The sequence below is a fragment of the Nicotiana attenuata genome, chromosome 2 (genome assembly GCF_001879085.1).
Source record: "Nicotiana attenuata strain UT chromosome 2, NIATTr2, whole genome shotgun sequence".
In the NCBI taxonomy this organism is placed as follows: domain Eukaryota; kingdom Viridiplantae; phylum Streptophyta; class Magnoliopsida; order Solanales; family Solanaceae; genus Nicotiana; species Nicotiana attenuata.
Window position 1 is genome coordinate 88,871,157 of NC_031990.1, and position 64,281 is coordinate 88,935,437.

Here is a 64,281-nt window from a genome sequence, read left to right on the forward strand (position 1 = left end):
CCTTGCCTCTCGACTCGGCCTCCGAACGTCCCGGATCTAGCCACAAGAAATACAATATGATCAATATAGGCTAAAGGAACCAATTCTACCAGAAAAATACAAAATTATAGGCCAAATCCCGAAATGCACTCAAACTCGGCCCCTTGCCCACGTCCCGAAATCCGACAAAAGTTACAAAACCCGAAAGCCCATTCACTCACGAGTCTAACCACACAAATTCGACCTTATTTGGTCACTCAAATCCTTAAGATCCACTCTCAAATTCTCAAGCCCTAAATTCCAAAATTTCTAGCTTAAATTCCCAATTAGATGATGAATAAAGCCATAGATTCATGAAATTTATACCGTTATAGGTTAGAATAACTTACCCCAACGTTGCTCCTTGAAATCCTTCGAAAAATCGCCTCTCTCCCGAGTTCCTCAAATCCAAAATCGAAAATGGAGAACAAAACCTCGAGCTGGGGTTTTTCTGCCCAGCAAAACCGCACCTGCGGTCCTATCTCCGCTTCTACGATGCCGCACCTGCGGAATTCTCATCGCAGGTGCGGAACTCACTTAAAATTCTAGGCTCCGCATTTGCGGTCAAATCTCGCACCTGCGATTGCGCATCGACGCATCTCCTTCCGCTTCTGCGAAACCGGCCAACTTCCTCATTTCCGCATCTGCGCCCCAGTCTCGCAGGTGCGGGCTCGCAGATGCAACCGCCTTCTCAAACCTGCAGTTCCAGCTTAAGTCCCCTATGGCCGCATCTGCAGGCTCGCACATGCGGCTCCCGCTCTGCAGGTGCGGTTATGACAACTAAGTTCCAACTTCAGCAACTCCTCCAATTTCTAAACTTGTTCCGTTAATCACCCAAAATCAACCCGAGGCCCTCGGGACCTCAACCAAACATACCAACATATTCAACAATATCATACGAACTTAGTCAAACCTTTGAATCACCCAAAACAACATCAGAACACCAAATTACCCTCGGATTCAAGCCTAAGAACTTCTAAACTTCCGAATTCCACAAACGATGCCGAAACCTATCAAATCACGTCCGAATGACCTCAAATTTTTTCACACACGTGAGAAATGACACCACAAACCTACTCCAACTTTCGGAATTCCATTCTGACCCAGATATATAAAAATTTCCACTACCGACCAAAATCGCCAAAATTCTAACTTTCGCCAATTCAAGCCTAATTCTACTGCGGACCTCCAAATCACATTCCGAACGCGCTCCTAAGTCCAAAATCACCTAACGGAGCTAACGAAACCATAAAAATTAAAATCCGAGGTTGTTTACACATAAGTCAACATCCGGTCAACTCTTCCAACTTAAACCTTCTCATAAGAGACTAAGTGTCTTAATTCGCTCCAAAACCACTCCGTACCCGAACCAACTAACCTGGTAAGTGAAAATACAGCAGAAGAACACAAAAGAAGCAGGAAATAGGGGAACATGGCCATAACTCTCGAAACCACCGGCCAAGTCGTTACATCCTCCCCCTCTTAAACAAACATTCGTCCTCGAACGGGTCTAGAAACTTACCTGAAGTCTCAAATAGGTGTGGATATCTGCTCCGCATCTCCCACTCGGTCTCCCAAGTAGCCTCCTCTACGGGCTGACCTCTCCATTGCACTTTCACTGAAGCTATATCCTTTGATCTCAACTTTCGGACCTACCCCTCCAAAATAGCCACTGACTCCACATCATAAGTCAAATCACCATCCAGCTGAACCGTGCTAAAATCCAGAAAATGAGATGGATCGCCGATATACTTCCGAAGCATAGAAACATAAAATACTGGATGAACACCCGACAAGCTAGGTGGCAAAGCAAGCTCATAGGCCACCTCCCCAATCCTCTGAGGCACCTCAAACGGTCCAATAAACCGAGGGCTTAACTTGCCCTTCTTCCCAAATCTCATAACACCCTTCATGCGTAAAACCTTCAGTAGAACCTTCTCCCCAACCATATAAGACACATCATGAACCTTTCTGTCTACATAACTCTTTTGTCTTGACTGCGCCGTGCGAAGCCGCTCCTAAATTAATTTCACCTTATTCAATGCATCCTGAACTAAGTTTGTGCCCAAAAGTCTTGCCTCACCCGGGTCAAACCAACCCACTGGAGATCTACACCGCCTCCCATGTAAAGCCTCATACGGAGCCATCTGAATACTCGACTGATAATTGTTGTTGTAAGCAAACTCCGCGAGTGGCAGAAACTGCTCCTATGAACCACCAAAATTAATGAGACAAGTACGCAACATGTCCTCCAAAATCTGAATAGTGCGCTCGGACTACCCGTCCGTCTGAGGGTGAAATGCTGCGGTCAACTCAACCCGAGTGCCCAACTCTTACTCCACGGCCCTCCAAAACTACGATGTAAACTTCGTGCCTCTGTCTGAAATAATAGAAATTGGCACTACATGAAGGCGAACAATCTCTCTGATGTAAATGTCAGTCAGCCGCTCTGAAGAATAGGTAGTACACACAGGAATGAAGTGCACAGACTTGGCCAGCCGATCCACAATCACCAAATGGCATCGAACTTCCTAGAAGTCCGCGGGAGCCCAACTAGGAAATCCATGGTGATCCGCTCCCACTTCCACTCTGGAATCTCTATCTGCTGAAGCAATTCGCCGGGTCTCTGATGCTCATATTTCACCCCTGACAGTTGAGAAATCGAGCTACAAATCCAACTATGTCTTTCTTCATCCTCCTCCACCAATAGTGCTGTCTCAAATCCTGATACATCTTTGCGGCACCCGGATGGATGGAATACTGCGAGCTGTGGGCCTCCTCTAGAATCCATTCACGAAGCCCATCTACATTGGGCACTGATAATAGGTGAATTGAACTATGATTAAGCCCCAAAAGAACCACTTTCTTGTAGAGTTCTTATTGTAAAAGTGATAGCAAAATGCTCTTATTAGTGTTTTTCATGTTTTTCAGGTTACATACATTAGAAGAAGGCTAGGGAGTGGTTTTGTATCATTTATGGAAGAAAAAGAAGCCAATCGCATCAAAGTCGCCGAGTGAACCATTTGAAATACACAAACGAGGCCTGGAGGTGAACTGCCACGGTCCCAGCGTGGGCGCGGTAGGACCGCGATGAGCTGTCAGAGGAGATTCAGAGAGGCCGTTTGGCCGCGGTCCCAGCGAGGGCGCGGTAGGACCGCGGCAGGCGACGGGAACTTAAGGGACTGAAGTGCAAATTCCGGAATTCTTAGCCGGAAACCCTATTTAAATAATAGAACTCGCCCAAAGGAGGCATGTAACATTATTAGAGAGTACTTTGGCAAGAAAAACAATTGTGAGAGATCACCTAAAACATCTTTATTTCTTTTCTTCTTTATTCTCTTGCAATTCATGATTATGAATTTTTTAGTATTTGATTTACCCATTGTCATGAGTAGCTAAAAACCTTAATCTAGGGTTTTGGTAAAACCCGTTGGGGATGATTTGGTTGTTATATTAATATAGTATTGAATTGGTTGTTTATCTCTATTTGTTCAAGTACGTTTTGATTGTGGTTAATTGGAAGGATCCTCAATTAGCCGTTCCTATTTATTATGTATCTGCTTGAGAGAGAGTGCATATTTAGGTAGTTGTTTGAACAACATCACTCCCGGAGTATAGGCGAGAGTCATAACCGAGGGTTTAGAGGTTGGATTAGAGATAACGATACCTCGGGTGCGATCTAAGTGAACTGTAATGCGAATCTAGCTAGCGTAGCTTGAGAGAGTGCGTCTAGTAAATTATCATAATTGCTTGAGAGAGATTTATGATAGCTGGAGAGTTCATGATTGATAGAGGCAACTAAGTCAACGCTATAAGAAACATACAACCAAGGAAATCAACAACGGGGGAAACCATTACCTTAGACATTTATTCTAATTGTTTACAATTCAAGCATAGTTAGTTTTCAGCTGTTTATTTATTTTCAATCTTGTCTTCTTAGTGATATTAAACAGATACAGCTAAGCCTTAGTTCTCTGTGGGATTCGACTCCGGACTTTTAGACCGGATTATATTTGCAGCGACCGCTTATCCTTTTTAGGACTAGAGTTGGGCGTGACCAGGCACACATATCCGGCCCTGCATCCTCAATACCCCTTCATCACCAATGGTCACATCTCTGGCATCACCATGCTGAACCCTGTCCTTGAGGACAAGCAAATGAGGATCATTATACTGGCGCTCTCTAATGCGATCAAACAAGGAAGACCGAGAAACCACACAAGCTAGGATCCGATTGGGCTCTGAAATATCCAATCGCACTAACCGATTAGCCAAAGCCTGAACATCAACTGCAAGAGGTATCTCCCCAACAGGCAGGAATACAAGACTACCCATACTCACTGCTTTCCTACTCAAGGCATCGGCCACCATATTAGCCTTTCCCGGATGGTACAAAATGGTGATATCATAGTCCTTTAGCAGCTCCAACCATCTCCACTGCCTCAAATTAAGATCCTTTTATTTGAACAAGTGCTGGAGGCTACGATGATCAGTAAATAACTCACAAGACACACCATAGAGGTAGTGCCTCTAAATCTTCAACGCGTGAACAATGACAGCCAACTCCAAATCATGAACAGGGTAGTTCTTCTCATGGGGCTTCAACTGACGCGAAGCATAAGAAAACACTCTACCCTCCTGCATCAAAACACACCCGACACCGATCCGAGAAGCATCACAATATACTGAATATGAACCAGAAGCTGATGGCAGAACTAGAACTAGGGCTGTGGTCAAGGCAGTCTGGAGCTTTTGGAAGCCCGCCTCACACTCATCAGACCACCTGAAAGGAGCACCTTTTTGGTTTAATTTGGTCAAAGATGATGCAATAGATAAGAAACCCTGAACGAACCGGCGGTAGTAACCTGCCAACCCAAGAAATCTACGAAACTATTTGGCTGAGGACGATCAGGGCCAACTCTGGACTGCCTCTATCTTCTTCGGATCAACCTAAATACCCTCACTGGACACCACGTGCCCCAAGAACGCCATTGAACTGAGCCAAAACTCACACTTGGAGAATATAGCATAAAGCTTCTCCTCCCTTAACCGCTGCAACACAGTCTGTAAATGCTGGGCATGATTCTCCTGGTTACGAGAGTACACCAAGATATCATCAATGAATAGAATAACAAACGAGTTGAGATAAGGCTGGAACACACTGTTCATCAGATGCATGAACGCTGCTGGGGCATTGGTCAGCCGAAAGAAATCACCAGGAACTCATAATGACAATATTGGATCCTGAAAGCTGTCTTAAGAATGTCCTAGTCTCTAATCTTCAACTGGTGATACCCTAACCTCAAATCTATCTCTGAGAACACCCTCGCTCCCTGAAGCTGTGATGTGCCGGAGAATTTCGACACATTTGATACAAATTGCTTAGATTTTAGCTTGTTTTAGATGCAATTATCCTTTGTACTTATGTAGTTTTGGTGTTTTTGCAGTATATGAGGTTTAAGGACTTGAGAGCAGGGAAATGAATTCAAAAAGCCACAAAAAGACAAGAAAAGAGCAAAAAGGCATCGCAATTTTGAAATGCGATTGCACATCCGACATGCGAGCCGCAGATTGTGCAATTGAATCGCAAACCAAAACAGTGTTCTGGGCAAAATCCAACGCAAGAAATGCGGTCCAATCTGCAATCGCATAACCTGTATGTGAGTCGCAGAACGAACCGCAAACTTAACTTGAAGGTTGCTGAAGTTACAAAACGTGACGCAAAATGCGATCGCATTTCTACAATGCGGACCGCAAACCATGAATGCGACGGAGGTCTGGAAACTAGGGTTGAACTATGCGATGGCTGTGTTAAGAATGTGGACCGCATGTCTGTTATGCGACGGAAATGCGGTATTTTTTGTCCAGATTTTGCCCCGAATTTTGACCCACTATAAATATATTTTTTGGGGTTTTGTGGGGGCACCTTGTCTGATTTTGGGAGCTACAATACAAGAATTTAATATTCTCCTCTTTTGGAAGCTTTTGGTTCAAGAATCTTTCACTTTGTAAGCTTTATGGCATTAAATATTCTCTTCCTTTTGTACTTTAGTATGTGTAGCTAACTTTAAATACTAAGGTTATGGACCCTAAATGGGTGTAATGTTAATGGTTGTTTACCATTGATTATATATATAATGGTTGGTTGATGTTTGTTTACTTCTCATTCTTCATTTATTGTTGGTGGTTGCAAACATTAACAAGTGCCATTAAATTCTTACTTTGCTTGGGAAAGTGGGTTAGAATCTGGTAGAAGTAAATATCAAAGACTCAAGGCGTTAACCCTTGTTTAATAGAATCGCTTAGGAATAAGTACGTTTTATTTGGCATATATTGATTGATTCTTAATTGCAACTCTTTTATATTTGGAAAAATCATAAAGAGGAAATACTACCCAACTACTGGAAAATATTGGGTAGTCATTTAGAAATCATTTGCATATCAAAAGGACCTTCCATTAGAAATATATCATATTAACACCGATAGCATTACACTTCATTGAAGGGGACACAACCTTGGTTTCTTTAATCAAATTAATTACATTCTCAACATTACAATTAGTTATTTCTTCAAATCACAATCATACCATACTCTTGTTACAATTAACCGGATAGAATTACGACTTAAGTCGAGTGACACACTAATCGAGTAGCTTTTCACACCTATTCCCTTTGGGATTCGACCCCAACCTTGTTGGGTTATTATATTTGACACCGACCGCCTTACACTATTTATTAAAGTGTAATTTGAGCGTATCAAATTTTGGCGTCGTTGCCGGGGAATACGGTTTTGAAATTACTAATTAGTGTGCGCTTTACTTTACGTCTTATTCTATTCCATCACACTTCGCTTGTTTTGCTTGGAGTTGATAGCAAGACATGTCAGACTACGAGGAAGAAGTGGATGAAAATCCTTTTGCGAACATAGATGCGTACATAGAGGATACAAATGCTATTGTACCTCCGGTTGTTGGTGCTTCAACTTTCAAAGTGGAACATGGTCTGATCCTAATGCTTAAAGCGGAGGGGTTTTTCAGGAATTCCACTGATGATGATCCAACACAACACCTTAGGAACTTCTTGGGAGTATGTGCTATGCATAAGCAGAACAATGTCTCAGATGATGCCCTAAGGTTGAGGGTATTCAAGTACTCACTAGCTGGAGATACAAGGAGGTGGCTCCAAAACTTGCCACCAAATTCCATACGTTCTTGGCCTGAACTTGTCCGAGCATTTTTAGCTAAATGGTTCCCACAGAGCAAGAAATCTGAACTTTGGGATAAAATTTTCTTCTTCAAGCAACAGCCGGGGGAACATCTACATGAGGCATGGGATCGATTCAAATTATATTTGGTGAGGTCTCCCAATCATAGTTTTTCGGACTCTATTTTGTTGGAGAACTTTTACATGGGTTTGCATCCTATGAACCAATCTATAGCGAAGAATGCAGCTGATGGATCTTTTATGGACAAATCATTCGCAAGGGTCACACAAATACTTGACAAAATGGCAAAACATAATCAAGCTTGGCACTCTGAGGATACCATAGGTGGAATTGCATATGGTTCGCCTTCCTTGACCAACCTGATTAAGGAGAATCAAGAGAGAGATCAAGTAATCGCAGGGCTTGCCACAAATGTCAATGTGTTGACAAAAATGTTCACGGAAAGCCAAATTAAGAAGGTGAATGTGGTGGAGGATGTGAAACCCACATCAAATGAATATTTTGAGGAAGCAAACTACATCAATAACTCTAAAGGAGGGTATCAAAGGCAACAATACCAAGGTCAAGGACAACAAAATCAATGGAGGCCTAACCTGCAAGGGCAAGGCAACCAACAATGGCGAAATGACCAAGGTGGCTCAAATCAAGGAAATTGGAATAACAACAACAACTTCGCAAATCGGAGTTCAAATCCTTATGTTCCCCCAAAGGGTCAATATTCAAATCAAGGTTCATCAAGTGATTCCAAGTTGGAAAGCATGCTTTAACGGGTATTACAAAATCAAGAGAAGTCCGACACTTCTATGAGGAATATGACCGAGCTCGTTGGCTCTCACACTGCATCCATTCAAAAATTGGAAATGCAAATGAGAGATCTCTCAAGGGAACAAAATCCGAAGCAAAAAGGGACACTTCCAAGTGACACAATTGCAAACCCAAAGGGTAGTGGGAGTGGTCCAACTTCTCACATCATGGCAATTACTACTCGGAGTGGGAAGGTACTACAAGGAGAGGGTGAACAAGTGATTGAAGTAGACAAGTCCGAACCAGGGGTTGAGGTTGAAGAGCCAAGTGTTGTCAAAGTTGAAAAGATTCCGGAAGATTTGCAAGTGCAAAAAGAAAACCGGGAAGAGGTAAAGGAAAAGGTGAAAGAGATACCAAAAACTCTTCCACCTATTCCTAGACCTCCTCCCCCATTCCCTCAAAGACTTGTGAGGAAGGTTGATGATAGCAAACTCGAAAAGTTCTACGACATTCTCAAGCAATTATCGGTGAATATTCCATTTGTGGAAGCATTTCAAGAGATGCCGGGGTTTGCTAAATATTTGAAAGATTTGATCACAAAGAAGAGAACCACCAAGAATGAAGTGGTAAACATGACTCACCGGGTTAGTTCCATCATTGCAACATCCACCGTCCAAAAGAAAGAAGATCCGGGAGCCTTCACCATTCCATGTACTATTGGGGCATGTGATTTTGCAAGAGCCCTTTGTGATAATGGGGCTAGCATCAACTTAATGCCTCTTGCCATCTATAAGCAAGCGGGGTTAGGTATGCCGAAGCCCACAAGTATGAGGTTGTAAATGGCCGATCGTTCCATAAAAAGACCGGTGGGAATTATTGATGATGTGCTTGTTAAAGTGGGAAAGTTTCATTTACCCGCCGATTTCGTAATCCTTGATTGTGCGGTTGACAAAGAGATCCCTATCATTTTGGGGAGACCATTCCTTGCCACGGGAAGAGCACTAATGGATTCGGAACGGAATGAGATCAAATTCCGTGTGAATGATGAAGAGGTTACATTCCAAGCAAGCAAGGGTATGAAACTACCACATGAGTATGAAAGCATCTCGGTGATCGATGTTGTTGATGAAGTAGAGGATGCGGTTGAAATGAAAATGGAAGAACAATGCCTCGGCGAGGCATTGGCGGCTATTTTGGTGAACTTTGATGGTGAAGATATGGAAGGGTATATGGAATCAGTAAATGCATTGGAGGGGCTTGGGTCATACACTTATGCTCCGGCAAAGCTCTCTCTCGACTTGGAGAATAGAGCCGCTCCTCCCGCAAAGCCTTCGATTATCGAACCACCGCAACTAGAGCTCAAAACACTTCACCACACTTGAGATATAAATTTCTTGGCTCAAATGATACTTTACCCGTAATCGTTTCTTCTTTGTTGAATGATGTGCAGGTAGAAAAATTGTTGGAAGTCTTGAAGGAGCATAAGCAAGCCATTGGATGGACAATCGCGGACATCCGAGGAATTCCCACGGGAATTTGCAAAAACAAAATCCAATTGGAGAGTGAAAAGAAACCAAGTGTGGAACATCAACGATGGTTGAACCCGTCAATGCAAGAGGTGGTAAAGAAAGAAATCATCAAATGGTTGGATGCCGGGGTATTCTACCCTATTGCCGATAGTTCTTGGGTGAGCCCGGAGCAATGTGTGCCGAAAAAGGGAGGCACGACCGTAATTGAATATGAGAAAAATGAGCTCATCCCTACAAGAACGATGACCGGTTGGAGGGTGTGTATGGATTATAGGAAGCTCAATAGTGCCACATGCAAAGACCATTTCCCTATGCCTTTTATTGATCAGATGCTTGATCGGCTAGCGAGAAGGTCATTATATTGTTTCCTTGATGGATATTCCGGCTACAACCAAATAAACATAGCATTGGAGGATCAAGAGAAGACGACATTCACTTGCCCCTATGGAACTTTTGCCTTTAGCCGGATGCCATTTGGTTTATGCAACGCTCCGGCTACTTTTCAAAGATGCATGATGTCCATTTTCTCCGACATGGTACAGGATTTTCTAGAAGTCTTCATGGACGACTTCTCGGTGGTAGGTGACTCTTTTGAGCAGTCTTAACAATCTTAGACAAGTGCTTAAGAGATGTGAAGAAACCAACCTTGTGCTCAATTGGGAGAAATGCCACTTCATGGTGGATGAAGGCATTGTATTGGGGCATAAAATTTCAAAACATGGCATAGAGGTTGACCGGGCAAAGATCGAGATTATTTCTAAGCTTCCTCCACATACTTCCGTTAAAGGTGTTCGAAATTTCTTAGGGCATGCCGGATTCTATAGGCGCTTCATCAAGGATTTTTCCAAGATTCCAAATCCTATGTGCAAACTCCTTGAGAAATATGCCAAATTTGTGTTTGACAAGAAATGCCTCAAAGCCTTTGAGGAATTGAAGCAAAGGCTCACCACGGCACCTATTATCGTCACACCCGATTGGTCTCTTTCTTTCGAGCTCATGTGTGACGCCAGTGGTGTAGCCATTGGAACAATGCTTGGCCAACGTCAAAACAAGGTTCTCACCCGGTCTATTATGCAAGCAAGACACTCAATGGAGCGCAAATGAATTACACAGTAACCGAGCAAGAACTTCTTGCCATTGTCTATGCCTTTGAGAAGTTCCAGCTTATTTGTTGGGGTCCAAGGTGATAGTGTACACAGATCATGCCGCTCTTCGCTATCTCATGGCAAAGAAGGATGCAAAGCCTCGGTTGATTCGATGGGTCTTGTTGTTGCAAGAATTTGACTTCGAGGTCAAGGATCGCAAGGGAACTCAAAATCAAGTGGCGGATCATTTATCAAGGCTTAAAGAGGCAGGAAGACCAAAGGGAGATCTTGAAATCAACGATGCATTCCCGGATGAACACATATTGGCACTATCTAGCACTTTTGCTCCTTGGTACGCCGATATTGCTAACTACTTGGTTAGTGACCTTATTCCGAAAGGATTGGAATCCTATCAAAAGAAGAAGTTCTTGAGAGACTGCCGGCAATACTATTGGGAAGAACCATACTTGTTCCATGTTTGTGCTGACAACACCATCAGAAGATGCGTTCCAGAAGAAGAAAATATGCCAATTCTAAAAGCATGCCATGACTCACCAGTTGGGGGTCATCATGGAAGAAATCGAACGGCGGCTAAAGTGCTTGAATGTGGTTACTATTGGCCGTCAATCTATCATGATGCCAATCAAATGGTCAAAGCTTGTGACCAATGCCAAAGGCAAGGATCAATCTCCAAGAGGCATGAAATGCCAATACACTTTATGATGGAGATAGAAATTTTCGACGTATGGGGAATTGATTTTATGGGTCCCTTTGTGAGCTATTGTGGGATGAAATATATCTTGGTAGATCTGGACTATGTGTTCAAATGGGTTGAAGCAATTGCCTTACCAAACAACGAGGCAAGAAGTGTGACCGCATTCTTGAAGAAAAACATATTCACTCGGTTTGGCACTCCTAGGGCCATTGTTAGTGACGGTGGGTCTCATTTCTGTAACAAGGCTTTCACGGGGCTTCTAGATAAGTATGCGTCAAGCACAAGGTGGCCACACCTTATCATCCCCAATCTAGTGGTCAAGTTGAGGTTTCCAACCGGGAGATCAAGAGCATTCTAAACAAAGACTGTTAATGCAAACAGGACCGACTGGTCAAGGAAGCTAGATGATGCACTGTGGGCATACCGCACGACGTACAAGACTCCTATTGGTACTTCTCCTTATCGGTTATTCTTCGGCAAAGCTTGTCATCTAACCGTAGAATTGAAACACAAAGCCATGTGGGCCCTGAAGAGGTTGAACTTGGATTGGACTGAAGCTGTAAATTTGAGGTTAACACAACTCAATGAAATGGAGGAATTCCGTTTCCATACATATGAAAGTGCAGCTGTGTATAAAGAAAGGATGAAGTTCATCCATGACAAAAAGATCTTGAAAAGGGAGGTCAAGTCGGGTGACTTGGTTTTGCTCTTTAACTCAAGGCTCAAATTGTTTCCGGGCAAGCTAAAATCAAAATGGTTCGGTTCGTTCAAAGTGGTAAATGTTTCTCCTTTTGGAGCTGTGGAACTAGAATCGGAGGATGGGCTCCGAACCTTCAAAGTGAATGGCCAGCGAGTCAAGCATTACTTGGGCATAGATGGAGAGAAACATTTGGTGGAGCAGCTGGCTCTAAAAGATGGTCCATGCCAGAACAATGAGTGAATCCAAGGGAACGTCAACTTCGTCGTGCCGCGATGTTAAATCAAGCGCTTCATGGGAGGCAACCCATGTGTGGTATGGAGTTTTTAATTTTTGTTAGATAGATTTAATTGAGCAATTTAAAGTGTGTGTTAGAGTGCAGGGGATTCAAAAGATCATAACACGGGGTAAGATTGCATGAAAAAGGGAAGAAAAATCACTTTGCACAGTTTGCTGCACATATGCGGACGCATTTTAACTATGCGGACNCTTACCGTTTTTTAAATATAGTCTAAGTAGTTTTTTTTTTTTTTTTTTTTTTTTTTTTTTTTTTTGCAGATTTTCGTTACCGTATTTACGAATACAGCTCGCGAATACATATAAATACTATCTATGTTTAGCTGGACTTCCATGTTTTGCGCCGAATTTTGCTACTGTATCGAATACACTCTATAACAAGTGAAAACATAGCTATAGGAAGTAAGTAAGTAAATGGTATAACAAGTCAATAACCACTAAACAATAGTCATTTCTGAAAATTTCTCTTCAATATATCCTCCTAACTATAATTATTTAAGGCCGAGTAGTAGAAGGGTGAGGCCCATAATTTTAATAGTTTTTCACTTGAGTTTTTTGTCGCAAAGCAAGTTTAGTGTAGTTATATAGGTCTAATTTCCTTCTCTTATTGAGATCTTAGAATGTTATAAACAGGACCTACTGTTTCAAGAAAAAGAAATGTATATGCTACTTTACTTTGTCCTTAATTTAATACTTTTCAAACAGTTCAAGAGAAAAAATTAATTCCTTTAATTAGATAAAATTTCAGTGTAAAGGAAGCTAGATTTTTGACAGAAAAATACCTACCAAATTGAACCCACATTGAAAATGAAAGAAGACTTTATTAGTAGTTGCCAATTTTTATTTTACAAGGTCTCCCATGCCACAATATTATACTTTAGTGACCCACTAAAATTATAACAATTCTTGCAAACTCAAGCATCTTTTTCACAATATAATTGTTTACTTCTTGTAGGTAGTGTTACCAGATAAACTAATAAATTTACGAAAACTTAAATATCAATGAAGTTGCATTGGCACAAGACTATGTCAGCTCGCAAAGCAAAATATAAAATAAACCATATTTTTATATAGAATAATGACATTTCCATATGACATCATACAATTGAGTTGCAGCCAGCAAAAAATCTCAAAAAGACCATGAGAAGGAAAAATAAAAATAAAAACATCTATGAGAAATAATTTGACAATTTAAATTGCTATTATTAACTAGAATCTATTAGTGTCCTCAAGGGGACATTTATGAAAATGTGTTTTCCTTTTCTTTTGTTTACTATATGAACAGAAACCTAGAATATCCACCACGTTTTTGGTTTTAATATAATATTGTTTGTTTCCCATTATCTAGTTGGTATTACCATTTGTTGTGTCTGCCTCTTTTAAATTTTTTTTAAGTTGGGGATTTATCGAAAATAACTTCTCTATCGTCACAAAGACCAGGGTAAGGTCTGCGCATATGCTATCCTCCTCATATCCTACTTTGTGGAATTACCCTGGATATGTTATTGTTGTAGTTGTAGTTTAATATTGTTCATTTTAATTGTAGGTGATATTAAAACTAAACAAGAATGCTAAAAAGCTTTTAAAGGTAAAACATCTTTATTTCCGATTAATAAAGATGATACACACGTCTTAATAATATGGCTCTAAATGCAAAAAAGGGTTTCCTTAGAGAATAAGAGTTATCCATTTCCCTTTAAACACACTTTACACTTTGGACCAGTGGAGCCATTTTTTTTTTCCTTATAAATCAAAAGCACAATAATAATTTAATAAACAATTCGAAAACACTGTCTTTAGTTTTATTTTCTTGTTCTCCTTTTTCCCTTTTAACCACATGTCTTAAAGCTGAGAGCTGCAAATGAGCAGAATAAATCTGCACCAAAATAAAAGAAAATTGAAAATTAACAACCAGACACATATTAATGTACTTATTAATTCTTAAAAAGTAATCACGCCAATATAAAAAAGGTGAGTATAACAGTCCAAATTTGATCTTATCCACTCATAACAAACTTGTAATTTAGTACATCAAACTATTGAAGAATGGCTTTAATTTAATTGTCCTTTATTTGTTCCCTATGGCTGCCAGATTAGAGTCTACTAAATTAATTATTGTCTTGATGCTAGGATATGGAAATTTAATCAGCGGAAGGCCAAATGTCCTCAAATGTATAGTTATTAACAAATATTTTAAAGTCAAAAGATGCCTTAAATAATAGAGCTGATGACGTGCCTATTAAAAAAATGTGTGTCACTGTACATTAATACCAAATTAACGTTAATCTTCTATTGTTAATGACATCTGATGAGTTCTGAACACAGTGTGTACGGACATATTCATTCAAAGGACTCACTCAGAATGTAAAAACACTTTTCAGTATTTATACCAAATTATATTAATTTACTATGGTTAAATTTTAAAAAATTATGGAGCAAGAGTATTAATAACTACTTATGTGATAATAGGCGTATGTAAAACCAAGTATCATACATTTATTACGTTGATAACACCTAGTGTGCGTAAATTTTTTCCCCCCAAAAGTCCCTGGTCGAAAGCTGGTAAAAGTCTAAATGCCACTTTCTTCTTTTTATCCCATTCTTTTAGTAGAATTTTTCTAAAGTAATTCTGGTATGATTCTTTCTATATAAAAAAATATTGATTCCATGTAAGTAACTTTTTGGGAAGTTAAGATTATAGAAAACCACTTACACAATCTAATGATGATTAGAAAAGATAGGTACACAAAATCAAGAAAAAGTTACTGAGAATATAGTAAGATTTTGGGGGATATGTACACATAATCCGGAAAATGTATAACAAGTGTAGAAACAACAAGAATTGCCGGTGAGAGTATAGGAAAATAACAAAAAAGGCAGCTTGGTGCCCTTAATATTGTGCGCGGCGTCTACGAAAATAACAACAACAACAACAACAACAAGAAAATTATTGGACTATGAGTAAAATTTGTTCGAAAAGGGTACCTACTCCAGCTTCCGAAAATTCAATACGACCGCAATATCAAAAATTCCACTCCCGGTCAAACTTTCCTAAATTCCAACTTTTGTCAATTCAAACCTAATTCTACTACGGACCTTCAAAACACAACATGTAAAAGAGCGATAATTTGCATATTGAGCTGTTGCATTCATTGAATGATCAAAACTCAAAATATATATCAGTCTTGGCAACAAAAGCAAGGCCTAAAAAGAAAGTTGAGGAACATGGTGAGGCTAGCTACTGGCTTTCCTTCATTAATCCAAGAGAAAGTGATATTGCTAAGTCATGAACAAGGCAAATGTCAAGTCATAATTCAGATTGTAGTTTACTCTGGCGACAGTTTCCACATGACCATTGAACACCCAATATATCTCATCAAATATACGCAGCCTTGGTCTGACTAGTAAAGTTGCTACCATGTGATCAGGAGGTCACGGGTTCGAGCTGTGGAAACAGTCTCTTGTAGAAATGCAGAATAAGGCTGCATACAATAGACTCTTGTGGTCCGAACCTTCTCCGGACCCCACGCATAGCGGAAGCTTAATGCACCGGACTGGCCTTTTAAATATATGCCCTTTGATGGCTATGAGCATCAATTTCAGGACAACTATTTCTTATTCTTGTGTTTGTTGGAGGTCTACATAGAAATAAAGTTGAAGCCCAATAAGACCTTATTTCATTAATTTGTTTGGGGGAGAAATTCAAAAATAGCCAGATTTACAAGTGGTCGTTCAAAAATAGCCCAGTATCAAAAGTAATCGAAATTTAGCCACTTTTCATGTAAAAATAAATCTGAGCGAAAATACTGTTCAAAACCCGGATAATACGTCAGTATATTATGCTGAAGTTCCAGCATAAGTATACTTGAACTCCAGCATAATATGATGGAGCTCCAGCATAAGTACACTAGAACTCCAGCATAATATACTGGAGTTCCAGCAAAGTATACCGGTCCAGTATAATATGCTGGAAGTTCATACACAAGTGCTCGAATCTCCGGTATATTATGCTGGAACTTTCCGTGTATTGGAGTTCCAGCATAATACGCTGGAAGTTCATACACAGGTGCACCGAACTCCAGTATATTATGCTGGACCGGTCTCTGTTGCAGCAAAATATTGGCTATTTTTCATTGAATTGGTAAACGCTAGCTATTTTTGAATGACCAGTCCGAAAACTGGCTATACCGTGCTATTTTTACTTTGTTTGGTCCATATAGAGAACAAACATAAGCCCAACTGGTAACTATGTGGTTCAGAGAATAGATTCAAAAATGTGCACTAATAGGATCACTTGAATTCGATCACAAAAGCATTTGAACCAAACAAAGATTCTATGTCCAAATTCACTTATTAGTGCACATTTTATGCATAAGGATTGTCCCATGTTAGCGTTAACTGCCAGGTTTTGCATGAGTAACTTTGTTCTTACAATCCCTAAATACCAAAGTTATGCATAAGGATTACAATTATCTTAGTTTAATTTATGTGGATAATCATACTATTCAAGTACCCAATCAACTCCAAAGCCTTGCTACAACAACTGTATTTAGATTACATAACAAACCAGTCCTTTTTATTTAGATTACAACATTGTCAAAAACCACAAATAGAAATTACGTACTACCTAAAGGAACATCATCATGATTCTCTTTTTTTCCTTGTTTCCGTGGCAATACAAACCAGGGAGAACAGGTGGCGGAGGAACAAAACGGTAAACCGGAGGCAAGTTAATGTTTTGGTGGCGGTGGTGGCGACTTGTAATAGATGTACGGATATGGTGACCATTTTGGCTTATGGTGGTGATGATGATGATGATGGCGATGGTGATATTTGTGTGGTGGTGAAGGCAAAACATAATTATAGTAAGGTGGAGGTGGTGGTGGTGACTTGTACTTGTAAATAGGCGGCAGTGGTGGAGGTGACTTATACATGTAAGCTGGGGATGGTTGTGGTGGTGGTGACTTGTATGTGTAAATAGGAGGAGGTGGTGACTTATACGTGTAAATGGGCGACGGTGGTGGTGGTGACCTATACTTGTAAACATGAGGTGGTGGTGGTGGTGGGGACTTATATAATGTCATATGTTTCTGTTGCTTGGGGCGCCAAAAGAAAAAAAAAAAGGAAGTTTTTTGTTGAGTGTATCTCAAACTGTTCAAAAATTTAACAGATCTATTTCTGTCGGTTAAACATTTTTCCTCAAATGAGTTGAATCAATTTTCCAAGTTTTTTTAATGGATCCGCAATTACATTAAAGTTTCCCCTACTAGCTACAGGAAGTTAATGCAAATTGATTGGTCCTTCAACCATCGAGTACACTATGGACTTCCCACACTTATCCCGGTTGGTCTCGTCTATGGATTTTCTTTCCCTGTCCCATTGTCAAGACGGATGTGGCCATACCTAGAGGACTATCGCATCAGCAAGACGAATTTCTAGTCAGATCCTTCCTGCGCTTCGGATATGAAGAATTTACAAGATTGAAGATAAGACAGAACAATTAATTAAGTGAAGTTATTGGCTGGACGGCACTCTGTTTGTTCGACCGCCAGACCATCATCTTAAATACCACTTAGTATATGACTAGCTAGATAAAAGAATGAAAGTTAGCTAGCAGTGTATAGCTAAATGGGAAACTGAGCATGCATGGATGTTAGTTCTGAAAAGAAAAGACTGCAAAAAGGAAATATTCTTCAGCTATTCATGCTTTTGCAAGCACTCTTGTGTACTAGTGCTCTTAAAAGGACTCAGACACTAACACTCATATATACTGTTTTCAATATCATAATAGACAAACTTTCAATTCAAGACTGACCTGCTATACATACTATTCCAATGTGGATTCTCATCTGTTTGTTTTGCAGCAAATTCTAAGCAATTTTTTATGGGGGTCTAATTTTTGCGGACAAGAATGTTTCCCTATTGCTTCTGCAATTCAATTTGTACAAGTACATCGTTAAAACTGGAAACAACTTTGAGAATATATCCTTACATCTTTGAGTTGTCTGATTAGGCCAATACATGCATGATAATGCTTTCACTTCTTTCCGTTAGTTGACAAAATTTCTATAGATAGGCATTATTTCTATACATGGCGTTGAACTGCTAACTGAGATAAGTTTAAATGGAGTGACATGTACAGTAAAGCTTCATATAGCGGATCTCAACTTGCTTGGAATTGAGTCTTAGTTGGTGTTGTTGTGTGATGTTGAACTACTGATGGTATCAATTTGGAGGCATAAGAACTGCAGCACCAAATGACCGTGTGGTATTTTGAGTTGTTTGATTAGGCCAAGACATGATATGCAGTCTAATACTATCACTTCTTTCCATTGCCAAATTGAGAGTTTCCTTAATATCACCATGATCACAGCAGTATATTAGACCTTCTGGGCTGACAGTTGAAGGCAAAAGACTTTTTCCTTCTAGCCTTGAAATCACAAGAAGTTGCTCGCTTTTGTTTGCTTGCTCAAATAAATGCACTAAACCGGCTCGTTCTGCAGCTGTCCCTTTTGTTACTGAGTATATACTGACAAATCCCTGAAAAGAAATTTCAAAAATTAACACGTTAAGAAATTTAACTTAAACATTTCATAGTAACATTATTTACTTTGCTATTTTCAGAAATGAAAAGGCGATGACTGTTACTTCATCTGTTCGTTTAATGTCAATTCCAAATCTGGTTTCTCCTGGTTCAGGTGTTAGTTCAAGTGGAACCTCTTCAATTCCTGGTAGATACCAGAGCCTTACTCCTTGCGCGGATTGGTTACCAGCATAGCCATCTAGTTGCCTACCCCAAGTTAGATCTTTCCCGGTGTTGTTTCTCCTCTCCTTTACATAAAAAGCATGAAGAGGAAAAATAATTAGTTCATAATGAAACTTTGAGTTAGAGTATAATCAATCGACTTTATGCTGACAGGTACTGGTTTGTAACCCGAATAAGGCACGTTACCTGCTACAACAGGTTAACAATGTAAAAATTCTTTATACTGTCAGTGTATATGTAAGTCATACCTTATTATCAGAAAAGGTAGAGAGTAATACCAAATTGCTTATTTGCTCGGTTTGAATGTTAACAAATACAAGGGGGATTCCTGAAGATACTGCTGCTGAAAACCAGGCCATGGTTCGAACCATTGTGGCTTCTACTCTATACTCTCTTGTTAAAGGCATGAAAAGTATGGAGCTAACAATTGTGGAACGAGAATCGGGTAGATAGGTTCCCACCTTCATCTTCCAGTCATATTGTAATCCCATTTGGTTATACCCCCGTGAGCCCGAATTTACCATTCTTCTGCTCATTTCTGCACCATCCAAAAAAAATCTGTTCTTAAACACTTTATGTACAATGTTCCTATTAGAGACTTATATACATTGACGATGTAAAATTAGGCGAAAACAAAAAAGATTTGTACCTTGGAGTTCAGTGCAACGTCCCAAAGTTAATTCTGCTATAACAGCAAGATGTCTTTCATCAGATGCTGCTCTAACCACAAACCTTTTCTGCAGATTGGATCGTCGTTCAACTAAGACATATCCCCTGAGTTTAAGTCTACTCTCTCCCCTTCTAACTTTCAACAAAATGAAATGTCCAACAATTTTACCAAGAAATAAAGCTAACTCTGACCATGTCTTGGCCTGAACAAATGAATCATCATCAGCAGCTAATTCACCAATGCCTTCTATTATGTCCCCTGGGAGTGGCATTGTTACATCCCATCCATCTGGATCTTTTTGCCTCACTTTCTTTACACCAACTACTTTCTCAAAATTCGCCATCTTCTTTTTCTTTTTCTTCTTCTTGAAGATGGAACAGTAGTATTTCTTGATTAGCCGTAATAGCATCATATATATCCACCACTGATCAAACCTCTTGTCAAAAAAAGTTAATGAACTCGAACACGGACATCTCTAGGTGAAGTGGAATTTCTAGTTGTGAACGTTGAAAACGTACTATGGTTTTCAATTGACTGCTTAGAGAAATATCCTCCATTTTGATGTTTACGAAGGGTCACTTAGCGAACAGGCCGGCTCTACTTATTCTTGTGAGCAAAGACTCAACAAAATGATAGTACAAAACAACACTCAAGACAAGAATTAAATTATTCCAGAACATGGCATTATTCTCTCTATTGAATGAGAATACAACAGCAAAACTTTTGTCCTTTAACTAGCTAAGGAGTTGAGCATGAGTACAAACAACAATCATGCATAGAACAACCAATGAAATGTAGTCTAAGACTCTTGGAAACGCGGAGAAAATAAACTGCAAACTTTAACATAGAAAATAATCTGGAAAGGAAGAAAGATGAAACTCCTTTCTATGTACTCATGTATATAATAAAGCTCATTTTGTACATTTGAATCCGCCTCAAGTATAAATACAGTATAGATTTAATGAATAGCTAATCTTCTAAGCAAAACCGGTAGAACATCACTAATACAGTAACTCATAAGAGATAACCTATGCGATTTAACTTAAACATAATTAGTGAAATCAGCTAACAAATGCTTCAAAAATTTTGGCAAGTTCTTCTTCCAACTTTGCTATGTCTGCCTTTGCGCTCGCCCTTTCTTCAACATCATTAGAGCTTAAACTCTTTTCTCTCTTCGATATCTTCCTCCTAATGCTTTTAATCTGCAATCATTTCCAAGAAAATACGAATAACCTCAGATTATCGTAGTACTAAAAAATAAGGCGTGGTGGTGAAAGGGTAAAAGAAAGAGACCTTTCGATAGGGCCATCTTAACAAGCCATCCCTTCGACAAACCTTTTTCATGACAGTAGGACATATGTTCAGTTTCTTAGCTGCTATCTCAATGGGAAGATGGAGATATCCTGCAAAGTCTTTCAATCTCAACTTTCCAGTTCTTTCCCTCTGCTCTATTAAAGAAAAAAAGCGATCAGAATGCAAAATACTACAATGCTAAAGAGGACATAATCTCTACATAAATACTAATAGTAACAATCAAGTCCTGTTTAAGATGCATATTAATAAGCTCTCCATGTGACAGGTAACATAGTACAAACCTGTGCAGAAAGGGGAATCTTTTCATGTCTCATGTCATTGCAGTTCACCTCGCCTTCGTTTTTCATCTCTTGCTGGTTCATTTGGCAATCACCTGGTGGTAAATATTTATCATTTAGACCACATTCAAATAGAATATCATCCACACAAGGTAACTTAAGCTAGTAAAAAAGTATAGTAATTTCTTTTATACTTTTTCAGATTAAAGAACTGATCGAAGAAGATACTAACGGGAAGTTGTTGGAGATAACTGAAGAAGACTATCGATGTCAAGACTATCGCCATCATCAGATCCAACACCTAATGCTTCATAGAAATCACAGAGTGGATCTTGTAGCAAAATGTAACCTTCAAGCTTACAAGCCTCAAAATATTGAACTAAAAATTGCTTCACACTACTTGTACTATCCTTGCTAAAGCTGTTAAAGCAGAAGATAAAAACTAAAGTTAATTTCGTCAAACAAGTAGTAAAAGTTCATTATAAACTAGAGCAACGACAACAAAACCAGTGAAATCCCACATGTGGGGTCTGGGGAGGGTAGTGTGTATGCAGTCGTTACCCCGACCTTGAGAAAGTAGAGAGGCTGTTTCAAGTGGACCTCGGCTCAAAAAAGATATAAAGGTAAAGAGAATAAAAAGGCTTAGGACATTATAAACTAGAGCAAAAGAGGGGGAAATAGAAGAGTAATACAAGAACTAACTCCATACTCAATTATTTGGGAAGACTCATGGCTTTGAGAAGAAAAATCTGTAGTGTATTTCTCAAGAACTGCATGACTAATCCTTCCTAGTGTTCCATAAATATCAAGCTTAGATATCTGCAAGCCTGTGAAAATACCAAACCAGTAAAAAAAAACCAAAAATTGCTAAATTACTTTGCTTATTTAAAACAATAAATTGTGTATACACTCACCATTAGAATGTGTTATTTCTCTTAGGATTTGGCAATTATTAGTACACATAGATGAAGATGATAACACCGGCCAAACTGAGACATGACTTTTATTTTCAAACACCCCATCTTGTGAAATGCTGCAGTAATTAGTCCCGAAAACTCCTGACTCAGTATTAGTACTATTTTCAACCAAATAATTGTTACATTCATATGGAATGTCTAGCAAAATTGGATCATCGAACGGATCATATACACCAAAATCACCATCAAAATCATTATTAGACTTCAAAATTGTTGGATCAAATGTAAAGCGTTCTTGATTCCATGATGATTTTGGAAGGCCAATGGTTGGATTTTCATCAAAAAGTGAAATTTGGTCAATAGAATGAGAATCATCAAAAGGGTCATGGTAAGGCACAATGGATGTTGGATAGTCCATATTTTGCGACGACGCTTGGCCTAGACCAAGCGGCGCCACAACGGAAAACCTTTGGGAAAAGTATCAATCGTCGGGGTTATGGGTTGAGAGAGAGGAAAATATAGTTGAAGAAAACAGATTTCGAACGGAGTTTTGAGGATGAATAGTAGAAGGGGCGGGAGTGAAGGGGAAGTTAATAACCGTTGCTTACTTCATTTTGAATTTGTACTGTCGGGAAATTAAGAGATAATCAGATGTGACGCGGTGCACCATGAAGATCAGCAAAACTTGTTTGAGGAACGACACCGTAATTAGCCTTTTGATTTCTATTTTTCTTTTTTTCAAAATTTCTCTCTGTCTTTGTTTTGCATAAAACAAATATGAAGTTTTTCAAACTCAGTTTTCGGAAATTTAAAAGTTAGTTTTTGGATTTCTTAGTTTTGTCTCTAAAACAAATGCGAACCAAAGTGCTTCAAATATACACAAGTCAAAGACACTAATCGCATTTTTGTAATCACAAAAAATAAATTTGAAGCTAAAGACACTCAACAAACTTTAAGAAATGAAATTACCAGAACTAAACTTTGAGAACCAAAAGACACTCAACAAATCACAACCCAATTCTCCCTCCGTAAGATGTCGTGACGGCACCTAATATCTACGACAAGGTAAGCCTAACATTTGCGGAATAACGAAAATGAAAGCAAAATTTAACAACTAAACTGCAACAAATAATTAAATAACTGATAAAAATGCCGCTCGGCATCTACAATAACCAACACTCGAGTATTAATAATATTCCCAAAACCCGATAGTCATAAGTCACAAGCTATAGAAGAAAAACTAAGTATCTCTATACACCAGAATCTAAGAAAGTACGGAAAGGTAAATGACATAGGAGCGAATAGAGGGGCAGTCCGAGGTCTGCGGACGCGGGCAGATATACCTTGAAGTCTCCACAATCTCACTGCTCACTGATATCGAGGGTGATAAGAAGTACCTGGATCTGCACATAAAACATGTGCAAAAGAGTAGCATGAGTACACCACAACGGTACCCAGTAAGTGCCAAGCCTAACGTCGAGTAGTGACAAGGTCAGGTCAGGGCCCTACTGGTATATAATAAATAAGGCAGAAGAATATAGCAATGTAATAAGAGACTGGAAATTTAACAAGAGAAAACCACAGAAAAATAGCAGCGCAACACATAGGGATAAACAGCAGGGGATCTCCCGAGATAATGTCTCGTAGTCCCAAAAGTAAATATGCAAGGAGATTCTCCGAGTTACCGCCTCGTAGTCTCAAAAGTAAATGTGCAGGGGGATCTCCCGAGGTACCACCTCGTAGTCCCAAAAGTAAACACACAGCTCGAAACCGATGACTACAACAATTAACAGCAAGAATTTTACAATTAAGACTGCTACATATCAAGGAAAATAGGAAACCAACTAAGCATGCTGCACATATTTCAAATAAGCATTTAAGACACGTAAATATGCGATATTAGGCTAAACAGGATAACTACACATGCTGGTATAACACAATTAAGATGTAACAGGTTACTACTCAGTAAAAAACGAATTTTACAATAATTAGCCCATGTACACACTCGTCACCTCGCGTACACGGCGCTCACATATCACAGAAGTATCACAACAGTACCAAATCCTAAGGGGATTTTCCCCACACAAGGTTAGACAAGCCACTTACCTCTAACCAGGCTGAATCAATCAGTAAGAATGCCTTTTCCACGATTTACCGACTTCGAATGGTCCAAATCTAGCCAAAAGCAATTACATACCATAAATATAACTATAAGAAACTAATCTAATTAATGAAATCAAGACTTTAGCAAGAAATTAGCCACTTACCTCGAACCAGGCTGAATCAATCAGTAAGAATGCATTTTCCGACTCCGAATGGCCCAAATCTAGCCAAAAGCAATTACATACCATAAATATAACTATAAGAAACTAATCTAATCAATGAAATCAAGACTTTAGCAAGAAATTAGAAAATTGCTCCAAAAAGTCGACCGAGCCCACGTCTCGGAATCGGGTAAAATTCACAAAAATACGAACACCACCTCAACCACGAGTTCACTCGTACCACAATTATCCAAATCGATATCAAATCCCGATCAAAACTCAAAATTTTGGTTGAAGAACTTTCCAACGTTTTTCCCAAACTTCTCAACCCAAATCCTTAATTAAATGATGAAATCAACTATAGATTAGTGGAATATAACCATAAATGAGTTAAGAATCGTTACTCAATAGCTTCCACTGAAAATCCTTCAAATTATCGCCCAAATTCGAGCTCTCAAAGTCCCAAAGTGAAAATGAGATCAAACCCTCGAAATTTCCCTTTTTCTACCCAGTTAATCCGCTTCTGCGAGGGATTCACCGCTTCTGCGGTTCCGCACCTGCGGAAAAACCATCGCAGGTGCGGACTTCACTTAAGTCCTCAAAGTCCGCTTCTACGAACAAGGGTCGTACCTGCGCGCCCACTTCTGCGCTCCATACTCCCCTTTTTAAAACAATCGTTCGTCCTCGAACGAGTATAGAGACATACCTGAAGTGATGAAAAGATGAGGATAACGGCTGCGCATATCATGCTCTGTTTCCCAAGTCACCTCCTCGAACGTCTGACCCCTCCACTGAAGCAATGTTCTTTGACCTCGACTTTCGAACCTGCTTGTCCAAAATAGCCACCGGCTCCTCAACATAAGATAAATCCTTGTCCAACTGGACTGAGCTGAAATCAAACACACGAGACGGATTGCCGTGATATTTCCGGAGCATAGAAATATGAAATACCGGATGGACTCCTGCCAGGCTGGAAGGCAAGGCAAACTCATAAGCAACCTCCCCAACTCGCCGCAACACCTAGAATGGGCCAATAAACCTATGGTTTAGCTTGCCTTTCTTCCCGAACCTCATAATGCCTTTCATGGGCACAACCTGGAGCAAGACCCGCTCTCCAACCATGAATGCAACATCGCAGACCTTTCGATCCGCATAACTCTTCTGTCTATATTGGGCTGTGCGAAGTTGATCTTGAATCACCTTAACCTTCTCCAAGGCATCCTGAACCAAGTCTACACCCAAAAGCCCAGCCTCGCCCGGTTCGAACCAACCCACTGGGGACCGACACCGTCTACCATACAAAGCCTCATGCTGTGCCATCTGAATGCTCGACTGATAACTGTTGTTTTAGGCAAACTCCGTAAGTGGCAAGAACTGATCCCAAGAACCCCCAAACTCCATCACACACGCACGGAACATATCCTCTAGTATCTGAATAGTGCGCTCGGACTGTTTGTCCGTCTGAGGGTGAAATGCTGTGCTCAACTCAACCCGAGTACCTAACTCATGTTGTATGGCCCTCCAGAACCGCGATGTAAATTGCGTGCCCCGGTCAGAGATGATAGATATCGGCACGCCATGAAGCCTGGCAATCTCGCGGATATAACTCGAGCCAGCTGCTTGAAGGAATAAGTAGTCATCACAGGAATGATATGGGCTGACTTGATTAGGCTATCCACAATAACCCAAACATCATCAAACTTCCGCTGAGTCCGTGGAAGCCCAACAACAAAATCCATAGTGATCCGCTCCCATTTCCACTCCGGAATCTTTAACTTCTGAAGCAACCCACCTGGGCGCGGATGCTCATACTTCACCTGTTGGCAATTTAGACACCGAGTTACATATTTCACTTTGTCCTTCTTCATTCTCCTCCACCAATAATGTTGCCTCAAGTCCTGATACATCTTCGCGGCACCCGGATGAATGGAGTACCGCGAACCGTAAGCTTCCTGGAGAATCAACTCACGCAAACCATCTACATTGGGCACACATAGCATGCCCTGCATCCTCAGTGCACCATCCTCTCCAATAGTGACTTCCAAAAACAAAATAGGTAGCCACTTATCCTAAATATATCTCATGTTGAAAATTTAATATATATATATATATATATATGACTTACCAATCAGCAGACTAATATCACTTATAGTTATCAATATTATGTTTTAATATATATTTCAAGTCGATTACCAAGTTATGCTCCCTTCAACTTGGCAAAAATGTTTGAGTATGATCCATTCATCTCACTTTAGGGGAGAAAGAACATTCATTTCTTATTTTTTTCTTAAACTAAAACATACATATTCAGACAACTACATTAAAAGCTACTACTTCTATGAATCATATCTTTAATATTTTAAAGTAATAATTAAAGAAGTATCTTTTAGCTCTTCAAATAATAATAATAATGCTAACCTTTTTGTGATCAAATGAGTATATATCAAAATAAAAATTCGTGTCACATGTGGGTGTTATATCCCCTTAATTTTAGTTAAAAAAAAACAAGTGCATGCAAGAGTCCATACTCAACACAAGTGTTTGAGTCACCACATAGCAGACACAATTGCTAAGAATCACAAACATGGGGGACAATTTGGTAATTTTAGTCGGTGTAATTAACTTTGGCTTTGAGCAGAAAATGAAAATGAAAGAGAAATTGAAGTTGAAATGAGAATTGGATTCGTCTTCTTGTCTTCAACCCTTTCTTCTTCTTCAGTGATTGGATCCTCCATTTCTCGGTCCATTGTACGGCCTGCACCCTCACTCCTACTCCATTTTCCTTTTCACATCATTCCAAATCGTACAACCACTCGAAGCAGCAATCTGCAGTTTTCAGCACGTACAACCCGCACTGCATCAGTTTCTTCCATGGCTTCCTCTTTCAAGCCTGAACAAGCTAGGGTTCCTCCCGCTCTTCAATTGCCCTCTCCTTCCATCACAAAGGTCTCCCCCTTTTTTTTGTGTGTGTGTATTAACTGTGTGCATGTATAAGTGATTTTTTATTTGAATAGTTTAGTTAATTTAACTTCACTTATTTGAATTAAAAATTACCAGTCTCACTCACCTAAGTTGAGTTGTGGTTATAGTTGATTTGATTGGTGAATTTTGTTTAATCCATTTTTGATTTGTGAATTTTATGTTGAATGAGCAGTTTAAGATTGGGCTATGTCAATTAGCAGTGACATCAGATAAGGAAAGGAATATTATTCATGCTCGAACAGCAATTGAGGAGGCTGCTGAGAAGGGGGCTAAGCTTGTTGTTTTGCCTGTGAGTTCACATATAATTTGTTCTTTCAATGCAGCTGTTTCTTGTCGTATACATATATATCAGTAGTAATACTCTGCCTGATTGCCGCAACTGTAAATTTTTGTATGCATACTTAGAGTTCATTATGGAGAGCAACTCGGTTACAAAGTCTAATATTTCCATCGGTAATAGCCTGATATATCGATGTGACCATCAAATTATCTGAGCATCCAATCCAAAATTTTAAGATAATGGGCAGAGTAGGACAAGGCCATTATAAAATTCTTTTGAAACACTTTATACAACCAACGTAGGACACTGTATGACAGTAGCTAATCGAGTTCCAGATATTATTGCTGTTTCAATCTTAAATTAGCCTCCCTATTAACATGCAAATGCCTATGAAAGCTGCACTTCTTTCATATTTCTAAATATGTTTGTAATCTTTATTCCAATTCATTAGTGGAGAGGAAATGTGCGTACCATTGTCTCGTCTTGTACGAGGGCTGTTACATATGACATATAGATTCACTTTGAGTATCTCGTCATGTCCTTTCCTAGTTTATGGTAAAATTTGGACTTAATCTTATGTTGAGGCAACAAAGAGATGTTTTCTTATGTAGATTTTGCTACCTGAAGCAGACCTTTCTGCAATGGCTTGGCTATTAACTGCCATTGAAAGTTTACAGCAGTTGATTTTAGCTTACTATTGGGCTTTGTGCTTTGCTAGGAAATATGGAATAGTCCATATTCAAATGATAGCTTCCCAATTTATGCTGAAGACATTGATGCTGGTTCTGATGCATCTCCATCAACTGCCATGCTCTCTGAAGTAGCTCAACTTCTGAAGATCACAATAGTGGGAGGCTCAATACCTGAACGCAGTGGGGACAAGTTGTATAATACTTGCTGCATTTTCGATGCTGATGGAAAGTTGAAAGCTAAGCACAGAAAGGTAAGCAAACACCTCTCTTGTTGTAGTGAGGGCATGTACCTTTGGCTTTGCCACTGAGATCTAGAAGAAACTAAGGAAGTGATTGTCATATGCTCAATCAATTATGTAAACTATAAACTTCAATAGTACAAGGTTCCGAGAGTGTATAATCTTGGTTTTCGGATTTAGAAATTGAATGATGTTGCAGAGTGTAGTCAGATGTTTATTTCTTGGTGACAGATTTGTGAGTGTTACTTGTTCCAGCCCCTCATAATTTTCTGTTTAATATTGTTACTAACTTATATTTGACAAATATGGGGGGGGGGGGGGTGTTCGTTCTCTTTGTTTGTACTTTTCTGGATTGGAAAGCATCTTGATAATGCTATTTTACACTCAAAAGAGTACTCCTAGTGATCTGGATGGAATAGATGATTTTCGAGTTACAATTAAAGAATTTTTGGACAAAAAGATAAGAGAAAAAAGTAAGATTGGTCAAGTTTTGCCTATTCTCTGCATTTGAGGAATTCCATTATATTTTGTTTTATTCTTATTTATCCTTTTGAAATTACGGACTCCATTAGATTTTACTGAAATCTTAATGGTAGTACCGTTTTGCAATAAAAGGGCCGGGAACTAATTTTATAGACGCGGGGAGCCAACCGATAAACTGTCCACGGTCGTCTAGTTGTAAGCCTTTTTAATATGAATAGAAGTATTTCTGTAACTGTTCACACAGAGTTATAGGGTCGGAGTAACACTCTGTTTGGATCATTGTTTCCCGTCGTTTTATAATGTATCGTATCGTATCGTATCGATTTATAAATACAATGTTTGGATAGATTGTATTGTTTGCTATTGTTGAATAATACTTTGTTGTTTGGTTTGACTGTATCGTACTGTACTGTTACTGATAAGTTGACTAAAATACCCTCAATTGTTTAAATATTAAATTTATTAGAATTATGCATAAAAATAATTTAAAAAAACAAAACGGTAAAAGGCAAAACACCTTAAGAAAGCAGAACGAAGGAGCAAGACAGAAGAAGGCAAAACGAAGGAGCACAGCTAATTAGGATCGAGTTAAAAGCAAATTGGGAGAAAAAAATAAAACAGAAGGCGACAAAACATCTTTAACGTTGGTGGCAGAAATTCTTGAAAAAAAACAAAGTAGGTTATAGGTTGGAGATTTGGAGTTAAAATAGAAAAAAAGGTAAAGGGTAAAATAGAATTGTGGAGTAATAAGTTAGGGCATAATTGAAAAGAAAAATAGGAAACAATCCCACCACACCAAACGGTTGTTTAAAAACAAGGGCTTTTCATTGTTCCGGAACAATGGATTTAACAGTACAATACAACCAATTTTAATGAAACAATCAAAACAAACATTGTTTTGGGATAACAATACAATACGATACAACGGGGAACAACCATCCAAACAAGCTGTAAAATAGTAGAATTATAAATGCCAATTTTTGCCTTGCATAATGGCATTTGCCCATTAGCTAAGCAAGTCTAGTGACCAAGCGAAAAAACATATCTAGTAGTATTTTGGGAAAATCAAGAAGATGGGAACTCTGCAAAATTTCTGACGCTTTGATGTCTTTGCAGATACATCTTTTTGACATTGATATTCCTGGTAAAATAACCTTTAAGGAGTCAAAGACGCTTACAGCAGGAGAGACTCCAACTGTTGTGGATACAGGTATTTTCTCCATCTTACTTTCTGACATTAACCAAATTACTCATAAGATAGTGTTAGAGACTGCTCCACTGTTCTGAAAGTTCTTCCAGTTAATATATTACTTTAACTGCTTGTTTGTGTTCCGTATTTTGATAGATTTGGTTACATTGTCTTCTGCTTCATTGAAGAGCATGAGTATTTCCCTTTGCTGTATCTCTTAGTTAATTGATGCATCCATCCAGTGCTTTTGAGAAATAATTATAACTATATTTCTGCAGAGGTTGGCCGAATTGGTATAGGGATTTGCTACGACATTCGCTTTCAGGAATTGGCCATGATATATGCAGCAAGAGGTGTGCATTTTCCTTTTTTAGATTTCTGCAAGGAGTTGTGAATTGCTAACTGTTTATATATGTAAACTTTTCTTTAAACCTAATACTAGTTCATGTCAGCATAATGTGTTGTGTTTTAATGATTTACACCGTAATGCTAATGAGTAATGTCTTTGGCTTTATTAGCGGGAAATATTCTGTATGTTCACAACCAATTCTACCATTGCATTCTTCTAAAATGTATGCTTGGGTTTCTTGTAAGTCGATGATTATTCATAGCTATTACTAGGGATGGCAAACGGGCGGGTCGGATATGAGCGGGTCAAAACGGACAATATACTAAAAATGTGAGGAAATCATGGATTTATATAGCCGTTCTAATTCACGAAGCCAGAAAACAGATAAACACCTTCAACAAATAATCAAGGATTTTCAAGGTTTACTCTTTATTATCTTATCAATTTATATCAAGCCACGAAGGGCAAGTTTCACATTTACAGTTCTCAAGCAACAATATAACATGCGCAAATCACACCGAGGCGACGGCCCGATCCAACAGAAATAAACTGTGCACTTGCCGAGGGTCGACGACGCGCCTATAGATGCATCTATTTAATCTACCGAGGCGTTCGGCCCGTTCCATAAATAACACATACCCTGCTCGCGAATCATGCATGCGACGCAGGTACACATAGAGATACATGCTCAATCAGTCAATTAAGAACTTATCGGGAATATTTATCCAAATAATACGGATAAATTATCCGACCCGACCCGTATTTGAGACAGATAAAAACGGATTTATCCGGCGGATAATATGGATATCCATGTTATCCATGGCTTCTTAAATATGATCACTTATAAGAGAATTCCTTGTCTTCCAAACTTGAGGAACTCCAATTTGAAGCTTTACAAATGTAAAAGTTAAACACATTAGTTATCCATTGGTTATCCATTTGGTTAACCATTTTCTAAGTGGATAATATGGTGCTTTATCCATATTCGACCCGTTTTTAAATGGTTCATTATCCAACCCATTTTTTGATGGATAATATGGGTGGATAACTGTTTTCTTCTAACCATTTTGCCACCTCTAGCTATTACCTTGATACCAAAGAAGAGTTCGACTGCTTTACTTCTGGTCTAGTAGGAGTGTGTAGACAATTTAATAATGATACAACGCATGTTTCATTACGACATTGAAATATGGTACAGTGTTTGTAACCTTGGTTCAGCGTTGTGCATGCTTTGAAATAGGTACACAGCAGAAGCTTCCAATTCATTTGCAAAGAGTGACCTAGAGACTTAAACTTAAGTAATTTGTACATCACAAGGAATTCCAGACCAACTTACAATTTCACTGCTGAAATTGATAATTTATTCACAATATAACTCTTGAATGTATATGCTGAAAAAGAAAAAGAAAAAGAAAAAGAAAAATGTCACTCTTGAATGCATTGTGGAGAGGTCCCAAAGGCAAATGTTTTGACAATTTTCAGAACTCATACACCAACTGGTTGAAAAGATACATGTCCATATCCGTGTTCAGTGCAGTATGGTGAAAATAGGAGTAAAAAGGGTAAATTCAGCTCATCTAACTGCTGAAGCTCTTGGTTCTGCTTAGTTATTCAGCCTGTATATGCTATCTCCTATATATGATGGGGGACAAGGGCCTAGGAATATATGATGGGAGACAAGGGCCTAGTTCATAAGTAGCAGTATCAAGGCAAAGATGATCTAGAATGGAGAAGCATTATGGAGAGAATCTCAATTTAATGAACCACAGCATTAGAAAAATTTTAGTTTAGCGTCAACCAATAGAAAAGAAAAGAAGAATTGAACCAATCAGTTTTCTCCTTATCAGTCATATGACCTGCAGAATATTTGTGGGAAATCCATTGAAGACGGGGAGAACCTAAAAGGAGACAGGTCTTAAACCATTGCAAAAGGTTCATGCTTACATTTCAATTCTAGTTCTATGAATAACACTAGAAAATAGTTCCGAGAAGATTATTCACGAATGATTGTGTATAAAAAGATGAAGTGAACTGACAAGGAAAAGAATATAAGAGTTGCAAAATAAACAGAATAGATAATAGGGCTCGAGTATCGCGAACTGGGAAGCACCATGATACCATGAGTAAATGCGTCATCATAATTGGATGCAATTATTAAATAGATTAATTTAGTTTTAGATATATCTTGCAATTAATATTATCGGGGAAACTTAACCTAATTGCCACACTTTTGTGGAATTCTCGACATACCTTATTAATTGTTTCCGTTTTTTGTTCATTGAGAAACAAACTTGTGCATAAACTTAATTATTTTCATTTGTTCTTTCAACTGATCCTGATAATTTTCCTCCCGTTCATTTGCTCTCTTTCCTTTTCAAGACATTTGGGGTATATTCAGAGACAGTGGGCACTAGATGTACCCGCAACAATAGGATTTTTTTTATTTCCTCACCCTTTTTTCCAATAAAAGCAACTCCTCTACCATCATCATTACTAAAACCTTCTCCCTACTATTATCATCATCAAAATGCATTGCTTTACCATCATCATAACCAAAATGTTCTTTTCCTGCACCATCACCATCGTCACGAACAACTTCTCCTCCTATTCTACCATCTCACCAACATATTTTTCTCCTGTACTACCATATCCTCTCGCCACATGGTTATCTTCAATTTGTGGGGTTTGCAAACTACCCTTCTCTATCTTAAAGGCACCACCCAAATATCTTATGAATGTCACTCCATCCAACTCTTTACTTAGGCTATCCATCATCTTGTCGTCTTTGTCGGGTAAATAACAAGATTTTGGATATAAGCGTCCCTCTTTTCAGCCTTTGTAGGATAAAGAAAAGGGTGTACCACCGGGGGAAGGAACAGAAAAATTTATAAGCAAAGATATTAGAGACATGCTTGAAACATCCTATAGATGTTTAAAACACTTTCTGCAGAATGTTTAAAACATCTTTGAAACATCCACCAGAATGAACCTTATTGGATCATCTTTGATTTGAAATGGATTAGGCCCGTCTTTTTCTATTTTTTCAAACCACCACCTCTTCATCTGCGGCAATGTCCTCTCTTTCGGATATTTTTTTGGCTGCAATTGAGGTATGGCTTCAAACGCCTAAGCCTACATTGTGTGATAAAAAAATAAATAGAATATCATATAAATAACACAAAAATAGGAATAATGAACAAGATTTATATAATTACCATGAATGCTCAAGGAAATCCTTATATATGAGTCACTCTTAGATTGTTGATGCTCTTTTATATCTTTCATAAGATAATCAATAGTCAAGCAGAAACTATTTCGTTCCTATGGATAATTGTAGAAAGCCTCTTTTGTGGAGGCCAATCTTACTGTATTTTCATGAACACATTTTGATCCTTTGTCAACAAAAATGCAGTGAACAAACCAGATCAAGCATAATGCATACTTGTATTTTTTAATTTTTTTGGATTTGGATTTGATCATCTCAAACACTGTTTTACAAGTCACAGACCTCTTTTCTTTGGTAATAAGTTGCCACAAATCTTCACCATCAAGAAGGTACTTTTCAATCTTCGAATTAGTGTAAGAATGTCCACAGTTGAGTCCAGTCGTTATGGCAAACTCACGAAGGCCAAATCGGACTAGTAATCCTTTGTAATTCAACCGTAACTCCTGGATCTTCTCGCAAAACACTCTAAGGGGTAGAGGGCCATGCACTATAGAGCCTGAAACAGTGGCCTCCCAGGCAAATCCAAAAAGTGCCCTATAGGACTACTCCTAAACGTGTTCTCGAGGCCCTCATCCTTTGACAAATTTTTGAATTCACCCATACATGCTAATCCTAATTAGGATCTCACTGTGATCTTCCTGTTGAAGGTCTCATTATCATCCAAAAATCTCTTGAATTTGAACTATGGAAGTTCCGAGCGAAGCTTTAAGATTTCAACCTCGCAACTGTCATCCTCATCTTTAGGCATCTCAACTTGTACATGATTAAAAAATTTTGATTTTTAAAAGGCACAAGGATAATCAATTTTATAATTAAAAAAAATCTCTTTAGAGTCATTTTACATAGATATATTTGAAAATGTGCACTATCATTCTTTCTCTTTTTCCTTCTTTCCGTCTCTTCTTCTCTTGAAGCTTTTTTTTCTCTTGGTTTCAACATAAAATCTTCATCTCCAGAGGTCTTCTCTTCTATTTCTTCTCTTTCAACCGCTACAAAGATTTCATGTTGAAACCAAAAGAAAAAAAAGCTTCAAGAGAAGAAGAAAAAGAGGCAGAAAGAAGAAAAAATAGAGAGAATGTATGCATCTTCTAGGTAAGCTGAATATATTTCAAACATCTCTTTGTAACAATGACTATAAGGTGTTTTTTTTAATTATTAATTTGATTATCCTTGTGCCTTTTATTAAGCAACATTTTTAAATGATATACATGTTGAGATGAGTATGACAGTTGCGAGGTTGAAATCTTAAAGCTTCAGTCGGAACTTCGACAGTTCAAGTTCAAGACATTTTTGGATGATAATGAGACCTTCAACAAGAAGATCACAGTGAGATCCTTATTAGGATTAGATTGAGTGAGTTTAGAAATTTGTTGAAGGATGAGGGCCTCGAAACAAGTTTAGGATTTGTCCTTTCGGGCGCTTTTTAGATTTGCTTGAGAGGCCACTATTTCAGGCATCTATGGTGCATGGCCTTCTACTCCGTAGAGTGTTCTGCGAGGAGACCAAGGAGTTATGGTTTAATTGCAAAAGATTACCTGCCTTCGTGAGTTTGCCATATTGACTGGACTTAACTTTGGACATTCTTGCACTAATTCGAAGATTGAAAAGTACCTTCTTATGGTGAAGATATGTGGCCACTTATTACCAAAGGAAATAGGCCTGTGACTTGTAAAACAATATTTGAGTCAATCAAATCCAAAAAATACAAGTATGCACTATGCTTGATTTGGGTTGTTCACTGCATTTTGTTGGCAAAGGATCAAAACTTGTGGCGTTCATGAAAATACAGTCAAATTGGCCTCCACAGGAAGAGACTTTCGGCAATTATTCATGGGACCGAAATAGTTTCCGCTTGACTATTGATTAATTTAGGAAAGAGCATCAACAATCTAAGAGTGACTCGTATAGCCTCTACGGATTTCCTTGGGCATTCATGGTAACTAAATAAATCTTGTTCAATATTTCGAATTTTGTATTATTTATATAAATTTTTATTTATTTTTTGTCACACAATTTAGGCTTGGGTATTTGAAGCCATACCTCAATTGCGGCGAAAAGATTATCCAATCGAGAGGATATTGTCGAGGATGAAGAGGTGGTTGTTTGAAAGAGTAGAAAAAGACAGGCATGATCCATTTCAAAGATGATCCGGTAAGGCTCATTCTTTTCAAATATCTTGTAGATGTTTGAAACATTTTGCCGAAAGTGTTCTAAACATCTATGAGATGTTTCAAGCATGCCTCTAATATCTTTGCTTATAAATCTTTATATTCCCTACCGAGGTGGTGTACCACTGTCTTTATCCTACAAAGACTGAAAATAGGGAGGCTTACATCCAAAATCTTGTTATTTTACCCGACAAAGTGGACATAATGATGGATAACCTAAATAAAGAGTTGGATAGAGTGAGAATCTTAAGACATTTGGGTGGTGCCCTCCCCACAAATTGGATATAGCCATGTGTTGGAGGAGATAATAGTACAAGAGAAAAATATGTTGGGGAGATGGTAGAATAGGAGGAGAAGTTGTTCGTGACCATGATGGTACATGACAAGAATATTTTGGTTAGGATGATGGTAGAGAAATGCATTTTGATGATGATAATGACAGAGGAGCTGCTTCTATTGGAAAAAAGGGCGAGGAAATAAAAGATCGTGCTGTTGCGGGTACGTTTAGTGTCCATTGTCCTTGCATATACCCCAATTGTTTGGAAAAAGAACAAATGAACCAAAGGAATGCTATGCAGGATCAATTGAAAGAGAAAATGAAATGATTGTAGTTTATGCAGAATACCGTGGATCCTGCCTAACAGTGGCGGCTTATCAGTAATTTCTCATGGCTGCTTATCAATAGTTTCTCCACTATCATTATCTTTGTCAATGGATCCTATGTTTGATAGTTGTTATTTCCAGGTGCTCACCTGATCTGCTATCCTGGGGCATTCAACATGACTACAGGACCACTGCACTGGGAGTTACTGCAAAGGGCAAGGTAATATGACTCTTTAGGTGAAGTTGTTATGTTGTTAAACATCTAGGTCATTTGTTTATTTGAAAAAAATATCTATGTTAAATCCTGAATAAGCCCAACTCCAATAGCGCCACATCTGACATTACTAATCTGTGCCTTTTTCTCATGCAGGGCAGTTGATAATCAGGTATAACAGAGTTCCTATATGATCACAACCTTTGGACCAGAAACGGTTTAAAAGTGAAAGGCTTGAGATGCCTCTCACCTTTTTGGTGCAGCACCATTTTATTCTGCATGTTAATATACCTAACACCTTGAGCTGTTTTCGCCTTATAATGTCATTGTTTTCCACATAAACCGAGAAAGTGTAGCGTTACTATATGGTGCATGAAATATCTCAGGAAAGGATAAGATGAACAAACACAGATGTTTATACAGGGTTTGTATATTTTCAGTCATTGTCACTACTTGGATCGACTCTTTAACTTTTTTGTCTTGGAAATGAGTTTAAAAACGAATAAAATGGAGAACCCAAGAAGTAGAAGAAACAGGGGAAGGGTAGCTACAGCAAAGGTAAATCTATGAGTTTACTGGAAGCAAACTCTAATTGTAATTAGGGTACCTAGCTTTACCATTCAGATGACTCAAAATGGTCTTGTGCATCGGTGTCTATATAGAAAATTTTAAAAAACGCAATAGTCTTGAATATTTTTATATGCTTTGTCGTAAAAAATAAATATACTTGTTTCAGCTATATGTCGCAACATGTTCACCTGCTCGAGATGCTGGTGCTGGATATGTGGCTTGGGGGCATTCCACCTTAGTTGGACCAGTAAGTGATCATATTTTATGTCCTAATGACTTGTGAAAATAAACAAATGAATCCTCTGATTTAAAGAGAGAATATTCTTCTCCGTTTACAAAGAGAAGCGGTGCCATTAGTTGAAACTACCACTCTGATTAATTGGTATATATATATGGCAGTTCGGAGAAGTGCTGGCGACGACTGAACATGACGAGACAATAATCATCTCGGAGATAGACTATTCACAAATTGAGCTGAGGAGGTGAGATTCCATGCACCTACTATTGTTTCTTTTTTACGTTCTTTGCAATTGCAACTATTATGGGACTTCTACACTAAACATATGAGTCATGGCAAATTTGACATCCAGGACAAACCTTCCATTGGAGAAGCAAAGGCGTGGTGATCTTTACCAGTTGGTAGATGTGCAGAGGTCAAGTTCTCAGTAATGCTAGTTATGTGTCGTAAGGAGTGTAATGATGACATGAAAACCTGATAGTTTTGCTTGAGAACTGAAGTTCTATGGAGATGGGCATCATATCTAGAAAAGATGATTGCTAATTCTTCGATAGTGGCTGATGTTCAGAGTTCTAGTCAATCATCCTTAATTTAATCTTCAACTTTGGATGTGCAACATATTCTTATGCAGAAGGTGGATGTACTGCTTATAGGATGATGACATTATGTGCAATAAGGGAGACCGATTGTTCATGTATTGTTCTGGTGATTGTACTGTCTTCTGTTTGGAATATAATTGCTGCACTGCTCTTATGTCAATGAAATCAACATCAAGCTCCCTAAATAAGCTGCATTGAGTCATTTTATAGGCAGGAAGTTAAAATGAAAAGGATGCTTGTTCCTGGATTTGGATTAGTTAACAATCTCAAGGAAACATGTGCTTTTCAGGAGATGTAACTATAGGAGATCATATACTTGTTCTCTAGACATCAGCGACCCTACTTGCTGGTACATCTCATCTTGCACAATCTATAAGCTATCACAGCTTTAGAAATATCAACTTTGACCAAACAGAGTGTCATTTGTTCATTTATTTAGAGTTGACGGGGGAAACTGTCTTTGCAACTGGATTAGACCTAAACATATCCATGAAACAGCTATCATTTTCGACATTAATGTTCTGTACCTTAATATTCTACAACCTGGGCTGGTTTCAAATTATCTAGGAAATCCATCAAGTAAGAGTGGACATTAATGTGGTCACACACTTGCATAAACTTTTTTAGGTATCTTGTATTCGAAATTCACTAGATAGATTACACTCTTTATCAATATACTTTTTGTGCTTTTCACCAAAATTCCTAGACTTCTGATATTATTTGTTGCTGCCTTTGTTTCAACTGTTTTGTATTTTCGCTCGGTTGTCAGAATGGTTTGCTTGTTATTCCCCTGCTCCTTTTTCTTTCCTGAGCCGAGGGTCGATCGGAAGTAGCATCTCTGCCTTCTTAAATGCAGGGATAAACTTTGCGTATATTCTACCCTTCCCAGACCTTACTTGTGAGACTACATTGGGTATGTTGTTGCTTTCACCAAAAGATTTTCATTTCCCGGAGTCGAACTCGAGACTTATCAATTGAAAATGAAAGGATAGCAAATCAAGGATACCAAATCCTAACCTCTTGATGGTGTACTTGCACATTCATTTGGGTGATTTTGATGTGAAGGCACGCAGAGGCCACGTGATGAGAGAGAAAAAAGAAGGGGTTGCAGTGCACGTGGAGCAAAGAGTATATTATAGAAATAGACAGACAAAAGAAGAAGAATTTGCTGTCAAGAAGAAGAAGAAAAAGAAGGATGCTTTAATTTGATCAGGAGATAGAGTGATCAGTGTGTAAGCTTTTGTCGAGAAAAGAGTAATTGGTTTCATATTTGGTTGATCATGACTTCATCTTCTTCCCCTTGGGATCTGTAACTACTTCTCTGTCCAACATTTCACCATCTTTCTCTTTTTCTTGTTATCTTCTTTCTTCTTTTCCCCTTTTTCTTTTCTCAAAGAACTTTCTTTATTCCAAAACTTGTAGACCCATTGTGAGAATTACAATTATAATAACATACACAGTATAATCCTATAAGTACAGTGTAAAAATAGTAGTGTGTACGCAGATCTTACACTTACGGTCGAGAGGTTGGAAAAGCATAATCACAGTAGTTTTTGTAAAAATACAGTAGTGGAGAAGCCATGAAAATAAAAGCAGTGAAGGTAAGCGAAGCAAAAAATAACAGATAGTAATAGAAATCTAAGAATAAGAAAATACTGCCGGTATGGATCCATTGTGAAAATTAAGCTAGCGTTTGGCCATAGATCCCAAATTTATTTTGAAAAATCTGATTTGGGTGAAGTTTGGTTTGAAGATGAAAATGTGTTTGGTCAAACGTTTTCAAAACATATTTTCCAACTTTATTCTGAAAAAACATGTATATAATTCCCAAGTTTTGGGATTTTGGCCCAAATTCAGCTCAATAGCTAATTTTGGAATTTGAAATTTTTGATTTGGGATTTGGCCAAAATATGAGCAAAATTTATGGCCAAACATGAGTTTTGAAAATAAATTTCAAATTTATTTTGATAAAATTTATGGCCAAACGGGGCCTAAGAGAAACATATTGAATGAATAGGCCTTCTTGAGAAAAGAGTGTAAAACTATCAGTCTATCACGCCAAACTTGATTTTATTATAGAAATATATATATATATATATATATATATATATATATGTATCATTATGGTATTACTTTATTTGACATTTTTGAAGAATTTTTTCCCTTGAAAAATTAAGCAACTCTGACTTTCTACAATATAATATGTATGCTCCTTCTTTTTCATATTGTTAACGGATTTAGAAAGCCTAACAGAGTATTGGTCATTAGAAGATTATTATAATTCAACTTCATGACACTGTAGTTCAAAATTTTGACATTTAACCATTGGGTAATGTCGCATAAACAATAAATTTAATCTCATTTAATATTATAACAAATAAATAAAGACAAAATGTGTATTATTTATACAAAATTTTATCGCTTATCGATTAATTGAGTAACCTATATTCTCCCTTTATTTAAATTGTAGTTTTAATGTTATATTGTTTATTTTAATACCAAAACTAAGCATGAATGAGTACAAAGTAACTTTCCTCCTCTTTATTTTATGTTGCATTATTTTCTTCTTAATTCCTTCTTAGAAAAATGAATTATTTTATGTTTAGAACAATTTAAGTTAAATTTTTTATTTCACTCTACGACAGATTTTTATAATTATAAAAATCTTATTACATATTTAAGATCACTGATATTTTTTTTTTGGTTGTAATTCCACCTCAACTAAACAATGGCACATAAATTGAAATATATTTTTAAAAAGAAAATCAATCTTTTAAAGAGAGAGTTTAAAAAGAAAGTGATCATGCATATGCAAAATGTTCCTCCGTACAATATTCGGACCGACATGATTGCAGCAATAGGACACGTGTCAGTAGATTGATCGTATTATGTTGGTAACTCGGAGGAACTTTCAATTCCCTTGGGACCCACTGTCCACGTGTCGTCGTAGTCTGTTCACGTGGCAGGCTAACTTCCAGCTAGACTAGAGGTCCCCCACAGTTGAAGTACATTCCTCATTATCGTTGCCACATGTAATGAATAAATTTTGAATCTTATGCACACGTGAGAGAATAAATGCCAAAGAACTAGGGCTGCTTATTGGGCGGATTGAGCGGTTATTTATTCTTAACGGTTTGACTTATCGGTTATCGGCTTTTAAATGTATTAATCCACAATCGGACGGTTTATCGACCTAATTCAATCAAAATAAAATAAAATTTAATCTCTGTATGTTTAAATAGGTTGTCGACGTACTAAGAGGGGCGAAGCAGAAGAGATACCGTGATGGGTAAATCATCTGTCTAGAATCTTATTTATGTTTATGCACATTGGCCTAAGTCCATGTGAAAGATTTTCAATTGGCCGTTGTTAAAACAAATGTTCGTCATGCTTAAAATTCTAGGATGCCTTAAAACCCAGGCAAAGTTGATGAAGCAGTGGTGTAACTGGTATTGTTATCTTGTTTCAGACATCAAATTCTGTCTTTTGTCATAGTTAGATGACTCCTTTTATTTGGCTTTCTTTTATTCAAATTCACTTTGATAGAGTACTGGAGGAAGAAGGGCTTTTGATTATTTAATATATATATGGATAAAAATAAATTTTATATGTATATATATATATATATATATATATATATATATATATATATCTATATATATATATATATANGGATTATCCATTAAGAAAATTGAATAATCCGCCCCCAAACCGATAAGCCGTTAATAAAAAAAATTCAATACGTTCCCCGTCCGTTAAACCGTTAACCCGATACCAATAAGCCATTAAGCTTCAGTTTCGGTTCGATTTTCGGTTTTCGGTTTTCGGTTTCGATTCGGTTTTGAACACCCCTACAAAGAACGGGCAGGTGTAATTCATGTTTTAAATATAAAAAGCTTTTGCATAATTAACATGAGTTTGTAAATAATTAATTGAGCTTTAATGTGTTTGGTAAAATAGATTTTTCTAAATAAGTCAGTCATTTTCTGATTATCAAATCCTTTTCGCTTCTCTTTCTTGTTTACTCTAAAGTGAATGTCGAGCACCAATTAACAACAAAATTATAAAGGAAATGGAAAAAAGATATATATATATANTAGTGCTTTCTTGTGAATCTGGTCCCCTTTCTGATTGGAATTATCTTTCACCACCGCATTTCGGAAGTTGTACTGGCAAACATCTCGGACACTCGTCACTCCAACTGTAGGAACTTGCAAAATTTCTCCAAGCACTTGCATGTCAAAGACAATGTCCACACCATTGACCAAAGCACAAACATGGTCAGTATCGACTAGAAACAGACTGGCGAAGAAACTCTGTACCTCCTCCTCATACACTTTAGGAGCATCAACGTAGAAAAGATGCGTCCACTGTTGCAACTCCACCATTTCCAGGATTTGGCACATTCCGGCCATTTCTGAGATTGTTGGGTCAAACGTACGACCCAGCAGAATTTTTTGATGCCTTAAGCGCTCAGAGCCAAGGCAGACCTCACTTCGTGATTTCTTTCCAGGACTAGGTTCTTCAACTGTTTCATACTTGCGTTTCCTATGCTTTTCTCCACTGTCTTTACCTTTCCCTTTGGATTTGACAAGAATATCCTCATCACTCACTAACTTCTTCATCTTAGACTTAGAAGTAGACCCTTTCTCCATGGAAACAGACTCAGCCTTTTTCGAGGACCGCTTTATAAGGGAACCGGGTTCCTCAGGAGTTCCTTCTTCCACCTCAACAACAGGGATAGCGTCATCACCCATAGGTACACCATCCTTCACTAACTTTCTTATTTCTTCTTACTACTTTTCTTGCTCTTTTGGAGTGCAGAATCGTAGGCCACTTTTACTTGAAGCTTGGTAGTGGGGCGCTTGATTTCAGACTCAGGGGTGGAAACAACCCTTCGCTTGCTTATGAATGCGTCAAGGGCCACGTTGTCCAGGTCTTCTTCATCACTAGATAGCATTTCTGGTCCTTGAATTTCCAGGGGCACAGCATCGAATGCAGGAATAGCATTGTCCTGGGGATGAGACTCCTGACCTGGATCCTCATGAGAGGGATCAGGTTCCCCATGTGAAGCCCCAGTAGTGTATGCTACTGCATTTCCTTCAATTGCCATAATGGCCCCTTCTTCCCTTACGCTTTGTGACTCGTGCTTCTGGGAAATGACCTTATGCAACACCCCATCAGCGGATACCACAAACACAGTGTTTTCTTCTTCAACCGGTGCTTCCACAACCATGGAGTCGACTGCAACGATGGCGGAGCCTTTTGTGAACTCAGTATTTAGACCTTGTTCTCCACTTAGGGTTTGACTGGTGTGGGCAACAGACGACGGAGAGAACGGAATAGTAGTGTCAAGGGTTTCTGAGTTGGCAAGAGGTTGGGAAACTAGGGAAGGTGTGACTGGAGCAGTAAGAGTGATAGAGGGTGACAGAGACTCAGAGACGGCGAGAGGTTCCATAGACGGGTCAGAGGTGGTTACTGATGAGGCAGAGAGATTGGAAGTTTTCTCAGTCATTGGGAGAGGTGGTGTGATGATCCTTTCCTTTTGGGTGAATTTAGAATAGGGCTTATGGTTAAGAAGGGAAGAAGAGAGGGGTTTTTAAACAGAGAGGATAATTATGAAGGAAGAAGAATAGGCACCGTTTCTGAAACGGCGGTTGGGCGTGGAGAATTGTGATGTTTTAGAGGGAGATGGAACATTTTGAATTGAAGGGACGTGACATTCGGATCTGAAAAGTTGATGATATGGCAGTTGTATTTTGTACCTTTTAAGACGTGTATTAAAGGATGCGCAGAACTACTAACCTTTAGTACAAGAACCTGGTTCTTGAAAAACATTTTCTTCAAGACCCTTTTTTTTTAAAAGAATTAATCCTCTTTTATCAGCCATGTACTGCATCTACTGTGTCTATGCTTATCATGCATGTCTACCTGCAATGGTATTGAAGTGAGTTAGACAAGGACTAGAAAACACTTTGAACTAATTATTTCTTAAGAATTCTAGCCAGCTAAGAGGAAACAGGTTCTTAATTTTGCTTCAACAGTCCCAGCTTTACTCTGTTTCTTTCAAACTGTTCCCTACTTAGTGCCTTGGTGAAAATGTCTGCAATTTGATCTTCTGTGCTGCAAAACTTCATGCATATCAACACTTTCTCCACATTATCTCTAAGAAAATGATGCCTCACATCAATATGTTTGGTCCTTTTATGTTGAACTGGATTCTTTGCCATGTTGAATGCACTGGTGTTGTCACATAGGAGAGGCACACTCTCAGTGAGAACACCAAAATCCTCCAATTGTTGCTTGATCCATAGAAGCTGAGCACAGCAGGATGCTGCAGCTACATATTCAGCTTCAGCTGTTGAAAGAGCCAGTGAATTTTGCTTCCTTGTACCCCAAGAGATAAGACATGAGCCTAAGAAGTGAGCCATTCCAGAAGTGTTTTTTCTGTCCACAAGATAACCTGCATAGTCTGCATCAGCATATCCAATTAGATTAAAACTGTCACCTAATGGATAATACAGCACCAGGTCCTGCGTTCCTTTGAGATATCTCAGTATTCTTTTAGCAGCCTTCAAGTGAGATTCCTTAGGATTTGATTGAAACCTTGCACACAGCCCCACGCTGAAAACAATATCAGGTCGACTGGCAGTGAGATAGAGGAGAGACCCAATGATGCCTCTATACATTGTTTGATTCACAGGAGTTCCAGCTTCATCCATGTCCAGTCGAGTGGCAGTTGCAATGGGAGTGTCTGTCACCTTCGATGCTTCCATGTCAAACCTCTTCAACAGTTCCCTGATGTATTTTTGCTGACAAATGGAAGTACCCTTTGGAGATTGTTTTACTTGAAGACCCAAGAAGAAGTTTAATTCTCCCATCATGCTCATTTCAAATTCAGTTCCCATAAGTTTTGCAAACTCTTCACACAGCGAGTCAGCCGTTGCCCCAAAAATGATATCATCAACATAAACCTGAACAATGAGCAGGTTCCTTCCTCGTTTTTTGAGAAAAGAGTATTGTCAATTTTCCCTCTCTTAAAACCATTTTCTAAGAGAAATTTTGACAATCTTTCATACCAAGCTCGAGGAGCCTGCTTTAGCCCGTACAGAGCTTCGTCCAGCTTGAACACATATTCAGGGTGCTCATGACATTCAAACCCTGGGGGTTGCTTCACATAGACTTCTTCCTTAAGGATTCCATTCAAAAATGCACTTTTGACATCCATTTGGAACAAGGTGAATTCCATATGAGATGCAAAAGCGATTAAAATTCTGATAGCTTCCATCCGGGCCACTGGAGAAAACGTTTCATCATAGTCAATACCTTCCTCCTGATTGTAGCCTCGGACAACTAGCCTTGCCCTGTTTCTTGTGGTAATTCCATGTTCATCGAGCTTGTTTCTAAACACCCACCTGGTTCCTATAATGGTTCTATCTGGGGGTTTGGGTACCAGGTGCCACACGCTGTTTCTCTCAAACTGGTGCAGTTCTTCTTGCATGGCGGTAATCCAGTCTGCATCTTTCAAAGCTTCTTTGATGTTTTTGGGTTATACCTGGGAGAGAAACGCTGAGAAGGCAAGTGAATTTTTGGCTCTTGACCTGGTTTGTACTCCAGAGTCTAGAGGAGTGATGATGTTGTCTATAGGGTGAGAGCTTTGGTGTCTCCAGTTAGACGCCTGAGGTTCACTCAGAGAGGAGGGAAGTATGTTTGACTGATTTTCCTCTATCCTTCTATCAGGTGCTAGTGGAGTTCCCTGAACTGCATCAACCAACCTTTCTTCAGCTTCTGTGGTCGTGATTGAGGTGCTTGGTTCTGTTGATGATGAGGCAGCATTGTCTTCATTTGGCTCCTTTACTTGACTAATCATATCTGTCTTTCCATTTGTCATGTTAATGACTTCACCAGGAACAAGTAGGGGTTCTCCATCTTGATCTTCCTCAGCACTCTTCTCACATGATGGATAAGATTCATCAAAGATAACATGGACACTCTCCTCAACACATTGAGTCCGCTTGTTATAAATCTTGTAAGCCTTGCTTTGAGAAGAGTACCCAAGAAATATTCCTTCGTCACTCTTGGCATCGAATTTACCAAGCTGATCCTTTCCATTGTTGAGAACATAGCACTGCATCCAAATGTTCTTAGATGAGTCAGCTTGGGTTTTCTTCCATTCAACAATTCATAAGGTGTCTTATTCAGAAGTGATCTGATCATACACTTGTTCACTAAATAGCATGCAGTGTTGACAGCTTCAGCCCAGAAACTTTTTGCAAGTCCACTGTCAATCAACATTGTTCTTGCCATTTCTTTCAACGTTCTGTTCTTCCTTTCTACTACTCCATTTTGCTGGGGAATTCTGGGAGCTGAGAAGTTGTGAGTGATTCCATTTTCATTGCAGAATTCATCAAATTTGACATTATCAAATTCTGTTCCATGATCTGATCTGATGCAAACAACTCTAGACTCCATCTTTACCTGGATTTTCTTCACAAAGGCCACAAATACCTCAAAAGTTTCATCTTTTGTTCTGAGAAACAGAGTCCATGTGAATCTGGAATAGTCATCCACAATCACAAAAATGTATCTCTTTCCTCCTCTGCTTTGCACCTTCATAGGTCCACACAGATCCATATGCAGGAGCTCGAGTGGCTTTGAGGTGCTCACATCTCTTTTTGACTTAAAGGAAAACTTCACATGTTTTCCTCTAGCACAGGCATCACAGACCTTTTGAGTCTTGAATTGTGACACAGGCTGACCATGGACCAGGTCCTTCTGAATTAGTTTGTTCAGAAGAGAAAAGCTTGCATGGCCCAATCTTCTGTGCCAAAGTTCAGCATCATCGTCAACAGCCTTCAGACAACTCAGATAACCATTCTGTAAAGATTTGATTCTCCCATCATGCTCATTTCAAATTCACTTCCCATAAGTTTTGCAAACTCTTCACACAGCGAGTCACCATTTGCCCCAAAAATGCTATCATCAACATAAACCTGAACAATGAGCAGGTTCCTTCCTCGTTTCTTTAAGAAAAGAGTATTGTCAATTTTCCCTCTCTTAAAACCATTTTCTAAGAGAAACGTTGACAATCTTTCATACCAAGCTCGAGGAGCCTACTTTAGCCCGTACAGAGCTTTGTCCAGCTTGAACACATATTCAGGGTGCTCATGACATTCAAACCCCGGGGGTTGCTTCACATAGACTTCTTCCTTAAGGATTCCATTCAAAAATGCACTTTTGACATCCATTTGGAGCAAGGTGAATTCCATATGAGATGCAAAAACGATTAAAATTCTGATGGCTTCCATCCGGGCCACTAGAGCAAACGTTTCATCATAGTCAATCCCTTCCTCCTGATTTTAGCCTTGGACAACTAGCCTTGCCTTGTTGCTTGTGGTAATTCCATGTTCATCGAGCTTGTTTCTGAACACCCACCTGGTTCCTATAATGGTTCTATCTGGGGGTCTGGGTACTAGGTGCCACACGCTGTTTCTCTCAAACTGGTGCAGTTCTTCTTGCATGGCGGTAATCCAGTCTGCATCTTTCAAAGCTTCCTTGATGTTTTTGGGTTCTATCTGGGAGAGAAACACTGAGAAGGCAAGTGAATTTCTGGCTCTTGACCTGGTTTGTACTCCAGGGTCTAGAGGAGTGATGATGTTTTCTATAGGGTGAGAGTTTTGGTGTCTCCAGTTAGATACTTGAGGTTCACTCTGAGAGGAGGGAAGTATGATTGGCTGATCTTCCTCTATCCTTCTTTCAGGTGCTAGTGGAGTTCCCTGAACTGCATCAACCACCCTTTCTTCAGCTTCTGTGGTCGTGATTGAGGTGCTTGGTTCTGTTGATGATGAGGCAGCATTGTCTTCATTTGGCTCCTTTACTTGACTCATCATGTCTGTCTTTCCGTTTGTCATGTTAATGACTTCACCAGGAACAAGTGAGGGTTCTCCATCTTGATCTTCCTCAGCACTCTTCTCACATGATGGATAAGATTCATCAAAGATAACATGGACACTCTCCTCAACACATTGAGTCCGCTTGTTATATATCTTGTAACCCTTGCTTTGAGAAGAGTACCCAAGAAATATTCCTTCGTCACTCTTGGCATCGAATTGACCAAGCTGATCTTTTCCATTGTTGAGAACATAGCATTTGCATCGAAATGTACTTAGATGAGTCAGCTTGGGTTTTCTTCCATTCAACAATTCATAAGGTGTCTTATTCAGAAGTGATCTGATCATACACCTGTTCACTAAATAGCATGCAGTGTTGACAGCTTCAGCCCAGAAATTTTTTGCAAGTCCACTGTCAATCAGCATTGTTCTTGCCATTTCTTCCAAAGTTCTGTTCTTCCTTTCTACTACTCCATTTTGCTGGGGAGTTCTGGGAGCTGAGAAGTTGTGAGTGATTCCATTTTCATTGCAGAATTCATCAAATTTGACATTGTCAAATTCTGTTCATGATCTGATCTGATGCAAACAACTCTAGACTCCATCTTTACCTGGATTTTCTTCACAACAGCCACAAATACCTCAAAAGTTTCATCTTTTGTTCTGAGAAACAGAGTCCATGTGAATCTGGAATAGTCATCCACAATCACGAAAATGTATCTCTTTCCTCCTCTGCTTTGCACCTTCATAGGTCCACACAGATCCATATGCAGGAGCTCGAGCGACTTTGAGGTGCTCACATCTCTTTTTGACTTAAAGGCGGACTTCACATGTTTTCCTCTAGCACAGGCATCACAGACCTTTTGAGTCTTGAATTGTGACACAGGCAGACTATGGACCAGGTCCTTCTGAATTAGTTTGTTCCGAAGAGAAAAGCTTGCATGGCGCAATCTTCTGTTCCAAAGTTCAGCATCATCGTCAACAGCCTTCAGACAACTCAGATCACTATTCTGTAAAGATTTGATTCTCCCATCATGCTCATTTCAAATTCACTTCCCATAAGTTTTGCAAACTCTTCACACAGCGAGTCAATCATTGCCCCAAAAACGATATCATCAACATAAACTTGAACAATGAGCAGGTTCCTTCCTCGTTTCTTTAAGAAAAGAGTATTGTCAATTTTCCCTCTCTTAAAACTATTTTCTAAGAGAAACTTTGACAATCTTTCATACCAAGCTCGAGGAGCCTGCTTTAGCCCGTACAGAGCTTTGTCCATCTTGAACACATATTCAGGGTGCTCATGACATTCAAACCTTGGGGGTTGCTTCACATAGACTTCTTCCTTAAGGATTACATTCAAAAATGCACTTTTGACATCCATTTGGAACAAGGTGAATTCCATATGAGATGCAAAAGCGATTAAAATTCTGATAGCTTGCATCCAGGCCACTGGAGCAAACGTTTCATCATAGTCAATACCTTCCTCCTGATTGTAGCGTTGGACGACTAGCCTTGCCTTGTTTTTTGTGGTAATTCCATGTTCATCGAGCTTGTTTCTAAACACCCACCTGGTTCCTATAATGTTTCTATTTGGGGGTCTGGGTACCAGGTGCCACACGCTGTTTCTCTCAAAATGGTGCAGTTCTTCTTGCGTGGCGGTAATCCAATATGCATCTTTCAAAGCTTCCTTGATGTTTTTGGGTTCTATCTGGGAGAGAAACGCTGAGAAGGCAAGTGAATTTCTGGCTCTTGACCTGGTTTGTACTCCAGAGTCTAGAGGAGTGATGATGTTGTCTATAGGGTGAGAGCTTTGATGTCTCCAGTTAGACGCCTGAGGTTCACTCTGAGAGGAGGGATGTATGTTTGACTGATTTTCCTCTATCCTTCTTTCAGGTGCTAGTGGAGTTCCCTGAATTGCATCAACTACCCTTTCTTCAGCTTCTGTGGTCGTGATTGAGGTGTTTGGTTCTGTTGATGATGAGGCAGCATTGTCTTCATTTGGCTCCTTTACTTGACTCATCATATATGTCTTTCCGTTTGTCATGTTAATGACTTCACCAGGAACAAGTAGGGGTTCTCCATCTTAATCTTCCTCGGCACTCTTCTCACATGATGGATATGATTCATCAAAGATAACATGGACACTCTCCTCAACACATTGAGTCCGCTTGTTATATATATTGTAGGCCTTGCTTTGAGAAGAGTACCCAAGAAATATACCTTCGTCACTCTTGGCATCGAATTTACCAAGCTGATCCTTTCCATTGGTGAGAACATAGCATTTGCATCCAAATGTTCTTAGATGAGTCAGCTTGGGTTTTCTTCCATTCAACAATTCATAAGGTGTCTTATTCAGAAGTGATCTGATCATACACCTGTTCACTAAATAGCATGCAGTGTTGACAGCTTCAGCCCAGAAATTTTTTGCAAGTCCACTATCAATCAGCATTTTTCTTGCCATTTCTTCCAAAGTTCTGTTCTTCCTTTCTACTGCTCCATTTTGTTGGGGAGTTCTGGGAGTTGAGAAGTTGTGAGTGATTCCATTTTCATTGTAGAATTCATCAAATTTGACATTGTCAAATTCTGTTCCATGATCTGATCTGATGCAAACAACTCTAGACTCCATCTTTACCTGGATTTTCTTCACAAAGGCCACAAATACCTCAAAAGTTTCATCTTTTGTTCTGAGAAATAGAGTCCATGTGAATATGGAATAGTCATCCACAATCACGAAAATGTATCTCTTTCCTCCTCTGCTTTGCACCTTCATAGGTCCACACAGATCCATATGCAGGAGCCCGGACGGCTTTGAGGTGCTCACATCTCTTTTTGACTTAAAGGCGGACTTCACATGTTTTCCTCTAGCACAGGCATCACAGACCTTTTGAGTCTTGAATTGTGACACAGGCAGACCATGGACCAGGTCCTTCTGAATTAGTTTGTTCAGAAGAGAAAAGCTTGCATGGCCCAATCTTCTGTGCCAAAGTTCAGCATCATCGTCAACAGCCTTCAAACAACTCAGATCACCATTCTATAAAGATTCGAAATCAACAACATAGATGTTCTTGTATCTTTTGGCCACCAGTACTATTTCACAGGTCACAAGGTCAGTGACTGTACATATTTTGGACAAGAATTCCACCTTGTTTCCTTTATCACAAATTTGAGAAACACTCAGGAGACTGTACTTAAGCCCATTGACATAGTACACATTCTCAATAGAGTGAGTGAGTGACTTCCCAACTTTTCCAACTCCAAGAATGTACCCCTTTTTGCCATTACCAAAGGATACACTCCCTCCTTGCAGGGCTTTTAGTGAAAGAAAGTCTGTAGTGTTCCCAGTCATGTGTTTTGAACATCCACTATCCATGAACCATTGTTGACCGCTTCCTTTCACTGTTCCCTGCACAAAAGATTTAGGAGTTAGTTTTAGGAACCCAAACAAGTTTGGGTCCCTTGTAGTAAGCAAGAGGATGAATAAGAGCTCTCTTGGTCCATGCAGGTAATGTGCATTTTTTGTGAGTGGAACCTGGTTCCTCTTTTGTAGTCACGGTTTCAGCAGCCACTTTGTCTTTCTGAACTGATTGATTCTTGGCCTGGGCACCTTCCTTAAAGTGCCCAGTGTTCCCACATTGGGTACGAGGCCAGTTATCAGATACAGTGACGCTCTTACTGTGAGGGTTGTGAGAAGTTTTCTCCCTTTGAAACCCTGCTCCCTGCCTTTTTTTACTATCATTTGTAAGTAAGGCAGTGGTAGCTTCGGAGGACCAGGTCCACTTTAGAGACCTTTCAAGATCATTCATTACTTTTTCTAGATTTGCTTGAAGGAACTCGTTTTTCTCAATTTCAACACTCATCCTACGTCTCAAAGCTTTCACCTCATCTTCAAGCCTAAGGTATTCCTCACTTGCTATCTCATTTCCTCCTATAGAACTTTCTTGTTCAGACTTAGTAGATGGTTTTACTATTGTTTCCCTTTGGTCTGCAATTTCTGCCAACAAATCGTTCTTTTCTTTTCTAAAGGTTTTAGTGGTTTTCTTATGATCAGTAAATGCAGCCACTAAGTCTTCTCTAGTGTGTTTAGATTCTTCTAGTTCTAAGATTAAGGAATCCCTATCCTCCGCAAGACTACAAAAGGCAGTAATTAAAACATCAGCTAAGCACATGAGTTTTTTTGGAGAATAGGATTTCAGATTTTTCTGAATATCCCTGAAGCTTACCTCTTCGTTGCCATTGTCTTCATCATTATTTGATTGAGCCATCAAAGCAAGCGTTGAGTCATATCCAATCTCCTCGCCTTCAACTGCTATCGTGGAACTATCATTAGTATTAGATTTATCTTGTTTTACTTGTGTAGTTCCCTCATAAGCTATTTGCAGAGCCTCCCATATTTTCTTAGCAGTGTCACATGTAGAGATTCTGTCGTACTCTTTAGGTCCCAAACCATAGACCAGAATTTTCTTGGCACGAAAATTCTTTTCCACCGCTTCCTTGTCTGCTTCAGTGTATTCTTTGCTGGTTTTTTTATTGAAAATGGAAATTCATTTAGTACCTTGATTGGAACAAATGGACCATCGCAGATGACATCCCAAAGCTCATAATCCTCAGCCATGATGAAATCATGCATTCTAGCTTTCCACCACTAATAGTATTTTCCATCAAACTTGGGTGGGTGGTATATGGATTGACCTTCTTCAAAATTTAGTGGAGCCGCCATGAGGATCCTTTCTAGGTGTAAGCCTGATAGGAGGAACCCGCTCTGATACCAATTGATAGTTTGTATGGATCCACCAAATCATAGAGTACCTGGTTCTCTACAAGTTTCTACTGAGAGCACTTAGTAAAGCAGTAAGTAAATGAGGCAGAGGATTTTTACGTGGAAAAATCCTGCACAAGGAGATAAAAAAACCACGACCTACACTGTAGGCTTTTAACTTCACTAATTTGTAATCTTACCTATTACAAGCCACTTTACAATACTTCCGACTGCAAAGGATTTACTCAACTAACTTGTGGTACCTTTACCACAAGCCACTTTGTGACTATCCTAGTTACAAAAGCTTTTTCTAACTTGTGGTGTTGTCACCACAAACCACTTTGTAACTCTACGATTACAAAGACTTTTCCTTATGACTAAATCTAGTCACAACATAAATTCAACGAGTTTACGAATTTACAAAAGAATTCCTAATCAGTATGCTTCTAAGTAAGCGATTTAGGAGATATATTAAGTATAAAAACAAGGTTACAACTCAACTAGAACAGCAACAATCAATCTTTTAGGAACTGGTCCATAGTGGCGTTCAACCTTGTTCTTCAAGCTTGAGAGAATGATTTTTCTGTTTTTTGCTAGAGGCTTGAATGAGAAACAGAACCCTTCCAGTGATGTTTTTGTATAGAGCACATTTGGTACATCTTGATCACATCACTTGAAATGATGTGAGTACTTTATTTGGTTAGAGAATGAGTGGGCTGACAGTGTGGTGCAGTGCGGCAGAAATAGTGTTGTCAGTCACTTCAGTTCCAGCTGTGTCCAAATGACTCTCTACTGCTATATAGGAACCACAGGAGCATCAGGTCCTTGTTTGGTTCCTAGCTCCTGAATCTGTAGCAGTTCATCTTTTATTGGAGTCCGTTAGAGTTTGCAGCAATCCAAAGTAAGTCAGGTTCCCTAACTGGTTCTGAGCAGTAAGTTTGTTAGATCATCAAAACATAAGGCAAGAGTGTTTAAGATCTATCACATTAGAATTGTACTGCACAGTTTTAGTTTGTAGAAACTTACCTGAGTTTGCGTCGAACATGTTTACCTGGATCCGTTGTGCTTGTGATGTATGGTAATGGTCGTTTGCCGCTCCATTGTTCCTCTCTTTCACCTTTTGTTGGTGCGGTTTTTTCTTCCTTGGGAAGGTTACTGTTTTCCATTCATTCTCCTCTCCTTGTTTCATATTTTTTTCTGAAGTCTTCAGTGCCTCTTGTGGTGTGGGTGATTGTATCTTTTTGTAATTGCAATTCCTTGATATGTGTCCAATTCTTCCGCAGGTCGTACATAATGTACCTTCCCCCTTATAAATCACTACTTGTTTGTGCTCTCCAATTATCACGGATGTTTCCACTGGTGTTTCTAAGGGTACTTGAATGCATATACGTGCGTACCTTAATTCCTCTCATGGTGGAGGAGGTGCATGAGTCTATTTTTAGTAATTTGCTCAATTTCCTGCCAACTTTCTCTAGTATTTCTTTGTCGTAGAACTCTGTTGGGAGTTGTGGGAGACGAATCCAGATAGCTGTGGTAGAGAGGGTGACTTCTTGTGGTACAAATTTTGGTTCCCATTTTCGTACTGAAAGGAAATTCGCAGAGACAAACCATGGTCCTAGATGTAGTGCTTTGGCCATATTTTCTTCTAAACTAAATTTGACAATGAAGAAGTCCCATCCTAGGTCAATCAAGATTAACTGTTCGGATGGCTTTCATAAGTCAATAAGTTTAGAGCGAAGATATTGGTGTGGCATTCTACGTCCAAAGACCTTTATGATTACAGAGTAATGCCATGGGAGGTAAAGGCGTTTTATGTGGTCTTGTGAGAGTGGGATTGATCCTTCGATATTTTTTCCTTTATCATCATTGATGATTGTGGGGCATCTTCCTCATAGTAGTCATTTTGCTGGCTTACCAGTTTATCGAGAAGCATTTCCTTGTAAGAATGTGGTGTTGTTTCTTTTATATTCATATGGTTGTTCTTGTCCGGAGGTTCCGGCGGTATGAATGGTGTGATAATGGTTGTATCCATGAGAGTAAGACCTAGAGAGAAGGAGGAGGGTTCTTCCTTCCCACGCACTTTGGGTGATTACTTAATTCTTTATCCTATTTTTCGCTATAGACTTCAGTAAATTATGGAGTCCGTTCAGCTTAAACCTTTAATAGCGTGATTGAGAATCAGGCTGTTTACAAATTCTTGATCACCATACTGGATCAATTGAGAATCAACTCATTGTAATTACATCACTCACCCAAACAGTTAGTGTCACAAGTTCTCGAACCTATGTGAAAGCATCAAACTCAAATAATTTTTTATTTTGTCTTTGTTTTCTTACTTCCCTTTATGTTTTCTTTTCTTTGCTTAAATCCAATAAAAGCTATTCTTGTTAACTCCATTTTACTTTAAAATTTTCAAATCTTTCTACAAAGTAAATTTTGGTTCTCTCTTTCATAATTTTTTATAAAGCATGAGAGTACTTCATCAAAATTACTTAGTAATCTTTTTTTAAATTGAAATTGTTAATTTGTGTTATATTGAAAATTTTAGCTTGTTGCATAATTCTTTTTCTTTAATTATTTATATTAATTAGTGTAGTTTATAACTCTTTTCTCTCAGTGTCTTGTTTGTAGCAACTTCGATGGTTTTGTTTCCTTGCCATCTTAAAGTAGTAGTGCCCAACATTTTTCTCATTTTTCTCTAACCACAAAAAACAGTAACTTTAACCGTCTAATGCTCTGGTTACATTTTTTTTTGTTAAAATTGCTAAACTTGTTGAATTTTATTTTCCCCAATAATCTTTATTTTTAAAATGAAATCATTTTAGGATATGTGATTAACAAAAAGGAGTTGTGCGCAAATTCTATTTACCGATACACTTATACAATACTACCGTACGCTTATGCAGTTGACTATTGTAATTTTTGACTGAACCCACATATATAAGATTTTGAATTCGCCACTGAACGCTGATATTATGGGCAGAGACGAAAAGTTCGGTTTTTACCTCTAGTGTGTGACATAAAATTATCAAAGGATAAAATTTTAAATAGACCCATTAAAATATAATTAAAGACCAAAAGAGTGAAAAGACAACCAAAAAAAGATAGTAAATTCCTTATCACCCTCTTCCTTAACAACCCACAGTCCCACATGTAATGCAGGAGCTCACCAATAAAAGAAATTAAGAGGCTCATAATTATGCATTCACTTTGCCAAGAGAGAATTTCCCTTTTTTGAACAGAGAAAAAAATTTGGAGAAAAAAGAGAAAGCAGAAGGGATATTAAACCATGTGTGAAAAAGAAAGTAATATGTAACATGTGAAATAAATCAAAAATTGACTGACACTAGTGAGTAGGACTGCACGTGAATATTAAGATTTTTATTGATAAATTCATACTTTTATTGGAATATTTTATTTTATTTTGCCGTGTTATGTTGAGAAGAAGAACCCCTCTCCTAATTCTGAGATTCATCAATTTTCGTCTACACACCATGAAGGTCACGAAGAAGAAGAAGGGGTGTTCAGATAAGAAGAGTTTCGATATAATCTAAGTATCTTAGATTATATCTGTGGATTATTGAACTGGACACGTGGAGCAAGGAGAGCCCTTGGATCATGCAAGCCTTTTCTGTGATGGATGAAATAATAGCCCTTCAGATTTGTTTAAATCTAGAACCTTCCCTCACGTGAGTAGCATGTGAGGGAATATAAGTTGTTGCAGATGGAATAATGTAGTTATAGTTAGGCAAATTAGATTGTGACAAGTGTATAGATATTCCCTTTTCTGTTATTCTTTAATTCTTTAGCAATTGTATATATACATGTACAGATTGATGATGATATACACTGAAATTTCACAATCTTCTTCTTCAAATTCTTACATGGTATCAGAGCAATAGCTTGATCCAGTAATACATTCAATCAACCTATCTATTACATCAGCTCCTTCACTAGAACAAAATGGGTGACACAACTACTGCTGTTGCAGAGACCAACAACACTACAAAAGCTGTGACCTATGATGCTAATCACCCCTATCATTTCAATAACTCTGATTCACCGGGTATGACTCTAGTCAATACAGTATTTGATGGAAGAGGATACCCAGGATGGAGAAGATCCATTCTCCTGTCACTATCAGCCAAGAAGAAGCTTGGCTTCATCAATGGAGTCTGCAAGTCTCCAGATCTCACATCTCCTGAACTTGAACAGTGGAATTGTGTGAATGATATGGTCATCTCCTGGATTCTCAATGCTCTTTCAAAGGATATTGCTGATAGTGTAATTTACTCCAAGACTGCAAAGGAGCTTTGGGACAGTCTAGAGCAGAGATTTGGGAGATCAAATGGAGCTAAGCTCTATCATCTGCAAAAGGAACTATCAGGATTAGTGCAAGGAAATAGTGATATTGCAGGATATTTCACTAAGCTCAAACGTTTGTGGGATGAATTGGATGCTTTAAATGTTATCATATGTTGTTCTTGTGTGTGTGTTTATGAAGGAAAAGGAAAATTAGCTAAGTCACTGGAGGATCAGAGGTTGATCCAATTTCTAATGGGACTAAATGACATCTATGCACAAGCAAGAGGAAACATTCTCATGATGAATCCCTTGCCTAGCATAGATGTTGCTTATTCACTCCTCTTACAGGATGAGAATCAAAGAGAAGTGTATGCAAATACAAGTTTCAACTCAGAATCACTTTCATTCATGGCAGCAGGAGATGCCAAACAACCTAATGCCCAACTGTTAGCAGATTTTGCAGCTTTCATGGTAGCAGGACAGGGGAGAAATTTTCAGAAAAATAGAAACCAAGCACAAAGAGGGACTGCACTGGGACAGAAATACAATAATCCAGGGCAGAAATTCAGTAAACCACAGCAGAAGTTTAAGGGAAAAAAGAGGTACAATCCAAATGTATCCTGTACCTACTGTGGAAAAATAGGGCACACACAAGAAGACTGCTATAGGATTATTGGATTTCCAGATGATTTTGAATTTACCAATCAAAAGAACTATCAAAATCAGATCAAAGGGAATGCAGTATTGGCACATGAGGATCATGAAACTCAGGGGGGACAGGTTGGTGAAAACAACAATAACTTTGGGAACCAACTCACCAAGGAGCAAGTTGCAGAGATGATGAATATGTACAAACAGGCAAAGATCACACAAGCAGGAAATTCAGGAATTAATGCCAATGCAGTTGCTGGTACTATTCTAAAATACTCAGGTTCAGTATTTACAACTCTAAATTCAGATACTTGGATCATAGATTCAGGTGCCTCAGAACATATGTGTTTTGATCCTAATTCCTTTTTGTTTCTCACTCAACTTCCTGTACCTTTAAACATTAATTTACCTAATTCTTTCAAGGTAATTGTTACTCATATAGGAAGTGTGTCCATTCTCCCAGGTCATGTTCTAAACAATGTCCTTCATGTTCCAGATTTCAAATACAACTTACTGTCAGTTCATAGGTTCTGCATTCAGTTCAAATATGATGTTTTACTCACATCTGTTGGGTGTATGTTGCAGGGCCTTTCAATGAAGAGTCCACAAGTTTTTGGTGAAGTTAGAGAGGGACTTTACATTTTGGATCCCAGTAGTCTTAAGTCCAAGGGACTGTTCAGTAGTAATGTATTTTCATTTCAAAAAGGAAGCAATTCCATTTCAGAGTCTAAGTCTTTCTCTAGTCCTGTTTTTGTTAATGCTATTTCTGATGTTAAGCTTTGGCATGTAAGGTTGGGACATCTCCCTTTTTCAGCAATGAAACATTTAGATTTCTTTCATTGTGACTCTAACTCTAATTTTATCTGTGATGTTTGTCCTAAGGCTAGGCAAACAAGGAATCCTTTCCCAATCAGCACCATTAAGTCCAACCACATTTTTGATCTCATACATATAGACACATGGGGACCTTACAAGTCCAATACCTATAATGGTTTTAGATACTTTCTTACTATAGTGGATGATTATAGTAGAGGAACCTGGACATTTTTGCTATCTTCTAAAAGCAATGCTTTTCCTATGCTCAAGTCTTTCTTGTCTATGGTTGAAAGACAGTTCAATATGAAGGTAAGGATGATAAGGTCTGACAATGCACTAGAATTGGGGAAAGGGACACAGGAAGCAGCTTTTTTGGCTTCAGAAGGAATTTTGCATCAGCTATCTTGTGTGGCAACACCCCAACAGAATGGAATTGTTGAAAGGAAGCACAGACATCTTTTAGAAATTGCTAGAGGCCTAATGTTTCAGTCTAGACTGCCTATGTGCTATTGGGGAGAATCTATTCTGACTGCTACACATATCCTGAATAGGTTACCCTCCAGAGTTCTTCAAGGAAGGACACCATATGAAGTCCTGTTTCAACATAAACCCAAGTATGATTACTTCAGAAATTTTGGATGCCTATGTTATGCTTCTACATTGGCACAAGGAAGAGGGAAGTTTGATGAGAGGGCAACAGCTTGTGTTCTGCTTGGTTATCCTCTCCAACAAAAGGGATATAAACTACTGGAATTGTCCACAAGGAAGGTTTTTGTGTCAAGAGATGTAAGGTTTCATGAATCCCATTTCCCCTTCACAGAAATCAATTTAGCACACCATCCTATTTTCCCAACTTCAACCTGCAACACAGAACCTACCTTTTCTCTCACATCACCAGATCAAGCACAGCCTGATTACTCAGACCATGAAACACCAGATGATTTTTCACCACAACCATCAACCCCTTCTTCTTATTCACCTATTCATCACTCAGCCTCACCTAGCCCAACTCCAGCATCTACTGGAGTAGAGTCATCACATACTAGTATACCTACACCTATACCTCAAGACCCTGTTCCTTTGAGGAGATCGGGAAGGGTCTCTACCCAACCTCTCTACTTAAAAGATTTTGTATGTAGTAGCATCATGTTCACAGATGTAGCTACAGCCTGTTTTACTCACCCCAGTCAGCCAAGAGAATGCAGTTTTTCATCTCTCTCTCCCAATAACCAACATGTCATGCAATCCATCTCTACCCTAAAAGAACCTAGCACTTTTACCCAAGCCTGTCAGCATCCAGGATGGGTAGAAGCCATGAATGCAGAAATTAGAGCACTAGAAGACAACCACACTTGGGATGTGGTTGAGTTACCTAAAGGAAAAAGGGCTTTACCTTGTAAATGGGTATACAAGGTGAAGCACTTATCAGATGGGAAAGTTGAAAGATTAAAGCAAGATTGGTAGTAAGGGGGGATGTTCAAAGAGAAGGCATAGATTATGGTGAGACCTTCTCACCAGTGGTCAAGATGACAACCATAAGGTGCCTTCTCACTGTTGCAGCTAAGAAAGATTGGATTGTTTCTCAATTGGATGTAAATAATGCATTTTTGCATGGAGACCTCCAAGAAGAGGTCTACATGAAGTTCCCAGCAGGTTTGGATCCTCCTAGCCCCAAACATGTCTGCCTTTTGAGAAAATCACTATATGGTCTAAAGCAAGCATCTAGGCAATGGTATGCTAGACTTGCTGGAGCTCTAAGTTTTAAGGGATATTCATCTTCATTGAATGACTATTCTTTGTTCTTTAAGCGTACAGGGAGCCTTATTTCTATCCTAGCAGTCTATGTTGATGACATACTGATTACAGGGGATGATTTAGATGAGATTCAAGGGATCAAATCTTTTCTGAATACTGAATTCAAGGTCAAACATTTGGGAAACATTCACTATTTCCTAGGCATGGAAGTTTTGAGAGAAAAAGCAGGTTTTATGGTGAGTCAAAGAAAGTTTACCTTGGACATGCTGCAGGAATTCGATGTCTCACATTTGCCTCGAGTCAGCTCACCTTTGGATCCCTCTTTCAAGCTCCAAGATGATGATCAATACCTGCAAAACCCAACTGTATATCGTCATTTGGTTGGAAAGTTAAATTTTTTAACCAATACACGCCCAGATCTTTGTTTTGCTGTTCTTACCCTTAGTCAATACATGCAAAAAACCATATCTTTCCCATTTTTCTGCTGCTCTGCGAGTGCTCAAGTATCTCAGTTCTGATCCAGGACAAGGGATCTTACTCTCCGCTGAGCCATCTTTCTCTTTTCTTGCTTTTTGTGATGCTGACTGGGCTTCCTGCAAAAATTCACGAAGGTCTGTTAGTGGTTTCTTTATCACCTTAGGAGGTCTATCTCATGGAAATCAAAGAAGCAGGCCTCCATTTCTCTATCTTCCGCAGAGGCAGAATACAGATCTATGAGAAGGGTGACTGCTGAGCTTACCTGGTTGATTCGACTTCTTGACGATCTCTCTGCACCAGTCACTCTACCGATTCCTCTTCATTCTGACAGCAAAGCAGCAATCCACATCGCCCGGAACCCAGTTTTCCACGAACGAACAAAACATGTGGAGATTGACTGTCACTTTATGCGACAGCAATTCCTTTCGGGCTTAATCACTCTTTCTTTTGTTCCCTCCAAGGCTCAACTCGCATATATATTCACAAAGCCTCTTTCTGGGGTTTCTCATCGAGGCATTTTAAGCAAGTTAGGGGTAACTACGTTCCCCTCCAACTTGAGGGGGGATGTTGAGAAGAAGAACCCCTCTCCTAATTCTGAGATTCATCAATTTTCGTCTACACACCATGAAGGTCACGAAGAAGAAGAAGGAGTGAGAAGAAGAAGAAGGGGTGTTCAGACAAGAAGAGTTTCGATATAATCTAAGTATCTTAGATTATATCTGTGGATTATTGAACTGGACACGTGGAGCAAGGAGATCCCTTGGATCATGCAAGCCTTTTCTGTGATGGATCAAATAATAGCCCTTCAGATTTGTTTGAATCTAGAACCTTCCCTCACGTGAGTAGCATGTGAGGGAATATAAGTTGTTGCAGATGGAATAATGTAGTTATAGTTAGGCAAATTAAATTGTGACAAGTGTATAGATATTCCCTTTTCTGTTATTCTTTAATTCCTTAGCAATTGTATATATACATGTACAGATTGATGATGATATACACTGAAATTTCACAATCTTCTTCTTCAAATTCTTACACCTTTTGACAAAACCCTAGAGCTTTTCATGTATTTACCTTTTTATAGTAGTATTTTGTTTTCTTAATGAAAATCTTAGCCCGACTCTGCACTTTAAAAAGTGTTTTTCTCGTTCTTTCCTCAAAATTTGTAAGATGAAGTGATATTAATGGGATTAACTCCCTTCTTTAAATGATAGATTGGATCTTTCGTATTAATTCATACTAGTAGTACGAAGCTGTTCTTGAGCCAGATTCTCTGAATCCACGTATGTATATCCTTAATTAGTAGTCATTGCCTAATTCAATAAGATCTTTTACGAATTAAATTGAAGAGAAAAGCAATTCTCAAATTGGTTTAAATTCGGTTACCAATGATTTGGTTTTTGTTATAAAACAATAAAAGAAGAAGAAGAGTATTGCAGAGAAAAGTAGAGGAGATAATTCTTATTGATTTGGGATGATTTACAATGGAATAGGACCCCTCTATTTATAGGGAGAGGGTGACTTAGCCACCAAGTAATAAACCCTAGAATCTCTCTAAATATAGGCATTCACCATAAATAAAATTCTATTTATAATACTCCCCCTTGAATGTCTATTCAACAGATAATTTGCCTCGTTAAAACCTTAACTAAAAGAAAACCCAATGGGAAATTTTTTTTAGAAAAGGAAAAAGAGTACACATATCTAATAATACGCCTTTTGGTTGCCTCGTTAAAAACCTTGCAAGGAAAATCCAGTGGGACAAAATCTTGTAAGGGAAAAAGAGTACAACGCGTATTAACTCCCCCTCATGAGAGCATCACTTCACATCCTTAAGCATTTGCATTCCAATCTTGTGCACCATCTTCAAAAGATCTTTGGTAGATATTTGATAAACAAATCAGTCATATTAACTTGAATGAATATATTGCACCTTGAAATCATCATTCTTGATAGAGATGGATTGTCTTCATATGATCTTGTTGGAATCGTCAGTTCAATATCTTCACATAGAGGTAAAAACTCTTGCTATCATATTATCATGCATATAGTTATAGCAAGATACATTTGTGCACAAATTGCATTGAGGATGTAGTACTTCATGATCATGAATTCTATATGCTTTAAGCAATTTAAATCCTTCAGGGATTGTTAAGTTATATAAGCCATATGATAGACTTTAGATGCATATCAAGTTTTCGTGTCATGCTAGACATATAAGATGTCGAAAACTGATTGCACATACCATTGACTTATACTTTCAAGTGTTTGAACTACATGTTCAAAACTACATGGCTTTCATATGAAACCAATTCTATTTTAATTGTTTCTTCAGACTTAAGATCCTCATATATATATTTAGCGCTATCATAGATGTCGTCGACAAACATTTTATATCAGTTTCAATATTTTTTCATAAAGACATAACATAGAGATCTCTTCATTCATATTTTCAGGTACCTGAATCTCTCTTGAGATTTTATGAAGTGTTATGTCATGTGATCTTCTAGATCACTTGCCTCCTTTATTATGATCATTTTGATCATTTGCTCATCTTCTTTATCAAGAAGTTTATTTGAAACCGATTTGTCTATGTGCTTTAAGCGTACCATAGACTTTGTCCTTCTAGGACTTAATATGAGCATTTGCAACGAGAATATAGCTACTTTCTTTGAGTCAGCTAATGCGTCTGGCATGCTTTGCAATATATTGCAGATGAATTATCTTTTTATGAACTTCAAGTTCATATTATTTTATTCGGGGATCTAGATGTATAAATGATAATTCATTTCATGTAACTTTTTCTCAACTGTTGTATCTTGTCTCCCCCTCATGTTAGAAAAACTAACTTGTTTCCTCGACTTTGAGAACCCATCTTTGTGCGTTATGGTGTTAATCAAAATATACACCGCACATCAATAATAATGAGATAGAATTATTTGGTTCCTGACCCTGAAACCACTTGTGAGGGGAGAATGTAATATACTTTCGTATATAACCTATATCAAACTGATATAGATAACTTTGTTCTCATAAGCAATAGTTTAGCTATTAAGTGAAGGCACTCAATAAATTATTTTGCTAAACCAACTGTAATATAAACCAACTTATCAAGAAGAATTATCTTGAATAAAAAAATCTGGAAATTATGCTCTATATTAAATTATTGAGCAAGTTACCTCGCAAACACCAGGTTGCGGGTCAATAATAATTGCACATGTAACCATCTCATAGATGCATCTTATGTGGTATACATGGCAGGTGAATGGGCCCATATTCACCTTTGA

General features: G+C 38.6%; 5 protein-coding genes across 5 annotated transcripts; 2 read left to right on the plus strand and 3 right to left on the minus strand.

Moving 5' to 3' along the window:
* On the plus strand, positions 6,897-8,571 carry LOC109221919. The gene is made up of 3 exons (XM_019386350.1): positions 6,897-7,848; positions 8,029-8,375; positions 8,536-8,571. The coding sequence occupies exons 1-3, from the start codon at positions 6,897-6,899 to the stop codon at positions 8,569-8,571; spliced, it is 1,335 nt and encodes a 444-aa protein (XP_019241895.1).
* On the minus strand, positions 17,040-17,393 carry LOC109221937 (extensin-like). The gene has a single exon (XM_019386363.1). It carries the CDS (start codon positions 17,391-17,393, stop codon positions 17,040-17,042), a length of 354 nt encoding a protein of 117 aa, XP_019241908.1.
* On the minus strand, positions 18,535-20,088 carry LOC109221946. The gene is made up of 5 exons (XM_019386369.1): positions 19,725-20,088; positions 19,324-19,613; positions 19,262-19,264; positions 18,958-19,140; positions 18,535-18,849 (listed from the first exon to the last, which is right to left on the minus strand). Exons 1-5 carry the CDS (start codon positions 20,086-20,088, stop codon positions 18,535-18,537), a joined length of 1,155 nt encoding a protein of 384 aa, XP_019241914.1.
* LOC109223069 lies at positions 20,662-22,781 on the minus strand. Its single transcript, XM_019387328.1, has 6 exons — positions 22,252-22,781; positions 22,047-22,164; positions 21,570-21,757; positions 21,341-21,432; positions 21,039-21,188; positions 20,662-20,947 (listed from the first exon to the last, which is right to left on the minus strand). The coding sequence occupies exons 1-6, from the start codon at positions 22,670-22,672 to the stop codon at positions 20,807-20,809; spliced, it is 1,110 nt and encodes a 369-aa protein (XP_019242873.1). The 5' UTR covers positions 22,673-22,781; the 3' UTR covers positions 20,662-20,806.
* On the plus strand, positions 27,123-38,535 carry LOC109214577 (omega-amidase, chloroplastic). The gene is made up of 10 exons (XM_019378518.1): positions 27,123-27,464; positions 27,673-27,789; positions 28,499-28,723; positions 30,311-30,404; positions 30,662-30,736; positions 36,871-36,949; positions 37,100-37,115; positions 37,680-37,760; positions 37,913-37,995; positions 38,104-38,535. The coding sequence occupies exons 1-10, from the start codon at positions 27,189-27,191 to the stop codon at positions 38,180-38,182; spliced, it is 1,125 nt and encodes a 374-aa protein (XP_019234063.1). The 5' UTR covers positions 27,123-27,188; the 3' UTR covers positions 38,183-38,535.

Excerpts from the sequence above, each read along its gene's own strand:
- LOC109223069 (XM_019387328.1), bottom strand. The coding sequence starts at position 22,672 with ATGGACTATCCAACATCCATTGTGCCTTACCATGACCCTTTTGATGAT. Across the intron at positions 21,433-21,569 it reads GTTATCTCCAACAACTTCCC|GTGATTGCCAAATGAACCAG; the intron begins GTTAGTATCTTC and ends ATTTACCACCAG. Across the intron at positions 21,189-21,340 it reads AGATTCCCCTTTCTGCACAG|AGGGAAAGAACTGGAAAGTT; the intron begins GTTTGTACTATG and ends TTAATAGAGCAG.
- LOC109221919 (XM_019386350.1), top strand. The coding sequence starts at position 6,897 with ATGTCAGACTACGAGGAAGAAGTGGATGAAAATCCTTTTGCGAACATA. Across the intron at positions 7,849-8,028 it reads GCCTAACCTGCAAGGGCAAG|AGAAGTCCGACACTTCTATG; the intron begins GCAACCAACAAT and ends TACAAAATCAAG. Across the intron at positions 8,376-8,535 it reads AAAAAGAAAACCGGGAAGAG|CATTTCAAGAGATGCCGGGG; the intron begins GTAAAGGAAAAG and ends CATTTGTGGAAG.
- LOC109221946 (XM_019386369.1), bottom strand. The coding sequence starts at position 20,088 with ATGGCGAATTTTGAGAAAGTAGTTGGTGTAAAGAAAGTGAGGCAAAAA. Across the intron at positions 19,614-19,724 it reads ACGTTGCACTGAACTCCAAG|AAATGAGCAGAAGAATGGTA; the intron begins GTACAAATCTTT and ends TGGATGGTGCAG. Across the intron at positions 18,850-18,957 it reads ACATTAAACGAACAGATGAA|GGATTTGTCAGTATATACTC; the intron begins GTAACAGTCATC and ends ATTTCTTTTCAG.
- LOC109214577 (XM_019378518.1), top strand. The coding sequence starts at position 27,189 with ATGAGAATTGGATTCGTCTTCTTGTCTTCAACCCTTTCTTCTTCTTCA. Across the intron at positions 30,405-30,661 it reads TCCAACTGTTGTGGATACAG|AGGTTGGCCGAATTGGTATA; the intron begins GTATTTTCTCCA and ends ATATTTCTGCAG. Across the intron at positions 37,761-37,912 it reads ATTCCACCTTAGTTGGACCA|TTCGGAGAAGTGCTGGCGAC; the intron begins GTAAGTGATCAT and ends TATATATGGCAG.
- LOC109221937 (XM_019386363.1), bottom strand. The coding sequence starts at position 17,393 with ATGACATTATATAAGTCCCCACCACCACCACCACCTCATGTTTACAAG.